General features: G+C 36.0%; 1 pseudogene; it reads left to right on the top strand.

Moving 5' to 3' along the window:
• Positions 1–35,846: 35,846 nt before the first annotated feature.
• Positions 35,847–52,907, top strand: LOC118921679 (short coiled-coil protein-like; annotated as a pseudogene).
• Positions 52,908–72,089: the final 19,182 nt, after the last annotated feature.

Raw genomic sequence — 72,089 nt, 5'->3', positions numbered from 1 at the left:
GAGTAAGAAATAAAAAGCATAAGTGGGAATTAATATATGAAAAGGTAGACACAAAATCCTGGTAGAAGCAATAAAGTGAAAAAGTAGATGATTAGTTCTAAATAAACACTTTCATCACTGCCCAAGTGACAAAATGAATTTTATTTGTTCAATTCCATTTATTATTTCACTTAGCATAATACCCTCTAGGTCCATTCATGTTATTGCAAATGTTAATCCATTATCAGATAAATAATTTATGAATATATTATTTTATACCACATTATATTGTAAATAATGTGGCAGCAATAAACACAGGGAGGCCTATATCTTTTCAAATCAGAAATTTGAAATTCTTTGGGTAAATCCAATATTGGAGTTACTAGGTCAGATGATATTTCTATTTTTAGTTTTTTGAGGCATCTCCATACTGCTTTCCATACTGGTTGCACCAAATTACATCCCACCAACAGTCTAGAAGGCTTCCCTTTTCTTCACATCCTCACCAACACTTGTTATTTCTTTTTTTTTGGAGAGTGTCATTCCGACTGGTATGAGGTGGTATCTCATTGTGGTTTTAATTTGCATTTCCCTGATGATTAGCGATGTGAAGCATCTTTTCATGTGCCTGCTGGCCATTTGTATTTCTTTGGAAAAAATATCTGTTCAGGTCCTCTGCCCATTTTATAACTGGGTTATTTGGTTTTTTGGTGTTGAGTCATATGAGTTCTTTACATATTTTGTATGTTAATCCATTATCAGATAAATAATTTATGAATATATTCTTTTATACTGTTGGTTGCCTTTTTGTTCTGCTGATGGTGTCCTTCACTATAGAGAAGTTTTAAGTTTGATGTAGTCCCACTTGTTCAGTTTTGCTTTTGTTACCCTTGCTCAGGGAGATATGTCCAGAAAAAATTTCTTATGCTTATATTCAAGAGATTTTTGCCTGCTTTCCTCTAAGAGTTTTATGGTTTCATGTCTTATATTTAGGTCTTTATTTCATTTCCTGTTTACTTTTGTATATAGAGTTAGAGAGTAATACAGGTTCAGTCTCTTTCATGTAGCTGTCTTCAGTTTTCCCAACACCAGGTATTGAAGAGACTGTCTTTGCCCTATTGTATATTTACAGCTCCTTTCTCATATATTAATTGACCATGTATGTATGTGTTTATTTCTGGGGTCTCTATTCTACTCCATTGGTCTATGGATCTGTTCTTATACCAGTACCATATTGTTTTGAGTATGGTAGCTTTGTAGGATAGCCTGAAGTCAGGAAATGTAATACCCCAGCTTTGCTGTTCTTTCTCAAGATTATAATGGCTATTTGGGGTCTTCTGTGGTTCCATATGAATTGTAGGATTATTTTCTCTAGTTCATTGAAAAATTCCATTGGTATTTTGATAGCAATTGCATTGAATCTGTGAATTGCTCTGGGCAGGATGGACATTTTGACAATATTAATTCTTCCCATCCATGAGCATGGGATAGATTTCCATTTATTTGTGTTTTCTTTAATTTCTCACATGAGTGTCTTACAGTTTTCAGAGTATGGGTTTTTCATTAAAAACATGCTCTTCTTGGTTAAGTTTATTGTTAGGCATTTTATTTTTTTTGATGCATTTGTAAATGGAGCTGTTTTCCTGATTTCTCTTTCTGTTAGTTTGTTAGCAGATAGGAATGCAACAGATTTCTGTGTATTAATCTTGTATCCTGCAAACTTTGTTGAACCCAGTTATTAGTTCTAATAGTTTTTTGGTAGAGTCCTTAGGGTTTTCTATATATAGTATCATATCATCTGCCAATGTAGTCTGATTTTTAAATTTTTTTGTTTATTTGTTTAAAAAATATCCCTTAGATTTATTTTCATTATTTTAGAAATAGTATCAAGGGCTGTGATAGAATTACAGCTTGTTACAAATAATTGCTGAAGCTTTATTCTTTATTACATGAGGTTAATTTTTTTTGTAATTCAATTTTCAAATAACATACACTTACAATAGCTATTTTTTTCTGATTACTTTAGTAACATGGGAACATGTGCTTTGTTAAACATGATCTAAATATATAAAATTAAGTACAGAAATAATTTAAAAATAAGACAAACTGTCTTAAAATATTTTAAGAGAAAATTTTGTAGAACTACCTTTGGTTGTTGATAACTACACAGAATGCTCATCACCTACTGTGAGCTTTTGCTTAAATATTTCTAAATATGAATCTGCATTTTGCTTGGTTGTGACAGTCTACTATATCTCAAACAAGGAGAGAGTGAAACAAAGGGAGTATAACTGTAGGTAAGGAAAATGCCAATTGAACTAAAATTTACTGGATTAATTATCAAAGGAATCAATTATTAGTCATCTTAGCAAAGTATTAATATTTATAGCTTAAAACAAGTGTGCTGAAATGTATAAATCAGATAGTAATAAAGTAATATTATACTTAAGATATTTAAAAAGATTTGAGTTAATATGTTATTGCAGAGAATTGGAAAACTATGGGCTAATAGTGAAAAACAGTGAAAAAAATTATATGTTTTTAAAATATACTCATATTTCCTAATCATTATTAAATAGTTCTGCTTTTATCATTCTGTTTGTACTCCATCACTTAAAACTAACATAAATCTCCAAACCTGCTGAGAAAGATTGGTTCAGCACTCTACTTAAACAAGAAAGAAACTTTTGAATTGGTCCAATTAAACAGGATTTTTTTTTTTTGATGAAAGAAAGTTCCATTTTATCATTTTATTTTCTGTCTCACGGGGTATAATGAAACATACTATAAACGTTGACAGCTATACCTGTAGTTTTTAGTTGTTAACACATATACACTAACTTTTTTCTTAAGTTGGTCCCTCCATAGTTCATTTTTATAGCCATAATTACTATGCTTGCAAAAGTAAGTTCACACTTACACCAAATTTGGTTGGTTTCTGCCTTAAGTTAAAATCTCTCTTTACTTAACTTTGATCAAGTCCATGTATATGTTACGAATGTCTTTGAAATTACTGTCTACATGGGGTTTACAAATGATTTAGTCTTTGAGGATCTGTTAGTTTTTTTATATTTCCTAGAAAAATACAGGAGAGAAGGGTAGGCTCATTTATTCAATTAACTTACAATTTTAATAAGAAAGCTATAAGGAAAACCTTCTACAAAATAATTTATCATTTCAAAAATGTTTCCCCAGGATATTCCTAGACTAATGTTTCCATAGTTGGCATATCAATAAATAAGTAAACTGCTTTTTTTAGTCTTATATTTCCATTTAAACATTGTTCTAGTTGCCTAAGGTAGAATATTTAAGATTTAGCTAACACCCTAAATTTGACAGAATGCTGATTCTTTGGAAGATTTGTTTTAGGTTTATATTTTTATGTTAGTGTTATTTACATAGGTACTCAGACTTTGTTACTCTTCAAAATCATTGCTCAATGAGAAAAGCATTTGCAAAGTCTACTGTACTATTTCATTCTAAGCAGGCCTCCTCTTCCTCTGTTTACACTAAAAGATCAAGATAAGTTGGGAAGTGATTACAGGAGGCATGATTCATCAGCTGTCAATCAGAAGGCTCAGAATGAAGTCACTGGCAGAAAGGCAGAAATATATGGAAAACAATGTGAATTTAAAAAAGTGTTCTGAAAGTGGCAACATCATTTATCTGTAAATTCTGATGAAGTCCTTTCCCAAATATCTATCTCTCTTGTTTAGATACATTCACCTTATTTTACTTATCCACTGGATTAACGAATTCTATTACTTAAGTGTGGCAATTTATCTTCTCTGTAAGCCTGTGGACTGGACAAACTTGCACAGGCATCTCTACACTTTCAGTGTTTCAATTCTGAAGTCAGTCTTCATTCACTTCATAAACACTTTCCAGGTGTCTACTATGACTTAGTACACCGATAGGAATGACCATTCCTATTAATACCCAAAATTTTGATACGTTCTTTAATATACCTCATTGTCTCAAAACTCCACACTCACTATGGCAGTTTTCTAATCACTGAATTGAATAAAATCAGAATTGAAAAAATACTTTTCCTGTAGATTAACAATATACAGTCTATGGAAAAAATGTTAAATATCAGAATAACAGAAATGTTGTTATTTACCAAAATGGAATTTTTTTACTAATACTTAATTTTGAAAAGCTTTCTCCTTAATAGGTAAAAAACCCAAAATTTTGATTAATAACTTGATTAGTATAATCATCTATGACTTCCCTATGCGTTACTGCTCACCGTTCATCTGTTAGGTTGAATTCTGGCACTTTCCCCCTGATGCTCATTCTTCTGCCAGGATCCAGTTTGTTCTGAGGTTTGGACTATAGCAAAGTCCACAGATTTGAGCACAACTCTAAAAAGAGAACAAACAGATAACAGTGACAACAACAAAAAAAGTACAAGCGTTAGTAACCTTTGAAAATGCAGCAGAATTGAGCATCTATTTTCCTGAACAGAAAATATTTGTCACCTGAAACAGGGTCCCCCTACCTTACTTGTCTGGAAATGACATTCACTGGCTAAGAGTAGACATTCATTGTTCCTTGATGGTTTAGGTCAGTGAATTTCTTATCTTTGTTTTTTCTTTTTCTTTTTAAACCTTTTTTAATTTTTTCAGTGAAGGCTGAAATGCATATGATAATTAAGGTAGATAAAAGTAGAGATAAAATGGTTGAAAAGAGTTCTGTCTAATGAACTTGACTCTTTCTTTTGAGCACTTGCATCAACAAGCAGAGTTTTCTCTCTGTTACTCCCCCTGGGAACCTGATGACTCCTGGGAACAATCATTTGACCTGTTAGAAGATCAAGTATGGAAAAACAACTGATGCATTTCTACACAAGATTCTAGGTGCTTTTAAACCTCATAATTCAATTAAACACTCATAAAAGGCAACATTACACATTTATTTCATAGTCTTCCAGTGCCTGTCGATTATATTTACTTAAAGACATATTAACCCAAATTATATAGAAAAAAAGTGTCTTTACCTTGAAAGGAAACACTTGTAATTTTTCTTTGCTTAAACTCTAGAGAGATGGTTAACTGTTTCCCTCCTGAACGTAAGTTTTTTAATGTAAAGAAAGAGAGAATCATTTCCACTTAGCAGTTTCATTGCATGAAAAGAGCTGACTACTCATGAAGTTATAATGGTAAAGGGTATATGGAGATATTGTGAAGCAGTAAATGAAACAAGGAAAAAAAGTACTCCATAATAGTTACTAATTTATTTTAAACCAGTGCAGTAACATATTTCCTGAGTTTCAATCTGCATCAAAATATCTTTGTTTTAGACTTTCTGCACATATTAAATTCCCATGAATAATATAACCTTTTTACAACATTTGAACATTTTCTGGGCATAAGTTAAACTTTCAACTCTGGACAGAGTTAAAGGAGCCAAAGAGACTGTTGGAAGACTCTCCCATGTCAGATTTTATATTAATAGAGGAAGTGTTCACTTTGTGCTATGAAAGCAGGGTCCCAAGGACTTTGAAGGCTTGGTGATCGGAATGGTCTAGAGCAGGGGTCAGCAAGCTGTGGACTGTAGGCCAGCTGCTTGTTCTGGTAAATTAAGTGTCATCAGAACACAGACCTGCCTATTTGTTTTCTTGTTGTCTGTGGCTGCTTTCCAGCTACAAAGGCAGAGTTAAGCAGTTGTGACAGAGACGATAGGGTCTGGAAGCCTCAATTATTTACTGTCTGCTATGCTGGGAATTTTAAGAAAAGTTTTCCTGACCCATGATCTGGAGAAGTACTTCCCAATAAATAGAACTCTTTATGGTGATGGAAATATTCTGTATCTATGCTAAAATGAGAGCCACTAGCACATGTAGATAATAGGTACTGGAAAAGTGAATAATATGAATGAAGAATTACATTTTTAATTTTATCTCATGGTAATTAATTTAAATTTAAGTTAAATAGCCACATATAGCTAGTAGCTATGGTATTAGCACAGATACAGAACATTTCCATCATCACTCGGTTATATTGGGCAGTGCTTCTGTAGACCAGGCAGGTAACTGTTTTTTAAGGGCTATGTGGTAAATTATGTAACTATGGAGCAATTGAAATGTAGCTAGTGAAAATGAGAAAGTGAAATTTTAATTTTTACTTCATTTTAAGTAATTAAAATTTAAATAGCCTCTTGTGCATCCTGGCTGGTGCAATGGATAAAGTGAGTTCCCAAACTGTGCTACTCAGACCAGTGGCATCAATATCATCAGGGAACTTGTTAGAAATGAAAACTCTTTTATACTGAATTAGAAACTCTGGGGATGGGGTCCAGGAAGCTGTGTTTTAACAAACACTCCAGCACAGTGTTTCTCAAAATTTAGCACGCATCAGAATCATTTGGCAGGCCTGTGAAAGCCCAGATTACTGGACTTCACACCCAGAGGTCTGACAGATTCCCGGGGGATGCAAAATGCTTCTGATCCAAAGGCCCTGCTTTGAGTAGCAAGGGTCTAGGGCAGCAATATGCAGTCAGGTATATGCTTGGACATGTATTGAGTTCAGGAACATATTAAAGTTTTTATTTCTGTTTATTTATTTATACCTAAAAGAAATAAATTAAGCTTTATTAACACATCCTATGGCCCCGGTCCTTATGTCAAATGGTCACAATGCTGATGTGTTAACTGTGGCCTCATTTGCTTTTTATATTTAATTTGATTTTTAAAAATTATCATACAGTAAATTTAGACTTTTCTTTTGATTTGCAATTCTATACATTATGACATGTATAGGTTCATATGACTACTGCCATAATTAGGATACAAAACAGTTCCATCACCAGAAAGTTTCCCTTGGGATATCTCTAAGGTCATCCTTTCCTCTACCCATAATGTCTGTCAACCACCAATCCATTCTCCAGCTCTAGAGATTTGTCATTTTGAGAATATCATTAAAACAGTATCATACAATATGTGAACTTTGGAGACTAGCTTCTTTCCCTCAACACAATACTTTTGAAGTTAATTCATGCTCTTGTGTGTATCAATAGGTTGCTCTTATTTATTGCTTAATAGTATTCCATTGTGTGACCATACTATTGTTTATCCATTTATCTATTGAAGTCCATTTGAGTTGTTTCCAGTTTTGGCAATTATGAAAGATCTGTTTAAACATTTGTGTACAGGCTTTTAAGTGAATACTTTTCATCATCTAGGGTATGCTGATCATATGATAATGTTTAATTTTATGAGACTATCACAATGTTTTCTAGAATGACTGTACCATTTTGCTTTCCCACCAGAAATACATGAGAGTTCTAGTTGCTCCACATTCTTGTCAGCATTTGGTTTTGTCAGAATTTTTTATATTTTGGTCATTCTAATAAGTGAGTAGTGGTATCTCATTTTTGCTTTTAATTTGCATTTTCTCAATGGCTAATGATGTTAAAAATCTTTTCAGGTCTGTTTTTGCCTTTCTTATGTCTTTTTGTGTGTATCTGTCTTCTTTTTTGCCCTTTTGCTAATTGAGTCATTTATTTTCTTATTATTTGATTTTGAAAATCTTTATATATTCTAGATACAAGCCCTTTGTAAGGTATAAGATTTGGAAATATTCTATTTGTTAACCTAATTTGCTTTTAACAATATGGTATGCTGAATTTCATTAATTTGCAAAAAATTAATTTTATTAATATGAAGCCATATTAATTTGATAACATTATGTTTTAAAGTTTAGGTAATGAACAAATAGATAAGTGTCTTAATAAGAGTTCTGTAAACAAAACTATGGTTGAGAAACTACTAATAAGGTATACAGAAGGAAACAAGAAAATTATAGAATTGACATGTGTCCCCTAATAGAAGCTCTTTATCATCCAAAATATGAGAAAACTGCTGTCAGTGGTAAATGATCTGGCATATATATTTGTTAAATATACCTTTTTTTTTCACAAGGAATGGGAAGATACTTATGCTTTGGAGAAAGCATTTTAAAAAGTGCATGGTAGGAAAGTTGGAAGTGCTTATGTTGCTAAAAACAATGCAAATATGTCATCTATGAAAAGTCTCATATCTGAATGAACACTTAAAATCTTTGGAAAAAGGATTCCCAAACCTGTTGAGATATATTGCAACCAAGGAACTTCAATTGTGCCTATTTGTTACAAGTATAAAATTATAACATTTTTAACTTATTTCCTAGGACAGCTGAATGATATTAGGAAAAATATGAATTTGCTAGCCACATTTCAACAAAATTCTTTTCAAAATTATTGGGTGGAGTTGAAACATTGTTATAATTTTAGAAGTGCAGACGATTGACTTCTTTTATATGGATGTCTTTATCTTTTAGAGGTATCTTTTCAACAATGACAACTAAGAAAAAAAACAAAAAATAAATTGAAGTTATTAACATACTTTTGAATTAACATATCAGTGAGCATTAAACCAAGGTTTTTATCAAGAAAGCATTTTTAACACTGCTGTCCCTACAAAAAAGTATTATCACTGAGAACATATTTTCTGAAAGCAAAACCTTTTGTACCATTAATAAGGAAAATGAAAATTATTTCAAGAATGTTTTTTTCCTTATTTCATTTTGTATTTATATTGTATGTCATTGTATATTTACAAATACATACATACATGCATATATAATGTGATATTGTGATTTATAATAAATATATATTTGATCTAGGTCCCTGTTGCCCACACGGAGCTCCTAAAAGCCCTGGATTTCCTAGTTGAGGAGAGCCGTAGTGGAGTCATTGTTGTGTTAATGAGGTGACTTTTGGAATGCAAGATGGGGGACTGCTCACCAGAGGAGCCAGTCATGTGATTAGAGGGTTGTAACTTTCAGTCTGACCCACCCTAACTAATCTCTGCTCACAAAGGGGAAGGGAAAAGAGCTAGAGACTGAATTCAATCTCCAAGACTAATGACTGTATCAACCTTGCATATTTGTATGAAGCCCTTATCAAAACCTAAGATTGGTGAATAGGCAGATGTTTTGAGAGAGTAGGGTCCTGTGACTGAATGGACATTCCTCACCTCTTCCCATATACCTTTCCTGGTATATCTGGCTGTTCCTGAGTTACACTCTTGTATAGTAAACTGATTATGTAGTGAGTGAAATGTTTCTTTGAGACCTGTGAGTCTCTAGCAAATTAATGGAAACTGAGGAGGAGGTGTGGTAATCTCTTGGGGAACCCATGTACTGCCAGTTGGTCAGAAGACAACATGGACTTATGATTGGCATCTGAGTTGGGGGTGGTGTTATGGGACTGAGCCCTTAACCTGTGGAATCTGACACTATCTCCAGGTACACAGTGTCAGAATTAAGTTAATTGCTTGGTGGTTCGGGGAAATATCTTACATATCCAGAATCAGAATTGAATGTAGAATTTTAGGTGTATAGAATATACCAGTTTAGAAGACTTCATTGGTTATTGATAGGGCTAAGTGATTCCCCTGTCCACAAGTTTTGAGATCTCTAGGTAAGAACATGCCAATATTCTTGGGGAGAGCAGGTTTTCATGGGGATTCTGTTTGAATGTCTTAGAAAGACAGGACAAAAGAGAGAGAAGGCAAACATTGTGAAGCAGAGACATTTCCTGGCATCCACTGTGAGACTGTCTATTAGAAAGAAGGAGTGAGGCTGAGGGTTGGTGGGGAAAGGCAAGAATTCAAACTTGAACATAACACTGAGCCTGACTTCACAGATAATGAATTCTAATAATATAGTCAGCAATACACAACTGAAAACATCACTTACTCTGTAATTTTGTCAAAAGTGTACTCTTTGGCTGGGCTTTCATTGTTCTCCAGAAGACTGTACTCTGATAAGAGTGATCTGTATCATTTTGGATGCAGACAGCAGGATAAAGAAACCTGTTGAGTCAGTATATCCATAAATGCTGTGGCCACCAGATGGGCCCCAAGGTCAGAGCCAGGACAGTCTCTCTTTCTGTAAGGAGCAGCAGGCTGCTTAAAACTGAATTTAATAAAGGCAATGGAAAATTTGTATGGTCCTAATTATAATTAAATATACATATACTTCAGGAGTTTTGAAGTCGTATAGAGTGAAATATTTGAATTAAAAAAATGATATCCTTCAACTTGAAGAACAATAGTTTTCCTAACTTAAAGAATTTTATTTCTAAAAGATAGGAAGTAAATATACCTTGTCTCACATGGTTTTGATTAGGCCTCAACATTAATGTATACAGTTAAGAAAAAACTCCAGATAGCAGACTAAAAATGGATAACTAAATCTCTACAGGAAAAAGTAAAATTGATAAATATTCAGTATTGAGAAAAGTAAGGAAGATTTGAGATCTGCCTGAGAATATCAAAGGAGCATTGACAACTAGACATGAATAAATAACTCTGATTAATTAAGGAGTAGTTTTAATTGCAAAATAAAATATATATATAAATTATTACTTAAAACAAACTAAATGTTAATCAGAAAAAGTCAAGAAATCTCATAAACTGTCAGGTAAAGGGGTGAATTACTGTGAGGATAAATTCAGAAGATAAGAACCTAATTTCTCAAACCCTACTATTGTGTATGTGGCTAAAATAGCTATGAATGTGGGGTATTTGAACATACCACTGGAAATATTTTCTTATCTTATATGATAGTCAACCTGTTTCATCAAACTTTTTAATTTGCTGGAAAAGATAAGGAGTCCATTGGAAAGACAGATAACATTTATGCTTAATTAGAGAGTGTTGAGAGATCTTGATGTTAGAAGCAAAATAGTAAATTATCCATTTGCATTACTTTTTTCTTATAGAGTCACAATTTCCAAAAGTTCTTGAAATCTATTTTATATATTCATTTGAGAGGTGTTTTGCAATAGCTGTTAGTTCAAAATTTAATTGTTAATCCCGTTTTATGGGTGGGAAAGCATCTTGGTCAAGATTGAAGGAGATGGAAAGAAAAATGGAAAGGAGGCATGAGAAAAATAGAATGAAATATAAAACCTGTTGTTCTTTATTTCTTTCCCACAGGTCTGTGAGTTATTAGGACTGTGCCCTATAAAGTTATGCTCATTTGGGAAAGCATTCTATCCTCAAACATACTAAAAATGAAACCTCTGTCCCCACCTTCTATTTCCTTCCCAGCCCAGCTCACACCTCCCATCATCTGTGAACAACATTGCACTGTTCACATGTTGGCGGCTGAGGTCTCTCAGGGTGTTTGTCACTGTCATGTTTTGATTGTGTGTATACAGCACCCAGACTTTGTTCCATCTTTGGCACACAGACGTTGAAATGAAATGATATGTTGGAAAATCCAGGTTGCTTTTATAACAAAGAGCATGTTGCCTCTTTAGGGAACAATGAAACTCAATGAATAGCTATTCAGTTTTTTTGTAGTACTTCCAGCACTAGATAAAGCAAAAATCTGGCCCAACGTTGAGAGTGGCCATCCCTTTTGTAGCCAGTACTGGAATAGTTAATTACTTGGCGGTTCTCGGTTTTCCAAGAAGCAACAATGAGCAGGCTCCTGCTCCTGCACCCCTCCAAAAGCAGAACTGACAGATCCCACTGTGCAACTGAAACAGATGGCTGCTTACGGGGCTGACAAAGCGAATGTAAACTGTGGAGGTTTTCTTCTCTGCCACAGCCCCAGGGAGGTGAAAAGAACACCTTCCTTTTGGAAGGACACACACACACAAACACACACACACCACCACCACCACCACCACCACCACCACCATCACCACCACCACCACCATCACCACACAAAAACTAAACTCTAGCATGCTGTCACCTCATAAAGTATTGCAAAATCTTAAGCCATGCGAGATGCATTCAGGGAAAATTGAAATGTGGCTCTGTGCTTTTCCACAAATGTGAGGAATAATGGACTTTTAAAATATTGGCAAGGACAAGGAAGAGGGAAAAGCACTTCCACTCTGGCCCTGCTTCTGACTTATGGATGACAGCTTTTCAGACCATTCATTTTGTAGAACCAGAAAGGCAGAGAAATTATTAGTATGTTGAAAAAGTCACAAAAACCAGAGGAAAGGCATTTTAAAATTCCAAAAAGCAGTTCTCTTAATGATGATTAAAACTCCAGATAGGTGTCTTTGGCTCAGCAGTGGTTAAACACACACTGTGGTAACTGTCAATGCGTCTTTTCAAGATGCTAATAAAGTGGAAAGCAGAGACAAGTTCAAAGATGAGAGCTGGAATGTAATGAAGAGCAGGGGAGTTTGAACTGAACGTCGGGGAAACCAACTTGGCATTAGTTGCTCTTCTACTTTGGAACATTCTTTCAAAATAGCTCTAGCATCCCTACAGCTTCAGATATTTAAACACTCAATCACATCAAACTGTAGGTAGACATTGCTAATGACCAGAGATGTGCAGTCCCTTGTGAAGTAGAAAGATGTCTGACTGGCTTTCAGTACCATGCACATCTTCAACCGTGTCCTCGTTCCTCTGTGACTCTCAGGAGCATGCACTACCAGCTTAGGAGGATAAACAACACTGCGGAGAGGAATTGTTTGCTTTGCAAAAATGCTGGGGGCCTGGGTAAGAAGACCACCTTCAAACTTGGTCTCTTGAACATTTGTGCTGCTCCACTGACCAGGATAAATTGCATGAATTTCATTAATGAATTGTCTCCAGTTTGTGTGATTTTCGTGAAATCAGCTAAGTGTTCTATTTTGTGTTGGGGTCTCTTTTCCTCATCATTTTGCTGTTTCATTTTACAAGCTTTCTCTTCCCCTTTCTACTAAATGTAATACTTCCTCTTTCTAATCCACCGTATGATCCGACACTTCTTTTTATTACTTTGCCATTTCTGTCAGTCCTGGCCCCACCTTTATGCTTCCCATTTGGTCTTCTTCATCTGCTATTTTACCTGGGGGATCCTATGAACTCAGCGGGGCTCAGCGGCCACTTGCTACGCATGTTAATGATTCTTCCAGCCAGCGTGCCTGCCTTCTCGACGCTGCTCTGTTGCATCTTTCTAACGTCTTAACTCTCAGAGGCGGTCATCCGCACACCAAAAGAGGTCAATATGCCAGACACATGGGGGTGCTTCATAGGACAGTTTATTGTTGATATTTCTTCCCTACGTATCTCTTTCTTAGGTTTTGATTGATGGCCAGTGACTCTTTATTCCAACATCTCCCTCAGAAGTTGGGAGAGCATTTCACTACTGCTTCTCTTTGTTTACACAGCCCCTTGATACACAGTCTCTGCTTTTTATTTTTTTAAACTTGGCACCAAACAGCTCCAAAATTCACCTCTTCCTGTCTAATGTTTGCTCATGAGCCGATATATTCATCACATCCTTTTCGTAGTATCATCTCTGACCCACCTGTACTGCTTCTATCAGAATTGCCTTACTGCAGCATTGCTTCCGGGGACCAAGCAGAAGAGTCCTCAGACTTTCCCCTCCTTTCCTTTAGGAACGGAAAGAACCAGGCCCAAGGGAAATTCTGAAATGTGACTGGTTTTCTTCTTTTCTTCAAGGCCTGGCTCTACTTCCTTTAACATCCTCTCTGTGTCCAAGTCTCTATCATGTTCACTCAATTCTCCTGTCCTCTGGGTTTTCCCATAGGTGCTTTTTGTCATTTCCAGTGAAATGTTCATAGCTGAAACATGTGTCCTCCTGTGTAACTGTGTGTATCCCTTTTATCTTTTTCATGCTCATGCCAGGAAAATCAAGCTCTTTGTGTTTGAAATGTAAACATTGCTTCTTGTGTCCCAAATCATCAATTATCATGCCTCTAGTTATACATAAAATTTTGATTCCTCAATCTGGATGCCTTTGAATGTTTTTGATGAACTGGTATCTATTTCTAGTAAATGATATAGCTATCATTCCATTTGGGTGATCTGTTCTAAAAGAACTGACCCTCAGTCTTATTTTTTCTGGGATCTGCTGATTCATCACCTCTACCACAGTTTATATCAAAATGTGGGTATGTCAGGGGCAGAGTAGAACTACACTTATTACCAGGCTTCAGGGTATCTGTTTTAATGATAGATAAAAGTTTTTAGCAAATAGCTTCTTTTATTCACTCTTAAAAAAAGAAATCCTTGCAAATATTTATTCTGATTCTCTAGTGGGCATCTCCTGTGAAGCCAGGCTCCCTACCTTTAAGAAAAAGCGGTTTTCCATGCCACTGAAATTACTTCTCCCAATATTCTGTAATGTGTCAACCTCCGTAATTGGGAACTTTATCCCTACTTTATGGATGTGAAAAGTGAAGCAGAATGGATCTATGATCCAGTACAACAGAGCTTGGCTCTCTACTAAGGTGGCTTATAAATAATAAACTACATTTAGCTTGTGTGAGTGTGTGTCTATGACCCAATATATTACCTCAGGGCAATTCGTGTGTTATTTAATCCAGATATCTTAAGGCAGTATCTTGAGCCAAGGAACGAACATGAAATGTGGACCACTGGATTTGCAGGGAAGTTGGTAGAGATGCTGCCATGGAGAACTCATGGACATCCTGAGTGGTCACCGTTGGCTCCACTGAGGACCATTTGTCCAGAATCCCAATTGGACTTCTGGGGTTGTCACTTTTGTTCACTATTCTGCCTTGAAAACATAATTGTTGCTTTAGTTATTCTGTTGTTTTGGGAAACTGGTTCAAGAATTGCTCTAAAGTGCTGAGTTCTTTTCCTGCCATTTAGAGCTGATTTGAAAATTGAAATTATTGAGGCAAAACGGTCCTGTATTTTATACTTTATTCTCTCAGTCACACACTCACACCCCACCCATCACTCATACACAAATGCCTATATAGTTTTCCCACTGTCATAAATGTAGAAAATGAACTTTAAGAGAATCCTTATAGTCTAAATGTCTGAGTAATGTATTCCGTTAAGTATTTGAACACTGTGGGTGGACCAAATTTGTATTCTGGCTCTATGATGGCTAGTTTGTGATAGCTGGGCTGCAGTAACCAGTCTAGTTATTGATGTGAAGTGTTTTTTTTAGATGTGATTAATATTTAAATCAGTAGACTTCAAGTGAAGCTGATTTCCTTCCATAAGGTGAGTAGGCCTTATCCAATCACTTAAAGGCCTTAAGCAAAAAGACTGGCATACCCTAAGGAAGAAGGAAATCTGCCAGTAGACTGCACTCAGATGTAAATGACATTATCTCTTCCTTGGGTCTCAGCATGTCCTTCAGATTTCAGACTTGCCTCACCTCACAGACACATAGACAATTCCTTAAAATAAACCTCTCATTATATACAGATACACACAGGCACACACACACGTTTACTGATTCTATTGTTTCCAGAACACTTTCTAGTACAGATTCCATCATTTCATGGCTTTGGTCTTTGGGCAAGTTATTTCACTTTCTGTGCCTCAATGGCCTCATTTCTAAAATGGTTATCACAATACTCTTTACATCACTGGGGTATCATGAGGCTAAAGTGAAATAATGTAAATAAGATTCTCAGAACAGTGTCTGACACATGGTTAATCACTTTCTAAATCTTAGATATAATTGAGGTTTTTGTTATCATAAATAATATATATAATATGACTTAAAAATTATTATTAGCACTTTAAGCCAGAGATAGCAAAACACTGTTTTAATTGTTTTTTCAGATTTGACTATGTTGTATGGAAGTATCAGATCTTTGGCCTAATTATTCATTTTCCAACTTACCAAGGCCTATAAGGGGCTTAGAGATAATGTCTATCATTCAGTAACAAGTTTTATTGAGCACTTACTCTGTGCCAGGTTCTCTGTTGGAGATCAGCTATCACAGTGATGAACCAAACAGACAAGTCCCTGCCCAAGGGCTGGGTGGGAGGTGGGGGGCATGTATAGTTTGGTGGGGAAGGTAAACCTACACAGAAATAAATCCATAATTGTAAATTGCATTATGTAATGTAAAAGAAAACCCTAGAGTTTTACAGGAGAATGATTTAGAGGTTCCACATTAAAAGTGGGGAGGCTAGTCAAGTCAGTCATCTCTGAGACTTTGAGGCCAGAAAGTTGAGTGTGATTTAGCTAGAAGGGTCAAGGAGAACTGGGCCAGCAGGACTATGTGTGACTGGGTTAAAGTAGGGGGGAGTTTAGACATTTGAGGGGAAAAGAAAAGGGGAGTTGAAGCAGAGAAGTGGTTGCAGTTGTACATCCTTCAACTTCAATTTGTAAAAATCCCAAGCTGCTCAAGCACTGTGAAAGTTCATATGTTATACCATCCTAAAATATGGTATTCTGAACTCGATTATTGCTTTCCTGAAATCTATTATTGCCCTTTCTTGCTTTCTTCAGTAACTATACCTGTGTTTTTTCTTAGCCCTTATTACTAAATTATGGCTTTTACTTTGTATGAGATCTCATCCCTCCTTCTTTCATTTCTTTGTAATTTTCTACATATTAAACCTCCTTTCATCACTATGAAATCTGGGATCTGGTTTCAGGTTCCCAACTCACTGGGAACCTGGCTTCCCTTTAACTCTAACATTCTTTAGGGGCAGATGTCCTTGAAGAATGTTCTCTCAGTGCATTTGTCTGTAAGTCGTCCTTGTGTGTGTGTGTGTGTGTGTGTGTGTGTGTGTGTGTATTAGATAGCTAGGTAAGGAGATACCTACATACATACATAGTACATACATATATAGATTTTGAGCCTGAGACAAAAACTAAGGAAGATTTTTTGGGGTCTTTACTTTTTCTTTTCTTTTTAATAAGCAGTACAGTGTTCAACAGCTTTTAAATTAGTCCTGCTGAGTAAGATTGTTGCTAATGGATTTTGCTTTGGGGGGAAGTTGTGAGGCTCTGTTTCCCAATCTGATTACTAATTTTTATTGTCTTTGTTTTTTAAAATTCAGTTTTGAGATCACAGAGCTTTATTTAGCCACAACCCTATAACTCTATGATAATTTTGAGGACTACTTTGCAAGATTCCACTTTCTCGTGATTTCTATTTGTAGTGAGTTCTTATTTATGCATGGTAATGTTCAGTTCAGTCTGATCCATGACTGTTACAAATATGGAATGTGGATGCGTTGATCTTCCTGCCTTCTTCACAGGACACCTCCACTGTGGTTCTTGTGTGAATAGGAGGCTGTTCGTCCTCAGTCTTTCTCTCAAATCTCCTCACAATGAGAATCAGTTGAGGAGGTGAACTAGATTGAGACCACTGAGTGATTTTACATGCTGTGGTCTGCCAGCACATTGTGAATCCCTAGGGATCCCTGGAGCCCATTACAAGCCCAGTGAATCACTCACTCTGTTTGCTTTTCCACAAAAAAGAAATGTGCAGCTGCTTACTTCTGCCATGGACTTTGGAATTTTGTTCCCTTTTCCATCTGCCTTTTGTGTAAAGAAATTCTGCCTGAATAATTACTTGTCTGTCCCCTTTGCTCATTCCCAACATCATCATTCTTCAACCTTCTGTTTGCAATTAGTTCTTATCTCAAATGGCTTATTGGCATCAATCTGTTCTCAGCATCACCGAAGTGCAGAGTACTATCCTGAAACATGGGGGAATCGAGATAAGGCTGGGGCTTACCAATCAGGCCAGGAGTCTCTTCATTTCACCCCTGTGCCTTCCTTTTCTCACGAAACCTGAGATAGGAGATGGTGTCAAGACATGTCATTGATACAGCACGTTTTGGAGCAAAATGACATGCATGAGCATTGCAGGGACTATGTAAGGCCTGTGAAAAAAGCCATTGTTGGACATCTGGTGTCAAAAAGAGCTGTTTCAAAACAAGCTCACAGTGTTAAATCATGGGGTAGACAGCTTCTGAGCAGCTGTCCACTGCTGGAGAGGGTGCCTTGAGACCTGTTTGTCAATGGCTACACTTTAAACCTTGCTAGTCACTTTGATTTGCAAACTTTTATGCCACAGGAACGTGGCTGAAAATTGGGCCAAGAGAACCCTGTTGTTCTTATTAGCCAGCTAGTCATAAAGAAAAAGTGATAATAAGATCAGGCAAGAAAAATAGCACTTTTGGGAAGGATAGTGAGCTAAGTTGGTTGATGTATGGCATAAATAAGTCAAAGGACACATGTTTGATATCCATATAGTTACCCATGTTCAGAAAAAAGAGGCTTTAGAGCTTATCTGTCCAAAGTTCCTTTTCCTATAGAAAATGAGATTCAGGAGTATTACATGGTTTTTCCTACATCAAAGCTAATGAGTGATAGAACTAGAATCCTAAGGAGTTTTCTTTTTTTTTTTTTTTAACTCCTAGCAAAGTGCTCCATCTAACAAATCACACTGCCAAGACCAGGTCTGGGAGAAATAGTTTAAAGCAAAGGTTAAAGCCAAGCTTTACATCCTATGAGTATCTGGATTTGCTTCTCTGTCACTGCTTAGCCCTAGGATCAAGTCCAATGCTTAGGACATAGGAAATACTCAAGTGTGTATGCACATACACAATACATATATATATTTGTACAAATGGAGACATGAATCTAATTGCAGTAAGGAACTAGCATGTATTTAGTGCCTCCTATGGTCCAGACACTTCCTGTGGTGTTTCCTTTGGCCCTTCACCTAGGCAAGGGGTCCCTGGGACAATTCCATCTTTGTGATGTCTAGACTCTTCCAAGGAGAAGCCGCCTTTTAATGAGATTTTACCTGGCCACAAAACCAGCCCTTAAGGAATTAAAAACTTATTATAGGCTTTACATATAAAACTGTGTGAGATATTTGATTGACACCACAGTTTGATTTGGGAATCACAGAAAATTTGAGGTTGGATTTTAGCTATCCATTTAAAAGATGTGTTTGGCTGGGTTGCCTGGAAAATCATGGGCCTGTCTTCCTGGCCACAGTTGACAAACTCTACCCTTAAACACTTCTTCAGTCTAGATGTGATTAGGCTGCCTCCCACCCTGCCCCCTCCAATCTCTCCTGGCCTCAAGAGAGCCAGACTCTACCCAGTCCTATTGGACCTGTAAGACTGGAGGTTGGTTACAGACTATTTTTGAAACAGTCTGAAGCCACAGACATGAATTTGGCCTGATATTCTCTCATCTCTTTCCCAGGACATTCTGATAGAAGTTCTATTATTCTTCCGACTTGTGAGAAAAGAACAGGGTCTCTAACGGTAAGTGGCTGTCAAGATAACACCCCAGTCCTTCTTTGTTGTCAGTGTGTCCCATCCCTGCCTGGAGTGGTAAAGATGTGTAACCTTTAACATCTGTAGCTGACTGAAATTCCTTCTCTTCCCTTATCTTCTCAATGTTGGAAGAAAAAGATGACATTAAAGCTTGCTTAAACTTTCGTTTTTACTCTTTGAGTGTCCACCTGTGAGCAGGGGTACATTCGCATAGAGGGGAATAAAAAGATAATTTACTTCTCCTAGAATAGGAAAGTTGACATTAAACAATGAGATAGTTGTTATCAACCCTATTTATACATGAAGAAACCAAGGTTTAAAGAGGTTTGTTTGTATGTGTTTGTGTGGGTGAATGTATGTGCACATGTGTGTGCTTTCAAGTTTCTTCAACTAATAAATAAGAGAAACCAGAATTAAATACAGATTGGTCTAATTCAGAAGCCTAGATTCTTTCTGCTATACTGCACTGTCCTCATGTGAGAGAGATAAACAGAGATGAGAGTCAATACCATTCCCTTCCTGTAGATAGTAAACAAGATAAAAGGAAAATAATAGTTGATTTGCAGAATTGTAGTCCTCATTTATACAACTGCCTGAGAGAGAGAGATAGAGAGACATTGCTCATTCATATTTATGTGGAGGTACATATATAGACACTCAAATTCAGCAAAACTTAATACTAAACTCAGGCAAAGCGCTGTGCTCTTTGGATAGCCTTAGCTTTTTGAGATGCTTCTTTACATTTCAATCTCTGCCTATCAGTGGTACAGACTGAGCTTGTCAAATGGTTGTCTGCTAAGAAGTCATTGTTAGCTTGGTGTCATGGAGAAATCAATGGGTTTTACCTATCATAGCAGCTGGTTCACTGGTTCACCAGATTTTGGTTGAAATAAAAATAAAAATTTGTCAAATTATCATGAAAATATTAGTGAAATTTTCTTCAGAAAATTGCTTTAGGTAGTCTTTGTGAAATCCCTTTATCCAAATCCATCTGAATTTGTTTTTAAGTTATAGGTCCCATAAGGTTGTAGACACAAGAAACCCATGACTTTAATGGTTCACATATTTAGCCAAAGTGAGGAGCATGTTTGCAACCTAAGCTACTTACTTCCCTCTTTTATTTATGCATGTATTTATTTTTATGTAGTTTTTGGCATTTAGAGATGACAAGTCCTTTAGCAAACATATGCAAAATGAGAAAGTGAACTGGAGTCTTTACTTCTCTGAAAAGAAAGGAAAACTCAATTCTGAAGCTGTGATTATAATACTCAAATGCTTCCTAGTTATGGTTGCTCGATTGATTGACTGATTGATTTAATACTATACATGGTGTTTCAGGCATGGTACATTCACTGTATGACTTGTCATCCTCCAGACAGCCTCCAAGAGGGGTATTACCACCATTTTTACAGATGAATAAATGGAGAATAACGAAGGTTAGGCTGCTTGCTCAAACTCACTAACCTAATATTTTTCAGAGCTGAGATGGAAACCCAGGTCTAACTACAAAGCTTTCGCAATGTCCAGTTACGTTTATTATTACAAAGGATGATTTCACATCTTAAGCTAAAAGCTTTAATAAGTTATAGGCAACAAAACACCTTCATAAGCTGCATATCTAGTACTTGTCCTTCTTCTAGGCAAAGTATAGAGCTTTGAAATAAATTTTGATGTTCCAAAATATCCATAAAGCCAGTTAAAACCTCAGCAAAGCAGGAATTTAAGTGTGCCCATAATCTACATGTATTTCAGTGGTCACTGCTTATGAGGCAGAACTTTGATGCCTCAGTTGAGCATTTATTCAAAATACAGAGCTGTTTTCTTGATAAATACAAGACAAAGCAAAACAAACAAACAAAAAATAGATACTGTCTACAGACCACTCCATGTGTATGTGGTTTGGCAAACACATAATAATTTACTCAATTGTCATAATAATACATCATCGTTGTTATGTTTGTGTCTGATAGCACGTCTGACAACTTAGTACACATAAATGATTTGCCATATAACTTCCCCTGGACAGGGAGACGCTGATATTCCAGCAGCATATTCTAAGAAAGTATTTACTATCAAGTTTTAAATATTGTTTAAGCATAAATTTGTATTAAGCCATGTTGCAGAAACATGCATATCTGTGCCTTTTCTTTCTCTCAAGCTCTTTTTTCCTCCATTCTCCAACTTTACCTCCCACAGTACCTTTATAGAACTGCAACTTTTAACATGCAGTTGGCTTCAGTGTCAGAGCAATATAAGGAATAGCCATGTGGAACGTCTTTATATTGCTTGTAAAATTGCTATGGGGGACATTATGGAGCTCAGTGCCCTTATATAAAGAGCATTTTGACAAATTCATCTTCGAACTCAGGGATAGGAATGTTTGCCTCTGTTGATGAACTGGTGTGCTTCCTTTTCATAGAAAATGATAGCCCTGTAATCCATCATGTTGTCTCTTTGCTTAGGCTGTTAGGAAATGAAGCTCAAAGCCTTGGTCCAATTACAGCAGGGTATATCAGGTAGGATTTCCTGCCTACACTCTTCCTCTGGGTTTCCCTTTTAGCATTTATTTTTGATCATTGTTTTGTTATAACAGCTTTTGATCGTGCCATGTCTATTCATTTAAAAAATAACTCTTCATTTCTTCTTTTTGGAATTAGGTTAGGGTGTAAATGAGTGAACAGAATTGTATGTGTTTGCAGGTATTCGTGTGTGTTAATTCATGTATGTATGTGTATCAGAGAGAGAGAAACAGATACATTTCTCAAGATTCACAAACTGTATTTTACTGGTTATCCCCATGCAATCATCAAAAAATTATTCAGACTCCATGGTGAGCATGACATTGTGCTAGATATATACAGAAGAAAATATAATGAAAATCTGAATTTGTGAGATGAAGCACAATGAGAATGCATTTACACTTAATATTCTACAAATTTTGCTTTAAAAATTTCAAGGCCTTTTATAGGTTATGTAAGAAAGTGATTGGAGAGGTCAACCAGTCCTTTATTACACAGATCACACTTTTTTAGTGTAAGTTTAATTAAATTTAGTAAAACAAGCTTTATTTGTTGTTATTCTTCTTAGTTTCAAAAAGGATTTGTGCAGTTACATGAATATAAACTGAATATCTGACATGTAATTAGAGTATAAAAAAGTCTGGGTTAACATGGTAGGGCTAAGAGTTAATGCATCCTTAACCTATTGGTGTTACTGCTTCTCAGAAGTTTAGCACTGTGGCTTTTCTTTAAGAAGGGAAATCACCTGCACTAAGGTAATGTAAATAATTCAATTATAAATGTTTTATTACTGAAAGTTTGTACCATTTGACCACCTTCATCCAGGTGTAAAATAAATAAGTCATGGGATTGTAGCATACAGCATGGCGACTGTAGTCAATAATACTGTATTGTTTATTTGAAAGTTGCTACAAAAATAGATCTTAGACATTCTCATCACAAGAAAAAAAATGTAACTGTGGTGAATGCTAACAAGACCTGTTGTGGGGACCATTTTGCAATAGACACCACAAATATTGGATCATTATGTTGTACAACTAATATAGTGTTACATGTCAATTATATCTCATTTTTTAGAGGTATTTATTAGCATTTTAGTACAAATAATAATAATTATTTTTTGTAAATATGGTATATGGATTTTGGTAAGGGGCTCCACAATACAATCTCTTGAAGAGTTGCCGAGGAATCTAAAATGGTTTCTAGAAGACAGCAATTCAAAAGAATTAGTAGGGCCAGGCAGCATAATACTGGAATTAACAGGCATGGCTGAGGACTCCAAGCTCCTAGTTTATGCCATTTTATGATTAACTGAGGGTCAATTCTGTGCAGCCAGGGAATGCAAGGGAAGAGGAGCTGGTATTTCAGGAATGTACTTTGCCTGTGTGTGATTTTATTAAACACGTGAAGTTGGTCTATCTCTCTCCCACCCCTCTTTACAGCTCCCCACCTCTTACCTTTTGTTTGATTTCAGATGAGGTGACTACATCTTCTTTCAGTACCTTAAACTTTGCAACTGGCTGGGAATGAAGTGACCAAACCCCAGCTGATATGTTTAAAGGATCACCTTTTGGAGAATATTTGCATTTGAATTGGAAAACCCAACACACATAGGTGGACAAGACTCAATGTAATGATTACTTGTTGTTGATATTTAGCCCCTATGATAGGTCAGAGGCTGGTATTAGAGAACAATTTCTATAAGGCACTCATCAAAACCACATCACACACATACCCTTAGGTCTGTCATTCTGGAAGAATTTTTACTAATCTTTAATTTAGTGAAGGAGAACCATTAATATTAGAGGCAACATATTTTGGGAAAAAAGTCATAAAATATATAACATCAGTTTTAATAAATAGTATGCTCCTATAAAAAATTGTATACTTCCTTTGTTAACAGAAAAATTATGTAACTAATGTCACTAATGAATATTTTGCAAAATTTCAAATTCTCCTGTTAGGTTTGGAGATTCTATATCATCTTCATTTTCACCAAATTGGCAAGTATATATTTTTTTCCTAGTGTTGGAATAAAATACTAAAACATTAAAAAAATTCATCCATCAATTATTCCCTTTTTTCTTTAGAAAACTATTAACCTCTTTTTCATTGATTTTACTGCCTCACAGTCAAATCAACTTACCTGTATTTGTTTTCCATGGTTCAGTGTGCAGGAATGAGCAATGATTTCCTTCATCAACCATCCGCCTAAAAATTGTTTTGCTTATTAGTCAGTATAAATTGTTTTCCTGCCAAAACATAGCATATCAGAGTGGAAGGATTTATTGCCTAATTTCATTCTACTGGGTTTTCACTTGTCCAATACAGAGGCATGAAAATACTGGTGTCTGATGTACTGTAGAATGAGAAAAAGACTGTGTTCTTACAGAGTTCCAAGTTTTCTTCATTTTAGCAACATCCGTCTTTGTAGCCTTTTCTCCTATTTGTCCCAAGATGAATAATTCCCTCTAGCTCATCTGGATGGCTCCCTTAATATGCTTTTTAAGCCTGGATTCCCCTTCATAAACATATTTCTTCAGTTACCGTCTCCCAGATACTCTCCTCAATTTGCACATGTGAAAGTACGCCTTTTTCCAATTGTTCTCCTTTGACCTTTAGGCTGAGTTACTGATCTGACTTCTGTCACTTGAAGCTTGATGATAGGTTTCCGTTCGTTTGTCTACTACTAGTCTTGTACTACTAAATGATTATAAATACTCTTATTCCACCACGAATATTGAGCATCTACCATATGCCAGATGCTGTATTATAAACAGAGGGTACTAAGAAGAGAAAGACACAATCCCTGCCCTTGAAAGCTCACAGTTGAGAGATAGCAGCAAACATTTAAACAAATAATTAGTGTATAATGTCATCAAACAATGAGAGGGACTCACAAAGTACTAATGAGACCCAGAGATCTATATAGATATCATAGGTTATCTTCATCAAGATGGTGATATCTGAATTGGGCTCTGAAGGATAAATTGGAAAAGAGAAGGGGCATTTTAAAGAGGAAGAAAAGAGCATAGCCTATTTAGGTGACAGACATAAATAATCCCTTACTCACAATTCCAAAGTCCAAGAAAATCCATTATCTAAAGGTTTTCCTTTTGGTGCTGATCCTGAGCTGATCTGATTTCAGTTGTCAGTAGACCTCTCCTGAACTGCCATGAGATGAATACCTTTGTTTATTTTGCAGATGTATTGGTATGTCTGATGATATGGTGCTACCCCAGGCCTCTGACAGTCTAAATTTAGGTACTGAATTACCTTTTCAAAATCTGAAAAACTCTGAATCCTAAGATCCATCTGTCCCTACCACTGTTGGATAAGAAATTAAGGGGCTATAGGAGGAAATTTTAATGGAAGTTAAAGTGGACTGTAAAAAATGAAACTGAAAGATAATTTGGAGCTGGACTGTGTAGGGTATTTTATTCCAAGACTAGTCAGTTAGGCTTGAACCTATAAAACATGAGAAAAAGTATGCATGAAAGGCCTGGCTTAATATGACCCCCATTGCCTGTGTCTTATATTTTTATTTTAAACTTTAGCAAGAATGTCATATCCTTTTGATACATTCCCTGCCTTCACAGGTAGAACAGATCCCTTGACTCTATTTCCACATGACTTTGTTCAGAAGATCGTTGTAATGCAGTATATCATATCACACAACTTACTTGATTTCTGTCTCCATTTAATTAGAACATAAGCTACATCGAGAGACCATTTATTATAACTCATTCGGTTACTCTTGTTTATTTGCTTATTTATAATATTTTATAATTAATATTGTTTATTGGCTTGCTGTCTTTGTCTGTTTGGGCGGCTATAACAGAATGGCTTATAAACAACAGAAATTTCTTCCTCACAGTTCTGGAGGCTGGGAAATTCAAGATAATGCTGCCAGAAGATCTGATGTCTGGTTAGGAACTGCTTCCTCTTTTATAGAAGGCTATCTTCTCTCTGTGTCCTCAGATAGGGGAAAGTTGCCAGAGAGCTCTCTGTAGTTTCTTTTACAAGGTCACTAATCCCATTCATGAGGGGTTCCCCCCTCATGACCTAAGCACCTCCCATAGGCCCCATCTCTAAATACTGTCATGCTGGGACTAGGTTTTAGCAGATGAATTTTGGGAGGACACAAATAGTCAGTATATAGCATTTGCTTACAACTCTACTTGTTCCAAAAGGATTTATGACAGCTGGGACCATCTCTAAATAGTTTTGTTATTGGATTCATTAATTAAAATAAATACTACATTTATAGTGCTCTTACTTGGTGTCATGTACTATTCCAAAGGTTTTGCAAAAATTACTGCATTCAATCCTCACAACAATCCTATGAGATAGGTACTATTATCATTCTCATTTGTAAGTTGAGGAAACTGATGCTCAGAGAGGTCAATTCATTTGCTTAAGGCCACATAGCTAGCTGCTAAAGCTATATCCTTTCATCTTAACTGCAAAGTTGCAGTTTCCTGATGAATGAACTCTACATTTCATGTATCACCTAGTAAAATGTCTCACGTGTAATATGTTCTCAAGATAGATGTGTTGATAGACTGTATGAACAAAACTTGAATTTTTAAAATGATAATTTGCCTGAACTTGCAAAGGTGACCTCCTTCTATCAATAACTTCATGTTACTTGATTGTAAGTGCCATATTTGGGATGGTGAGGGCAGATCATGCAGGTATATTTTATATATATATATATATGTATATATATATATATTCACATACGTATTTAATTTTTAAATACACAAGCAAATCATCTCACTGTAAAAAATTTGTAAATATTATACTTAGAAAAGTGAAAGTACCCCTTAATATTTCTTTCCTAGATTCCATTCTTCAGCATGTATTCCTCTGAGCAGTTGATCATCTGCATTGACATATGGTATCGACATGTACCTTTATTCATGTATATATATACAAAATAGTTTTACACATATATATATAAAACTGTGATTTAAATATGTTTAGTAATTTTAGTCCAGTAGATTTAATATAACTTATTCATATATTGAATTATGGCTACCATAAATGTTATAAATTTTAATAGTTTCCTAGCAAGAAATGCTAAGGTTTCTTTCCATTGGCAGGTATGGAATACCCTCGTAACTCCTGCATTTTTAAACATATTATTAGTAATTTTAGGGCCTTTTGAGGTAAAATATTTTGCATGATATGATAATGTGGGGTCTAATAGGAATTTATCGTGGTTTAATTTAGTGCACTTTTAATGATTCACAAGAAGGGATGAATAAAGCACTTAATTAAATGTACAGATGATGCTAAGTTGGGAGATGTTAAGAGCATCCATGAGGACAGATTTTCAAAGAAGTTAGAAATATGTGAAAGAAACAGCAAAATGGTATTTAGATTGAATAAAATTTAATTGAATGTGTTAAAAGCTTATTAATCAGCCCACCAATTACTCATAGGAAGTGGAAGAAAGCTTAATGACTTCTGCTTTTATAATGTTGCATGACTGCAAAACTAAGATCATACCACAACTAAGCAACCTTTGTTCATACCATGACAAAGAACCTTGTGAGTCTCTTTGAAAATTAATTTCATGAGTACCTACTGTTCATTCCAGAGAAAAAACTAGATGGAAATTAATGTTTCCTGTAAACCTATGGTTAGTGGTCATTTTATTTACATGGCTTATCTTAGATAATTCATTATAACCATGTGAGAAAGATACAGTCTTAATCATTTTTGTTGGCTCATTTTTATTTCAGCTTGTATTTGAATTTGTCTATTTTCCGATGTGATATTTTCTCCTAAAATCAGACTTGTGTGTATAAACGCACATGAAAATACCTATACATATTCGAACAGGTAAAAAACTGAACAAATTTTTATTTTAATTGAACTTTAAAGATTAAAATACAATGCTACACTATTTACCAATCCTAAGCAACCGAGTGATTCCTAAATGAGTCCAATTATGCAGAGAGAACCATGGAGAGTTGTGCTGCTGAACTGCAGTAATAATGACATGTGTCCATAGTTTGTTGTGTTTATGCCGGGCATTTGTGAAATATCTATTCATCAGGCAATACTTAGTGAGAATGTGTTCAGCCATTATAACAAGGTATATGCAAATGAGCTTCCCATGAGACTTTGCAACAAACATTTAATTAGCTGTACAAAGAAACAGTTAAATACACAAACATACGTTATAGCAAATTGGCGAGTCTGCATTGTTAATTTTGTTCACATAATTCCTAAACAGCGCCACTTAATAATGTATGTCTTAATCCTCTGTTTATTATTGGAAATTGTAATTTTATTTAAAAATTAATTTTGTTGAACTTATTTGCTTTTTCTTATTATAAAAAATCAGAAATATACTGAGTAACATAATTTGGATAGTAATAGTATTTCATTTGTAAAATAGGATAGTAAAATGTCAAAATTCAAATATGTGTTCATCAAGTTGATACAGAAAGGAGAAATTCATTGAATAGTACATATTAGGGAGGTAAATGCTAAAACATTAGTTATTATTTACTATTTTACACAAAGAACAATACTGATCTTAATTTTTTAAATTACTATATTGTTTAAAAATACTTCCATTAAACTTTTTAGTTTCTTCATTTACCCATTAAAATAAACACATTTATTTTTCTTAAAATCAACTCATTAATGACATTTGTAGCTTGAGTATTAAATGTGAAGAAAATTCCCTTTTATGAATCTGAGTCTAAAGGTTATCTTCTTGCTTTAAATTATGAAAGCATTCTTTAGGAATATATTCAGAATAAAATTTAAATATTTCTGTAATCATCACATTTTTTTCATATCTTTTGACAAATCTATACTAATTTTCATTATTACAGTCTATGTTATAAACACAATGGTTGACAAAGAGTTAATATATAACATTATTGTGAATCTCAGAATATCAAAATAAGATACTTAAAAACATTCAGACAAGTCTTATTTTAAGGATCTAGAGAGTAATAACAAATTATTACAAGGATGGTAGTTTGCAATTTCAAGGAAGTCTTTTGATTTTGAATATTAACTCCTATGCAGTGTGATTCAGAAGTACTTTTTTCTTTAAACAAGTGTCATTTTATTTTTAGATAATCAGGAGGAGTTATTAGGTGTAGCAGCTGACCAGCCAGCCTCCCCAACACCATTTACATCTCTGAAGCCCCCAAGGACAGAAAGGAGTCTTTTAATTGGTGATTCCACTTTACTGGAGACATGAATTTAGGAAATGAGGCCTGTACTGTTGTCTTCACACCAGGCAAACCAGCTTTTGCCGTCATGGTGATCTTCTACAGCTTGCTAGAGCAAGTGATGTGGAAAACAAGATGGCTTCCTCGTTGATTTAGCCTTCAAGAAAGTTGAAGATATTAACAAATGATTATTACATTAAAAACATATATTGTTTAAGATATGTAAAAATTAAGAAGTGGAATTTTTGGTTTGGATAGAATTTGACTCCAAAACTTCTAAAATTATCTATGTTTTTAAAGGTAAAGACATTATTTCCTTTCTTTTAAATGTAAATATCTTAAAATGGAGCTTTCCCATGGAGCTATGCTTCCAGAGACGGGTCAGCTTTTAGTTCAGGTTATGAGTTTTATTTATTTTGGGTTAACATGAGAGTTATAGAATGATACATATTATATGTAGGCTTTACTATGTAAGAAGAAGCTGCTTCAGGAATTTCAATGCTTGTAAAGGAGTTCTACATCTACATCTGAAAGAGACCTGGAGTATTTAAACTGGACAACAATAAAATAGGGAAAATGCAGAAAGGAGTCATCCTAGCCATCAAAAATGAGAAAGTAGCTCCTTGTTACTCACAGGTACTTTCCAATCAACAATCTGAAAATGGTACAGGCAATAATCTGAGTGGCTTCTGAATAAATATTTGGACACAAAACAATCTTTTCATTTTGAACCACTCTTCCTATTCACTGAACTGAGAAAAATCTCAAAAATATTTTGTAAGCATTAGGAGAGAAGGAAGGATTAAGATACTAATGCTTTATGTTTAATGAATTAATTGGTCACACTACATTTTGTTACAAAAACAAACACATGGAAATAAATAAAGGCAATATTTCTCCCTAAAGTACATTACATATTTCTAAAATTAGTATGAACTTTAAGCAATGATCATATTATATTGCAGAGCACGTGATATTAAATATATTATATTGCATGTGCTCTATAATTAATTTGTTGTTTGCTTATTTGATTTTGCTTTTAGGAAAGTGACGTTTAAATTAGGTTTTATATATGTAGGTACTCCTTATATTAATTTATCATTTTGATTAAAAGCCAGAGCATAAAATAAAAACCTTGATATCAAGGACTGTAAAACTTTAAATACAGAAGGTTCCAAACTGTTCTTTGGGATGCTAGTGTTTTAAGGAATGTTAATGTATTCTCTGTGACCAAAGAGTTTTACAGTCCAATTAGTTTGGAAAAAGTTGCATTTTTACCACACTTTTGTTGATTCAAAATGGACTTATATGAAGGGTACAAAGAAGTTCTACAGTTAAGAGGTATGTTTAATCCTGTGCTTCTAAAACCTTTTTTGACCATGGAATGCTTACTACTTACCCCAGAATATTTAATGACATCTGCGGCACACTATTGGTTTTGGAAACACAGTTGGGAAACATGGTTTTAATAGGAGGAATTCTGACACTGTCAAGGTTCTGATTTTGTTTTCCAGCTAACTCTGGTTATCTTCATCTGTTTGCATTTATTACCTACATTTAACATGCATAAACCTGACCATCGAGATTCCTAGAGAATGTATAGCCTACTCATGTGAATACAAGTTTTCTACATTGAAGCTGGCCCTGGTCTGAAGTCCCACATGTTTATTTCCTATCTCCTTTCACCATATTTCCTTCACAAACTGCTTGGCAGAAATAGTGGCAATGTTTTGTTAAAAAAAAAATTAAAAGTGACTTGAAGATATTTTGGCCCAACATAACTTTTATTTTAGCATCTCCAGCTGTAATTACCATGTGGCTGCTTGGCAACATAAATTATACAGAGGTAGAAGGTATACTACAGAGACAAAGCCATAGAAAATCCTTTTACACAGGAGTTGAGCAATAATTAGCAATAAATGTATGTGTATCATGACAATGCTACAGCAAGCTAATGTAAAGACCTTCAGTATTGAATTTGTAAACATTTTGCATGAAGTTGATTAGCATGTAATCTCCTAAACCAAAATTTGTTACGTTTGAAATTGCAAAGTAAATTTAAAATGTATTGAGAACAGGAATAGCTATTTTTCCATAAGATTACACCAGCCTCTAAAGGTTTTGCTAGTATTTTTGTGTTGTTGATTACTGAGTTTAGATAAGGAGCAGTTGTTACATTAGACTAAATGACTCCAATGGATATATATCTTCTTGCCTTCTTACTTTTTATTTTTTAAAGAGGGAAGACAAGCCAATGGTTAACTTTCTTTTGTTCCTTTCTGATATATACATTAAAAAAAATCTTTTGACTTTTATTCTTCAGAATTTATGAAAAAACGGAGTCCTTAGATGCATCTGCGGGGGTCTGCCTCCCTGATGTGGGAGGCATGGAACTCCATCAGCATCGTGGGGCATTGCCTGTGTCATTTGGTCAGGGGAGAATTAGATTACTTGGTAGGTCTCAGAACTCTCCTTCTCATATTACTTATAAACATTGAAACATTTATGGAGCACGAAGTACACAAGCAAGATGGAAAACCGAAGATGATGAGATACACAAGAGGAATGGGAGAATAGTTAGTGAAGCACAGAAATGGCCAAAGTAAAATAAGCAAGCATCTGGGTGATGGGCAAAGTGGGAGGTAAGAAGGATGGGGAGGATAATGGTTCACAGACAGAAAGATAAGTGTTCACAGAAACAAACATGAGCTTTCATGTGTAAAGCACTTTCCTGGGTTCTCAGTGATTTTTCTCTCAATGAGATCAGCAGAGGCCGGGCACAGTGGTGTCGATTTACTGTGCATAGGCCCATGTACCTTTTTGGCTTTTGCCCTGGCATTTGCCACCTTCCCTGTGAGAGTTGTCAACTCAGGTAATTCCTCTTGAATATCCTAATTACTGTCATGATTTTTTTCAAGAGCTGTGGCTCATTTTAGGGTGCAAGAAAAGGAACAATATGGAAACCAGGGAAGATTATTTTCAACATATAGCAGTAACTGCCTACCTATATGGCCAAGTCACACAAGCAATATTTTATTCTCTGTTAGATGTTTTCATAAGAGCTGCTGTTTCTCTAACTTCAGTTTCAAATCCTCTACCTCCTATAGCCTTACTGCCTTTGTAATTTTCTTAATATTTATAGTCTTCCCAGTATTTTTTCTCCCAAATTCCTGTATGAATATAGCAGTCTTCTAAAGTGATGTTTACTATAGCAGTTAACCCCTTTGTCTGTGAAATGAAGTGAACAAAGAGAGAAAGAAAATTTAAATTTTGTTTCACTTTCCTTTAATATATGAAGTTGCAGCAGGCCGAGAGTTGAGTTTTTTAAAAAGCATTTCCCCCCTCTCCCCAAGCAACTCATATTTTCCCAGCAGTGAAGAAAATGAGTTATACACACACAACTGTTTAAAGTTACCTCATCACATCAGAATCAGAAGGGGGTGGGGAAAGGAATCATTTTGCTATGAATAACCAGGAAGTGAGTTTTTGCAGTTCAGAACGAAAACTGTAATTGCAAATTAGTTTGTATTTTAAAAAAATGGAAAAAGAAAATATTGGATTACCTGTTGAGATAAGATTGAAACTATGCCAGGTCTATTTACAACATGTTAAATATATTACTTCTTAAATTTGGTTTCTCCCAGGTGATAGCCACACAATATTTTTGAATCAAGTATAAAAAAACGACAGACCAATGATTTTTGTGAGGCCTACCAATTAAAATATTTAATTACTTTGTCTTTGTCCTCTTGATTACTGAACAAAAGAACATTTATTTTGCCTTCTAAATTTCATACTAGTTTAACTGCTTGCTTCCTATGCCCTAACAGACTTACAGGGTGCCTGTCGACTCAGCTTCAGGTGAACTGAACATCTAACTATAGGTCTAATTACAAAGGTTGAATGGCATTAAGTCAAATTGGGAAAAATTACTCAGTTTATGGAAGAGGGAAGTAAAAGTCCCTTAGGAAAATAGGTAAACTTCAAAGCCTGTCCCTGAGACTTCAATTCAGAGAAGGGTATTTTTCAAACCTTTTAATTTAACTCAAATGCCTTGTATGTCTACGAAATGTGATATTCTCTTTAAGAGCATTAGGTTGAATATAAAGAAACTTTAAAAATCTCCAGGGAGACCATTCATTAGTGGTTCATTTTACAGCATCTGGCTAGTGACTTTTAACAGGCTAAAATTAGTGTCTTTTTCTTTTCAATTTTCTATGCTAAAACTATTATGAAGATTACCTGTGGTATAGAAAACTAAATAAAACCAATACTATACATCCTTCTTAATATGTCCTTTGTAGTACATATGGAAACTAAGAGCACATTTTATGATCTGGGGAAATTTGAATTTGAATTCAAACTAAGTAGCCTTCTTGGCCAGGATCCTGGGGTATGAACTCGCCTGACAGTTAGTTGTACCCAGTTGGGACACTCTACACTGTGTGGTAATTAGATAAATCAATCAAAATCTATTTTCTTAGTAAGTTTTAATCTAAGGCATATAAGGAGAATTATTGCAGTAAGACTGACAGAGAGCTACAGATAGATAAGGCAGCAAAGAGAAATCATGGGGCAATAAACACCAGGGGGATTTAGCAGCCATTACAGACAGAGGGGTTAGTCAGCATTGGCAGAATGGTGGAAACAGCAGTAGGAAGGAAAAAGAATGGATGTGCTGTCCTAATAGTGAATCACTGTGGTCAAGAGCAATGATTGCCAGCTGGGAAGTAGTAGAAAATTAATGCTATTACATCTCCAACCTCCTTTGCAGTTAGGTATGGCCAGATGAGTAAGTTTTGGCCAGTGGAATCTAAGCAGAAATGTCATGTGGCAGCCTCTGGGAAGCTTCCTTATGAGACAGCATATGTGTGAAGTGTTACTTTTCTTTAACCTAATTAACTACCTTGGTGGTAGACACTATCATTTGGACCATTGAGGTCATGCCTGATAGAACCAGGAGAAATAAAAAGAAATAAGCTTGAGTTCCTGATGTTGTGGAATACCATCCCAACTTTAGACCACCTACCCAGATATTTATTTATCTCCTTCAAATAATTTCATTTGTGCCAAAATTCTATTTTGTTTATGCCAAAGCCTCCTCCCAAATCCCCCACTCTTAATTCTTTCACTCAGTCAAGCCTAATTGTAAATAATACATGTGGTTGAAGTAGATTCAAGGAAAACTGTGTGTTTGAATAAAAGAGGACACATGTAGAATTTGGAATTATTTAGTGAGTGTTTTTCTAACAGAAATGTTCAAAATTAAAGTGCAGCTTCTTAGCCCTGGAAATGCTCAAGTAGAGCTTTCATGTCAATTTATGAGACATGTTGGAGAGGTAATGTTAGCATTTTATTAGGATGTTGGACTAGATGATGACTGTGTATTTTCTATTATAATACAGGTAATTGTGAGAGATGGATAAATTGAGGTATTCTGCATTTCCCACAGTCTATTATAAGAATATTTTTCCTAGTTTTGTTTTGTTTTGTTTCAATGAAGAAAAATATCCTTGGTTTTTCCTTATAAATTGTTGGCTATGTATTTATCATGTGACTCTGTGTCTCTAGTCATGTAGTTTAGACTGGATTGGGCTCCTGATCCAAATATTTCCTCCAAGAAATTAGAAATGAGGAAATTAAGCTATTGCCATTCTAATCAACATCTTAATGAGGTCCTATCCAGTGTAATAAGGTGAGAAAAAATATATATATAAGGACTATAAAGTAAGAAGCAAACCTGTCAATTTTTCAAATGACCATGTTGCATAGAAAGTCCAGAAGAATCCACAGATAAGAATAAACTGGTGAAAAAAAATGATGAGAAAAACTTGAAATAGGTAAGAGAAAGGAATATATATTACATATAGGGGAATAAAGAGAGAATGCCCATCAATATTTCTCATCAGAAACAGTGCATATCAAAAAACGGTAAAAGGGCATTTGTAAAAACTGCCCCCCACCAAAAAGAAAATCAAAACTCTCAACCTACAAGTCTATATCCAGAATTTTAGATTATTTTTCAAAGTAAAGTAATATTAAAGATTGTTACAGAAAAAACAAAAACCAAGAGGACTTACTGCAGTAACTCTACACTATAATAATTATTAGTTAAATCTTCAGGAAGAATGAAAATACCAGGTAGAAATTTTAATCCAGAAAATATAATTTGAAACAGCTTTAAAAGGAAAACATTAAAGGCTTTTTAACACTTTAAAAAATTTAAGAAGATGATGTATTATTTGAAGCAAAAGTAAAAGCAAAGGTGAAGTGACTATTAATATCAGAAAATATGGGCTATAGCCAAGAATATTAACAGAGATAAAGAGTGCTATTTCATAGTTCATCAAAAAGACACATCAATACACACACACACACACACACACACACACACAAACACACACACCTCATAACAGAGCTTCAAAATATATCTCACGAAACATTTGTATACAGAACTGTAGGGAAAATGGAAGTTACCATGGCCAGGATTCTCACCTGACCCTATTCTACTTGCTCATTGTGCACATGCAATGCTTGTTTGCAGGCACATGCTTGCACACCTTTTGTAATGAGCCACCAGTTGTTTGTGTTGCTCTATAAAGAGTTCTACCCAGTGTTCTCCCCGGCTGGAGGAGATGGAGGCTGAGGGGAATTTTAGACTTGCTGGAGGCAGACGTAATTCTAGAGTGTGACTTGCCATGGTGAGAATAAAACTTGATATAAACCCTTTCCCACCCTTTGAAATGTTCTGTTGTCATGATTCAGTCTCACTGAATCCAGAGTAAACTTGCCTGGAGGTGGGAACCCCCTCCAGCCAGAGCTACATTTTGGCGTAGTCAGTAGGACTCATTGAAGACTGAAAAATGGAACAAGTTACCCTCATGTGAGGTGTACATCAGCAGGCTCCCCCTATGGATGAGGATACACTTGAGTGTACCCAAATGGGCATATGGTCTGAGGTGGTGATCCTCTTAGAGGAGTGGGTGCCTCCTCAAGACTGGGGGGGAGGTGTAGATGACACATGGGGCACTAGAGGAGGCTCTTTGCACAGCAGGTAATTCCCTGGAGAAATAGATTGCCCACACGATGGCAGGAACCATGGATTGGTTTCTCACAGTGTTAAAAAAGGCTATAGATGAGAAGAACATACTCCTGCAAGAAACAAGAAAAGAGGCAGCACATGAATGCAAGCTGCAAGGTACTGTGGAAGAGGTAAAGCTTTTTGGTCACTGAGATGGCATCACTGTGAGTTGCTGTGTAGAAGGTAAAGTATGTAATGGTAGTAAGAGAATGCAGGCTGTGAGGTTCTATGTGGAAGGTAAAAGATGTAGTGGTGTCGTCAGCTCCAGAAATAGTGAAAGGTACATCAGATGAAAACAAGGTGGTGGGAGTGATGTTGGAGGTACCAACCCATCCTCTATTGAAATCCTGTCCAGCAGTAGTTAAGAAAATAAAGACACAGCAACCATGGGTTTCTCCAGGAGAGGTGCAGCCTGTTCCCCAGGTTGTGGAGCACTCCATGTTCCATCCCGATACACAGGCAGAGCTGATGGATTTGTTCAGCCTAGCTATTGTGCCTTTGGGATGGAGAAGTGGATAGTATAATTGTCTCTGAATCAGAGATGGGAAAGCTGGCTTCCCTGACAACTCACACTGCCTTGCAGCAGCAATTACAAAATGCATACCAGACCCCAGGCAACCACTTCCTTCTTGAGTGTCTTATGGCTGCACTTTGCACTATATGGCCCAATCAGGGTGATTTACCATCTTCCCCCGCCAGATGGTAGATGGAGGCTGTTATGGGGTTGGGCATGAAAAATGCTATTTATAATCTAGTAAATTATGACCTGGATGAGGAGCAGTTTATGGCAAGGATAAGAGACACAGTGCTGCAAATGACTGCCCCATCCCTCTTTGGGTCCCTAGTGGCCATTCTTTCCCCTTATATATAGAAACCCATAAATAAGATTACCTGTACTGTGGCAGAATTTGGGGAGGTGGAGGTCATGCAGGTATGGAAGAGAGTATGGTCTTATATTGAGAGGAAGGGTCTAAAGGGCCCCATGAAGTCAGGAGGACCCAGATGTGGGTTGATTTGACAAAGGCAGGAGCAGACAAAGATAAATTGGATGGGAAGTCAAATAAAATCTTACTGGAGCTGTGGTAACAACTGAGGGTAAAGTAGTGGTTTCAGCCATTGTCTAAGGCATTGTTTAAGGCAATTGAATGTGGAGACAAAGTCACACGTTTGGCTCTTTTGCCTGCAGGACTTTCTGCTGGAGAGTGAGCCAGCTCCACCTGGACCCGCACAGGAAGATGATCGGGCAATACTGTTCGACTGAGGGGAACCTCAAGGCACCTGCCTTGGGGGACTGTGTGGGGACTGGAGACCACACGTTGAAATGTCAATTCGTTGGTCCCCAGTGAATGCACAATGTGTCGTGGCTTTTGTAGACACAGGAACTGAATGCTCACTGATTTCTGGCAACCGTGAGTGGTTTCCCGGGAACTCAACTGTTAGAGATGGATATGGAGGAAAAGCAGTCAGAATGAAACAAGCCCATATCCTGTAAATCTACTCCCAGAGGAGTATGCTGTATATATCTCTGTGATCCCTAAATATATTTGGGGGACAGATATCCTGCAGGGCCTGTGGTTGAAGACCATTGAAGGTGAGTTCAAACTGAGGATATGTGTGGTGAAGGCAGTTCTGAGGGGACATGTTAAGCATATGCCTGCAGCTTTGCCTGTGCCTCAGTGGGTGACAAATACCAAGCAATACAAATTGCCTGGAGACCATAAAGAAATTGGAGAAACCCTCTAGGAACTGGAGAAGGTGGGTATTTTAAAGCCTATGTATAGTGCTGCTAGAGGTGCATGCCCTGGCTACTATAGGTGTATTTTACTGATGTGGCAGTAAAAAAGAAAGATAGTTCCTGGCATACGACTGGTTCACAGAGAATGGAATAAAGTCATACCCCCTTTGCATGCTGCCGTCTCTTTTATCAATGCACTTATAGACACCCTCAGACATGAACTAGAGACATATCCTTATGTTGTGGACCTTTCTAATGCCTTTTTTTCCATTAACATAGCACAGGGAAGTCAGAAATAATTTGCCTTCATGTGGAAAGGCGGCAATAGACTTTCACTATCCTTCCACGGGGGTACCGCCACAGTCCCACCATCTGTCCCACAGACTTGTAGCCCAGGATGTGGCAGCCTGGGAGAAACTGCCAGTGGGGCAGCTGTACCATTATATTGATGATATCATGCTCACATCGGATGATCTAGAAGGTGCAGCACCTAGACTGCTACAACATCTACAGGAGAAAAGGATGGGCTGTGAACAGCACCAAGGTTCAGGGACCTGGTTTGTTGGCCAAATTCTTGGGGTTGTCTGTTCAGGTAAGACCAAAGTTATCCCAGAAGCAGTCATAGATGAAGTCCAGGTCTTTCCTACCCCTACAACTGTGGCACTATTGCAAGAGTTTTTGGGTCTTTCAGGCTGCTAGAGAGTGTTTATCATATACTTGGCACAACTCTGAAGCCCTTACACCATTTGGTTCAAAAGGGTGTCAGGTGGGACTGGGATGAGACTTGAGCATCTGCTTTTACCACTGCAAAATGGGCAATTAAGGCTGTGCAGGCCTTGAGTGCAATAGACCCATCAAGACCCTGTAAGCTGAATGTCCATGTGACCAAAGACGGTTATGGCTGGGGTCTCTGCCAGCAGCTTGAATGAATTCACCAACCTATTGGATTCTGCTCACAACTCTGGAAAGGAACAGAGGTATGGTACACCTTAATAGAGAAATAATTGGCTGCCATGTATCATGCCTTGCTGGCTACAGAGCCCATCACCAGAATGGCCCCGATAAAGGTAATAACCATCTATTCCATTACAGAATGGGTATGAGACTGGACCCAAAAGCTGCAGTAGTATAGACAGAGATGCCTACTATAGCCAAGTGAGGTGCATACCTACAGCAATATAGCACCCTCTCTACTAGTCCCTAGAGTGGAGAACTTCAGTACTTACTGGGGCCAGTGACGTATCAGTGAAAGGCAGGAAGAACCTGCTTTAGAGCCACTAGTAGCAGAGAGCCCTTATCAGGAAGGAAGATCCCCTATATCTGAAGATGCATGGTATACAGATGGCTCCCACCATGGACAGCCCCCAAAATTGAGGGCTGTAGCTTTCCATCCTAAGACTGAGACAATGCGGATGGAAGATGGTGAGGGGAAAGCAGCAAATGGGCAGAGTTGTGGGCAGTGTGGCTTGTGGTCACCCAGGAGCCCTCCCATTTAGTTGTCTGCACTGACAGCTGGACTGTCTATTAAGACTCGACTCTGTGGTTATTGACATGGTACCATGCCAAGTGGATGATTAGTCACTGATTCCTTTAGGGGCAAGAGTTGTGGCAAGACTTATGGGCCTCTGGTCAGACTAAAACATTTACAGTATATCATGTGACAGGCCATTTGCTGCTGGCATCCATAGGAAATAATGAAGCAGATGAACTGGCCCAAGTACACTGGCTAGAAGGAAAGCCTGCCTCTGATATGGCCCAGTGGTTATGTCAATGTTTGTTGCATATGGGGCAGAAGACAATGTGGGCTGTAGTCCATAGGTGGGGCCTGCCTTTAACCTTTGAGGAAGTCAGCAGAGCCCAGCAGGAGTGCCTTGTGTTCTCTAAAAGGGACTTACACTGTGTCCCACAGCAACATGGGATGATAGGCAAGGGGCTGATACACCTCATTAGGTGGCAGATAGACTATATTGGCCTCTGCCCATCTCAGAAGGGTACCAGTATGTCATGGCTAGTGTGGACACAGCTACTGAACTTCTGGTTGCTTTTTTCTGCATGTTGCAAAGACCAGCAAATGACCAAAAGAGGCCTAGAGGGTCTCTTTGCAGCCTATGGCTTACCACAGGTAATTAAGAGTGATCAAGATAGCCACTTTATTGGACCCTCACTACAAGAATGGATACAACAATAAAGTGGAAGTTTCATGTACCATAAACCCTACCAAGGCAGGAATGATAGAGAAGTACAATGGTTTGTCAAAATCTGGAGTGAAATCAGACACCAATAGTCTATGGGGATGGTCAGTCTGCTTATGGACAGTGCCTTGGCGTTTGAATGAGAAGCCCTGGAAGAGGGCATTGAACCCCATAGACATGCCAGCACACATTGTTACCTCCCCTATATAACTGCAAGTACAAAGCAAGGAGGAATTGTTGAAGCCAGGGTTTGGCCACCAGTATAATATATTGCTTTCAGCATTGATTACAATAATCAATAATTAATAATTGGAGACTCCATTCAGTGGACATGGCCTTGGATATTTTGACATATGGACCAGTGATGGCTGACCCTCCCACACCTTGGGGACAGAGCCTGGAGGCTGGCCTCCTGCATATCCTGGAGTAATGGCAGAGTGGCCCCCAAAGATCACAGTAGTGTATCCTAAATAGCCAGAAAGTCAGAGCATCTTACCAGAGAGTTTTGTTTTATCATTATGGCCTGTGCATGCATCTCTAGTGGCATTATACATAGACCTTGGTAATCCCCACAGGGAGAAGGGTATAGGTATGGTATACTAGACCTGGACAGGACCCCCTTCTTGACACGGTCCTATCACAGGACCATTCTCTTGACTATACCTGATGGACAAGATTTTCCTATGTTGGTGTCATTAAAACTGTGTCTTACCATCCTTAAGGTTAGTCTCAAACGTCTTTGTGGATTGGGCACACTCCCTAGAAAACTGTTGCTTTCTGGGTGTGCACAGAGTTCTCTACCAGTTCCTCTACTGGCCTCCTGTGGAAAGTTAGAGTCATGAACTCATCTGAGTAGGACTTGTTTGAATACAGCTGGAATAAGATCAATTGGAGGCAATTGATCTCCTCAGGCTTGAAGATAACTATTATTATCATAATTTTGTTGTTGTCAGTCCTCAGGCTTGATGACAACTATTATTACCATAATTTCATTGCTATCTATATGTTGTTATAGCCTCTATTACTGTTATGTAATATGGTCACAATGTTCCAGCTTTCTTGCACAGGGACCATCATGGAAGACTGAGGGCATGTAGACTGTGAGGTGAGAATCCTGGAGGGGTGGAGTGTAGGGGAAACAGAATTTACCATGGCCAGGATTCTCATCTGACCCTAATCTACTTGTCCATTGCCCACGTGCAATGCTCACAGGTGTGTGCTTGCACTCTGTTGGCAATGAGCCATAATTGTCTGTGTTTCTATAGAGCACCCTGCACAGTGCTCCCTCTAGCTGGTGGAGACATAGACTGAGGGAAATTACAGGCTTGCCAGAGGCAGATGTGATTCTAGTGCCTGACTTACCATTGTGAGAATAAAGTTTGGTATAAGCCCTTTCCCCCAGCCCTGAAATGTCTGTTGTCATGATTTGGTCTCACCAAATCCAGACTGAACTTGCATGGCACTGGGAACCCCCTTCAGCCCAGAGCTACAAGAACATACTAAGAAATCCGAAAACTTAAAAAGAAGAAGCCAGATAATCCAATTAAAAATCAGTAAAGAATTTAGGAAGTACTTTACATAAGACACATAACTGACTAACAAGCACATCAGAAGCACTTCAACATCATTAGTCATCAGAAAAATGCAACTAATAACCATTTTGACAATCCACTACCTATCCACTGGAATGGCCAGATTGAAATAAGCAAATATAGCCCTGAAAATACTAAATATAAGCAAAGATAGAGCAAAGTTGGGACTCTAATAGGTAATGGTAGTTTAAATTGACATTTTATATGATACTTTGGAAAACTCCTTGACATTACTCACTAAAGCTGACTCTCCTCAGATCCCCTGACCTCATATTTTCACTTCTCACTATATTTCTAACAGAAATCTGTTTATGGCTATATTATTGTTAATAGCAGAAAACTGGGTTCAGACCAGTGTACACTTAACAGTTGAATGGGTGGAATTTTTTGTTGTATCCTTATAATGGGAAATGCTATATGGATTTATCTCACATGCATAGTACTGTACAAAAGTCAAATACACAGGAATGCACACTGTATGATTCCATTCATAGAAAGATCAAAAGCAGACTAAAATCTTGTGGTAGAAGTCAGAATAGTGATTACTTCTTAGGTAGAGGACAGGGGAAGGCTTCTTTGCATCTGGTAATATTATATTTCTTGATCTGAGTGGTAGGTATAGAGGTATGCTCACTTAATAAAAATTTCTCAAGCTGTATTTTCAAGATTTATATACTTTCACTTCTGTAAAAGTGATTGTAAAAAATACAGTTCACAAGATAGGCATATATACAAAATGTTAAGGGGAGTTAAGAATCTGGGGAAAGGGTTGGGAAAAGAGATAGTGGCCTGAAGATGGGATTAAATGTGGGCTGAAATCTGAGTGAATCATCCTAAAGATTTCAGTTAATGTTGGTTTTTGGTGTGGAGGAGTTGTTTAAAAATCCTAACACCCACCAAATGGTTAGTTTTGGAAATGAGAGATTTGATATTTTCAGAGCTCTTCCTGTGATTTTTTTTTTCTTTATGATATTGGTCATTCAAGATCATTGTGTTCCTACAACTGTGATTTGGAATAGTTCTTTCGAAAAATGCCTGGTATGCGTCCACCAAAATCCATAGGTCAAGTTACTATCCATTAACATAACCAAACTTCTTTTTCATTCCTACATTCTTACCTTTTCTCTACCACAAAAGAATTAGTATTGTTCCCAGGTTTTAAACTCAAGTATGTGCTACCTTTTAAATTAATGAGATAATATTAGTCAAAGTTTCCTTTTTTAAAAACTAAACAATACATTAGCAAAAAATGTGTTTGATCAATATCCATCTTACTATTTACTTACAACATGCTCACCTCCAAAGTCCAGCTGTATTCCCTTATCTTTCGTGTGTTTTTCATCTTGACTGCCTCAACCCATTTAAAAACAAATGTGAAGGAATAGGTCTTAGTGGAGTATTAAAGCTGAAGTTTAAATGTTAACAAATCTCCGTTTTAAAAAAATTTTTTTATAGAACTTATGATTTTCACCTTATGAATTAACATTTAATTATCATATTTGTCAGGGTACTTAATTTTGGCTGTGTTAAAAAAAACAACACTAAAATACCTCAGTGCCTTCACACAATGAAATTATTTTCTTTCTCACTCATATCACTGTGAAATGCAGATTCAGGACTTTATTTCAAAATGATGTGTATATCACGTATTCTTCTCCTCATAGAACTAACCTGTCATAACCTGGTCAAAGAAAAGTCTTATTTTTTCCATGTGAGTCTGTTTCCACCTTTTTAAAGTGGCTGAGTATATTGATTGAATAACATGTGGATGCATTTTCCCTCCTTGTCCTTTCTTTCTTTCCCATGTCTTCCCCCCCCCCCCCCAGTTCATTAAGCTATCATCCTTCTTGTAAATTATATTTACTTTCCACAAGTTTTTATTAATATTATTTTTTTATTCAGGTTTCCCATGATCAATTATTTTTAAAAGACCTCTTATTTAGTGGTACAGACAGTTGTAAACAAAATACATTTATTTAAACAACAGACAGGAGATAATTAGCTAATGTGTACAGGTGGGAATGACAGACTTTTGGAAGAATATAGCAAATAACAGTTTGTGGAAATTAGTTTTCTTTCAGCTAGGATGATTTGACAATCTTTGCCAGAACATGCAAAAATTCTATGATTAAGAGCTAAGCAAAATACTAGCCAATTCTTAAGTATTTGCATATTTGACAGCTCCAATTTTCAGATTTTATTGATGAGATTAAACATACTAAGCTTTCAAGTACTTTGGGAGCTCTTTTCTAATTTTTATTTGATTTTATTTTCCTCCCATTACACTAACAATGAGCAGGAAAGCATTTGTAATAATTCTGAGACAGTAGGAAAGTAGGGCTCAATCAGAGGGGTGCTTTATTACCATATGCCAGGTAGGCACACCTGTCTCTAGAATACATGCAGAGAAGGGAAGATTTTGAGCCCTGGAGCAAAATGGGTAATGCGGAAAATTTCCTTTTTCCTTAGACTGGCTCAGGGTACATTCATTATTCAGGCTCTGAATTTCTATTACTCCCTAAAAAATATATGTATCAGTGTTCAGGTATAGTTACCCAAAACGTTAAAAAAGCAAATGAGAATGACTTTAAAGCTGATTTACCTTTGTTTTAGCAATCTATGCTTCATTAATTGAATTACTTCATATGCATATCTAAAACTAAACTCCAATCTCAGATTTTGCTGAAGGAATAACATCTGCCCTTCTTAAAAATCCAGTTTGTTTTATATTCAAGGTCAAGAGCATGAGAGAAAGGGACGATATTTGGAATAACTAGAGAGGTCATAATAACTTCATGTTATTTTTCTTAAATCTAATAACACCCTTATAGATTAATAAAGATTTATAGCTTTCATGGCATTTTTCACATCCATTTTTTTCTCACTATATAAAAAAGGAAACTGAGATTTGTAAACGCTAAGTACGTTGCCCAAGGTCACTCAACTATTAAGCTCTGTAGTGCAAGTTGGCTCCTAGTCCAGTATTGGTTGCAGTAAGTGAAACAGTAGTTTGAAGGAATGCAGAGACAGAGTGAGAAAGAAAGAAAGGAATAAAAGTAAGCGATGAAAAGAAAAGGGAAAATATGCAGTCAATTTCTGCTGTGAGGACATTTACTGCTTAAGACCTATAAATTACTGAGATCTATTTGAACTATGTTTATATCACTTGACAGATCACCTTAGCCTTAGAACAAATCTAGAAATTAAATCACTTTTATATAAGAAAAATCGGAGTCTTAGAGAGGTAAAGTTAGCTAGGTTATTTAGCTAGTAATTGGCAGAGCTGAAATGAAACAGGTCTTTCAGTTAAGTCTACACTACTAAATGTTGCCTCCTTAAAATAGCATAGCAAGATATGTATGTGTGGATATATGTATATACATACTCCTAAACAGGTATAGGAGGGAGAATTTTAAAATAATGAGTGTTTGTTAAAACATATGAGGAGCTTATAATTAATGTCAATATAAATATTAGAAATACTCTACTAAAAGTGGGCACTTATTATTTTTAACACATTACCCAATATTTAGTCTTGCATATCATTAGAATGCCATTCATTAATTTTTCCACCCATAACTATTCACCCATAATTCAAACAAATGTTTATTCTGTACCTACCATGTTCAAGTTCATTGAAAATGAATCACTACAGATTCTTCCCATGAGCCTACAGTCTAATCAGGGAGATAAAATGTCCATAGAAATTAATATAGATAGAAACAATGGACATAAAAGAAATATAAGTTTCTATGCTTTACAAGATCAGAGGAGAGAGTGATTGCTACTTGAGGGTTCAGGGAAGTTTCTGGGTGTTTAGTAAAGCATTTGTTACTTGAAAGCTACTCAAAAAGTGCTAATGATAAAAACTGAACAAGAGAAGGGGACAAGTATAAGACATTGTTAAGATAGAATCCAGAAGATTATATCCAATATCTTTAATGGATATGATACAAGGAAGGGGAACCAGTCAAAGATGATAGTAATGTTCTGAATCTCAGTGCCCAGGAGAATGCAGTAAAGAAAAAAGGAAACAGATCTTAGAAAGATGGGATTAGGATATCAATTTTGAGACAGACTGTGGTTTAAGTACTAATCAGAAAACCAGATGACATTGAAATCAACAAGCACTTATATTTATTTTTAATATTCTTTGTTATAAAATAATTTTCCTAATCATCCATCAGAGACTCAGATTCAGACATCACCGTTCTCCTTGACCATTCCTTCTACATTCTCTTACTCCTCCCTCCCGAGTCCTTCCAATTGCAGAGCTGCAATGTTCTCTTCTCGCCTTTCTGAATACTCCCACACTTCCCTGGACTGTGGGTACCTCAATGCATAATGTGCATTCCCAGCTTTTCCTATCTGGCTATTTCTTACCCATAAAATTACAAGGACTCAGGCTCCGCCAACCTATCACATTTCCTCCATTCTCTGACATCTTGTAGCCTGGTCTGCTCAGTAAGCAGCTCCCAGTTGTGTTGCCATCACTTTGTAACCACGTTAGGCTGATGCTGTATTATTATTCCCCAGGGCTGCTGTGACCACTTGGTATGGCACTCAAGGCTGCATTATAGGTGCTTGACTTGGGCCACTACTCAAGCAGTCCTGTGGTCTGCTTAGAGCTGCTTGGTATCCCTGGGAAAAGGAGTAGGGAAATAGCCCTGTGTCTACAGTGTGAGGATCCTTCAGAAGGTCTCAGTTGCAGTATAGCTTAGGCCTCAAGGTGTTACCCTTTGGTTAAGATTTACCCATACCCAGTCTACTTCCCATAGAGCATTACATGACGTAGAGTGGTGGGGTTCTTGAAACAGCTATTCGTACTCTATGCCTCTGCCATCCTCAGTCCCCATTCCAGAATCTAATGCAATGTGCTAAACTTTCCTTACTTATGATGAATTTTCTCCTGGGAGCCTCACAGAAACTCCTTGTTTGCTCTCCTTCTAATCAAATAAACATGCCTGATCCTCAATCATTGGTACAACTAGAATTCTTTTCTAAGGATGGTGCTTAGTCTTCACAAAAAAGTCAGTAGTAGTGGTTAAGATTGGGTTGCAATTAGATCACATCTGAAATCAACATCCCATATTCAATCTTAGGTTCAATAGGGATAAATTGCTGATCTTAACTAAATCTGAAAGAAAAATATCCCTTAAAGTACTGACACCTGAATTGATTTTTAGCACTTTCTCTGTTACATGTCAACTTCTTTATTTAGAAAAATGGAATTGATTTGCTTTCTAAATATATTTCTCGATGTGTGCGTCTGTATACATACATCAAATAAATTGAGACATGCCTTTTTTAGTTATCTTTGCTAAAAGTCAAAAGGTCATGCCCGCTCTTCCCTAATGAGATCACATTAAAAAGCTGGTAGTGCTACCAGAAGGAAGTCAAAGTGCCTGGGAAGATTTTGGGAACCCTTCTTGAACTTACTCTAAAACCTCATTTTCTTTTCAGGGGCTAGAATTAATTACCTTTCTGTGTTCTTCAAGGTGCCCCTCACTGGACATGAAGACAGGAGACTTCAAAGCATAAAGTGAAACTACATAAATTTATGTTAGTCTAAAACAAAGCCATGTAAATTTTCTAAGACATTAGTCTACATATATTTTTTAAAAATTAATAGGATTAAACCCTTCCAACCAATCCCTAAACAAAATTTGTGATCCTGATAGGTTGGCCTACATTAGTACTGAGACCTCAGATACCCTTTGGGTTCCAGAAACTCTAGTTTGAAAGTGATTTTAGATAATCCAGAGGAAGAGGTTCAGAGATGGAGTAACCAGGGAGGAATTACAAATATTTCCACATTTACCTATTTTGATAATCTTCCTCCGGATTTTTCTTTTTTGCTACTTGTATTTGACCTCCTTACTTGATTTTGTATTGCCTTTGACCTTATAGAAATGTATTTCTGTTTTTGAGCATTCTCTATTGTTATTTTCAACTTGTGTGATCCTTGGTCAAAGCTTTTCTTCTCTAATGATTTGACTTCCCCTTTGCTCTCATGATTAGCTTTTGCTGACTCCCGAGTTTTCAGGGTACACTCCTTTCTGCCACTCATGAAGCCTATTGTGAGCCAAGTGTATTTTAATAAAACTCCTGTGGTTTTTGTATCCCAGGATAAATAGAAGGGGATAATGGAAAGCCTAAGAATTCCTTAACTTCAACTACTTTAATAATAGTGAAAGCAACTGCTTTAGGATTGAGGAAAACAATACGTAATCTGAGAACTTTCTCTCCAAATCACATTTGACATCATGTCATCTGTTACCTTTTGAGGAGTTGGAAATCTTTGCTTCATGGACACCTATCTGACAAATATTTAGACATTCTAGTATTCACATTGATGAAGAGCCCTTGGCTTTTCCAGTTAATGAGAGACGTCTAATTTAGCACTTAACCCAGAAGGGGACTTTGATGTACGTTTTCTAGTACATTTCATTAGAAATAAGCAGGTCGAACAGATTCTGCTGAGTGAGAAGACCAAGGAGATAGATTGGCTGGAGAGGAGCAGCAAATTAATATCTAAAGAACATTGCTCTTGTTCTGTGTGCAGTGTTTATAAAAATATTATCAGCCGTGCACATTTTTAATCTAGTGAAAATTTGGCAGCACCACGGAAATCCTTTCTAGCAGAGCATTCAGAATGACTTTAAATAAACAGAGCCAGCAGCCAGGAAATGCAAACTTCAGCAGATTTACTGCAGTAAGTGATAGCTACCAAAAGGCTCTTATCCCTGGTTAGAGTGAAATAATTTACTCTACACTACCATTAAATGTTTTAAAATGATCTCTGTGCGTTTAGGTGTGTGTGTTTATTTCAGTGTAATTATTCCTTCTTGCCACTTCTGATGTTAAATCCTGAAAACGGATCATGGTTCTCCCTAGGTTATTAGTATATAATTTGCCCTCCAGTTAACTGCCCTCTTCTGAAGGTACAGAGCCACAGCTGTGAATGACTCCCAGAGTGTCTTTAACTAATTAGCAACCAGACAGCTTTAAATAGAAAAGTTAGAATGGCGCCTTTAACTGGAAGGCTCCTAAAGGCATATATAAAGCTTTGTTTGATTTTTCAGGTTAAGGTTTATTACAAATTCTAACAGCATGGACTGTTCCACATATTTATCAGTAAACTTTTCTTTTTTTCTAACTTTTTTCACATACTTGTGTTCTTAATTCATTTTTTAAAGAAAAGTAGAAACATCCTTTCACATTTGTCTTACCTATACAGAGATTTTATTCATTTTCTTCCTTTTTCCCTTTTCTAGAAATTAAGAAAATTTACATATTCTCTATCACCCAGAAATAATGCCCAAAATATTACATTTCAAATCATTTTTTTCCATTTTATTTATCCAGCTTGCATTCAGCAGATGACTTGATATATATCTGGAAATCTAGGCAATGGAGATGTAGCTTTTATGTGCATTTTGGGGATTTAATGAATTAGTTTATTTGATATACACACAGCACTGCCTGGTTGTAGTTAGCACCATTCACCTTTTTGGTACAATTATTATCATTCTTGTCATTTGACAGAGACCCAAAGAGATGAAATGATTTGTTCAAAGTGATAATTCATTAGGAGCATCTGGTTAGTATTTGGCTCAGAGTTTTTACTTATAACACTTAATGCTTTCATTATGCTTCTACTTGCAAGATGAGCAGGATTGGTACAATTGTACCCATTTCACAGATTAAAGAAACTTTGGCTCTGCAGAGTTAAGGACTAGCCAAAGCTCTAGTGTTAATACATGTGGAGCTTGTACTACACTTTGCATTTGAATGTTTAACCCAGTATGTTTACTATAACACGAAGAATAGATATATAAAAAGATGAATCTCAGTATACATACTTGCTGAAATAGAAGGCCTGACATGTTTATACTGATCACCTTTATTCTTTTAAAAATCCACTGCTTGAAAATCCAAAGTTCAAAACTGTAATTAAGCATGATGGGCCATTGTTAATTTCTTGGCATCACTGTCCACATTAGCAGTGAAAATCCATTTCTCATATTCTCTTGTTCCAGAAATACTTATCTCTGAGTCAGAGCATCCTGGTTAATCTCTTTTATGTTGACAGAATGCAATGATACTTGCATTTAAAGTATATCAACTCAATGTGTAGTAATAGATTTATACGAAATGATAATAGTTTCACTTTCAAGAAAAGAGAAAAGTTATTTATGTCTTAATTAAACTCTATAACAAAACTCATAATCTGTGACTATCGTATAAAGTACTTTGGATGACAGATTTGCTTAGTCCTGCATAAGAAATACACCTAAATACATATTAGAACATATGTACTTACAGACATTGGGATATTTTTAATAATGAAAAATTTTAAATATGGTTTTAGTTCTCATAGTTTTAATAATCTTTTTCCCTTTCCTGAGAACTGAAACTTAGGCTTTATTATATTCTAGTCAAATTTATTTTCAGGGTTCATATGCTGGCACTATCTTGCAAAAATTTATTATGACCTTTCAATTTGATAAACACCCTGATTTTTATTATTTGTTTTGTACACCATAAATTCCCATACTTTCCTATTAAAAATAAAGTTCTATATTTTGGCATTATATTAAGTTGTCATAATTCTTCTTTCAAGTGTGAAATCATACTGGATTGCTTTATCTTTTTAATTAAGTGTTAATCAATGGGCTTTTATTGTATTTGAGGTGGTATACAAGTTTCTCTGAGGATACTAACACAACTGCTTATCTTCGTTCTTTGGAAACACTATTTTTTAATGGTCAAATCTGACCATGTTTTATTGAACAATGGATTCATGTTGATATGAGCAACCCAATATGTTTTTTTGGGTCACTTCTACAGGAAGTGATAATTAGATCTCTTGAAAAAGTAAAATAATTCTCTCTTTATAATAATGTCAAGCAACTGGTGAATGTTTTTTCCTCTGTTCTTTCACTGAGTTTGTTAAATTAGTGTTTACCTGTCATAATTTAGACATAACCCTATGCTTTTAGAAAACAGATTGTTGATGCAAGAATATTTGGGGTTATATTTCAGCAACCATAATATTAAAACATAAGATGCATGATATCTCAGTTTCCAGACTGACTGCATCTTCTTCTAGGAACAACTGTCTAGTGGTACCAGAAGAATTTGCTAGAGAACTCCTGATACTATAACTCACATAAAGTTATTTTGTCTCTACTATATCCTCTTTCTTTTCTTATATTCCCTTGTCACCTTTCCCTGGAGCAATTTTAAGACTTTCAAAGGTCTTTGGCACTCTTATTCTAAATATACCAGATATATCATATCAAGCCTATTAATATAATCCCCTTTCCCAAATATTATAAAAATTAATATATACTGTTATATATGTATAGGATTCAGGGAATTAGAGAATATTACAATTTGTAAATATTTATATACTTTAAAATTTTATTTTCCAGTTTTCATTTTTAGAGCCAATGCATTTTATGTTAAACTTCAGATAGTTCTGTGGGCCCTTGAAAAATCATAGTGCTCTTGCTTTGGGTCTATAGTGGTAATGAACTCTCTTTTTCTTTGCTTTTTGGCCTCCACTACACAGTTTAGACTTGTTTTTCTTCTTTCACTGTTCTCTGCATATGTTCCCCCAAGCAATTTTATTGACACCTTTTTCTACCTTCCCAAATCTTTACTACTTGTCACTTCTTTTTAAATATACTTTTTTCTCCCTATTGGTGCAGTTGTATCTTCTCTTCTTTCATCAAATGTAAAACTGGTGTACAAACTGGAGAATGTTGTAAAAATTCATTGTGACCTTTCAATATTATAAATACCCTGATTTTTATTTGTTATATACTCCCTAAAATCCCCATGCTATGCTATTAAAAATAAACTTCTATATTTTGGAATTATATTAAGTTGTCATAATTAAGTTAAGTTGCATCAGTTTATGTGAAGTGAAGTATACATGGTGTTTCCATGGAGAACCAATGTTTTAATCATCAGGTTTTCCTCTCAGGCAAGTGTATCACTGGTGCATTCCCTTTAGACCTCCATTTACTTTTTGTTAAAATATGCTGATATCTATTCTAACTTTGATTATTTCTTCCTTTCTTATTCTGTAAGTCAATAAATAAGACTTTTTGGATATTACTTCACTAAACTCATAAATTTAAATTAATGCATTTTAAAAAATAGAGGGTATCTTAGTTTTCTAGAGCTTCTGTAGCAAAATACCACAAATCGGGTGGCTTAAACAACATACATTTATTTTCTCACACTTCTGGAGGTAGAAAGTCTGAGGTCACAGTGTCGCGAGGCAAGTTGAGCTCTGAGGTCTCTCTCCTTGCCTCGTAGCTGGCCATCTTCTCTCCATATGCATGGTATTTCTTCAGCATATGTCTATGTCCCAGTCTTCTCTTTTTCTAAGAAAAACCATCATATTGAATCAGGACCCACACCAGTGACCTTATTTTAACCTTAACGACCTCTTTAAAGACCCTACCTCTAAGTACAGTCACATGTGAGGTAGTGGGGGGCTAGAACTTCAACATATGACTTTTGGTGGGGTGACACAATTTAGCCCATAACAGAGGGCAATGACAAATAAAATGAATATCACGATGTACATAATATCCATAACATACTGGCATTTATTGTCATGTGATTCTAACTCTTTTGATGAACTCACTTTGGTGAGGGGAGCATCCTGGACTTAACCTGTTGTGTGGGACCAGGCCATGTTCTTTTTCTACCATAACTTGTATCTTGTAAAATTTCTTGGCTCAGAGTTATGTTTATATTTTAATTAAAAAGAAAAGATAATATATATTACAAGCAAATTATTAGTTCATGTTTGAAAAAGTCTCCCCTGCCCTACTCGCTATGCTGTACAGTCCCCCAAATCTTGGAATATCGTCTGCATTGCCTACAATGGCTAAAGATGTGAGACATCCTCATATTTTGCATATCATCACCTCCCTAGTCTACTTCCTGCTGCTCACATTCTCATTGCTCCAATTCTGAGGGACTAAAACAGAGAGTATACTTGTCTTCTGGCTACTGACAGTCAGTTTGATAGGGCCTAGTGTGCTTCAGTTCTGTGCTGTCTGCTTCAGTTATTCTAAAATAGGAAATATGGAAATGTATTTATTTTTACTAATTCAAACGCAGTTCCAGTCAAAGTTCTTGTTTCTAGTTGGTCCAAGTGTTAAGGCCTGAGTCGTCTCCCCAGACGCTCCCACTCCTGATTCCTCAAACAGCAGACCATTCATCAAGGATTTTGTGTCCAAGGTCCAAAAGTTTGTTAGTCAAGATGGTGAATGCTGCCCTGGATGCAGCTGATGCTGACCTTCAAGAGGAACTGGACCCGGACGAAAAACATGACTTACTAATCAGGCATTGCAATTCCAATACACAGTTGAAGCTCTCTCTGTAAGAGTAGATTTGGTTAAGGTAGAAAATCTGAAACTAAAATCAGAAAACCACGTTCTTGGGCAATACATAGAAAACTTCATGTCAGCTTTTTGTGTTTTTCAAACAACTGGCACAAAAAGCAAAAGAAAGTAAAGGACTGATATTCCTTCTGTTTTATGAACTTGCTGTGGATCTTTTTTTCTTAAAACTTGGCTAGATTCCAAAAAATGGTACTTTTCTTTGTGGGTTCATTGAATATTTATGAAGATAGTGTCAGATGTAGGCAAAATTAAGAGCACAATAGAAGACTTCCATGAATTTGTGTTCTTAGTGTTAGTGGCTGAAAATGAGCAAATACATTGTAGAGATTTTACAATTAGAAAAGCATATATTTAGGAAACTTGAAAATGAATATTTTACCAAATGTGCTTCAGCTTACAGATTTAGCACTGTCCTTTATATAGACATAGTACGAGATACAAGAAAATAATCCCCATGTTGTGAAAAAGTGACCAAAATCATGTACTGTATGTGCAGACTTATATACCCTGTTCCCCGTCTTGTGCCTCTTTTCCATTTGTTTCTTCCTCCTCATTTTCCTTCTCCTATGGAAAGAATTGGTTTCAGATTTGTAAAAGTAACCCAATAGTTAATCATCCATGAGTGTAACCTGAACTCTAATTGTTGAAACATAAGCAAAATAAGATATTTTCTCAGTTAGGGTTTATCTGTTTTACTTAGTAACAATATGAGATTTGTTGGTTTCTCTTGAATCAACAGGAAGCAGAGGCTATAAAAATGAAGATTTTTCTTTGAAACTGAATTGTCAGATTGGGAAGATTTGTTGTTGAAAACTTCCTTTTGCATGAAACAACCCACTTAGTATCTGAAAAGATGAGTTCTGGTTTTGTGTATGTTTGTGAAGTATACATTTTTGAGGAAAAATAGAAATAGGATTCTAAAAAGTACTTGGTAAATAGTAGTAACCGACTTCAAATGTTTTTACAACAGATTTGTGTTATCTCTGGCACAGAGTAGATCTTTTGGGAATATATATGTAAGTGGTTTAAGTTTGACTAACCTTATGTAGACCACACTGAGAAAAAAATAGTTACAAAGAATTTGGTCTCATGTTTTTTTTTGTAGTACTTAGCAGATCAACTTTTGCAAAATCTCTTAAGAGTATTTAAGTATCAGAATCGCAGATAAAATGGAAGAATTTTACTTACATAATTGATGTTTCCTTAATATTTTATCTTACTTCTTCCAGAATTTTCTGTAAAACCAACTACTCTGCAGAGTTTCAGTCGTTAAACAATATTTAAAAATTTTGTTGGTAGATTTCACTTGGTAAGGAAATTAGTATCAGAAGTAATGTTGAAATATTAAATAGGAAAAGAGATAACACTAATACAGTTTATGACTATTATATTTGGACTACTTTTAATCATGAAGTAATCTTGTTTGTATTGGTATAAGATTCATTGTATGACTTTAGCTGTATGAATATGTAATAGTCACACTGCAAACATTCTGCATCCTTTTTGTAACCCCATCTACAAACATTTAGAATTGTGTTGAAATTTTGCTTTGCTGTTTCATAGAAAGCTATTTCAGAGATTTTTTAAAAGTTTTTGTTTTCATGGAATTTTATGCTATGGCAGGGAAACAACCAGTAAATGAGTACATATAAGAGCTTTGGTGAGGGGGAAGAAGTGGCTTATTGTATTAAAATAACAGAGTGAAAGACCCCTATTGATAATTTGACAAATGCTGGTAGTGGAATTGCAAGACCAAGACATGGATTTCAAGAGAAGAATATTCTCAACAGAGGGAATAAGTAAGATCTAAGAGAAAGTGAGTTCAAGGAAGTGAACATTTGTTCATTAAAGTAATATGCAAATATTTTGTTAGAACCTACCATGTGCTGGACAGTGACCTAGATTCTGATGGTTCAACAGTGAGCAGAAATAGACGTGGAGAGAGGAGTCAGTGGAGTCAATGGACTTTAAGCACATAAATATATATCAAGTTATAATTGTAATATATGCCATGAAGGGTGTGTGGGAGCAATGACAAACTCTAATAGAATTTGAACCATCTAAGCAAATTAGAAATGACTTCGTGGCAGAACTAACACTTCAGTTTCTAACCGAAGAATAAGTAGGAGTTGTCTAGGGAAAGAGGGAAAGAATATTGACTGACAAGGAAGTGTGATTAGACTTGAGTTGTGAAGAGCTTTTTTTTTCCCAAAGAGTGGAAAATACCCCGTTGGAAGTCTTTCCCTGAACATTCTGGGAAACATCCATTTTTATATAATGATGCCCTTCAGGGCAGCTGAGTTGAGGTCCTTCACTATGTTGCTCATAAACCTGTGCTGGGATATTAAAATAACACTGGTCTCCTGTAATTATTGAAAGAGTTGTTTGAATAAGAGGCCAGGTGCAGCACTGTGTAGTCAGGTGAGGAAGAAGCTTGTCAGGGAACGTGTGTCCTGGAGAAGATGTGTTTCCTGAGCTGAGCCTGAAGGGAAGGTGGAGATCTGGTGTCAGGGAAAGGTGATTGCTTCACTCACTGTGGAAAGAGCCACAGATTTAGAGGAAAGTGGCTAACAGTTTAACATAATTAGTACAAATCAACCCATCAGTTAGTTAGTCTTTTTTTTAAAAAAAATAATTTGTGGTAATTACAATAGCTCCCCCTTATCCAAGGTTTCACTTTCCATGGTTTCAGTAACTTGTGGTCAGCTGTGATCCAGAGCAGATAATCCTTCTGAAGAATCATCAGAAGGTCAGTAGCAGCCTAACTCTAAAGTCACAATGTCTACATCATCACTTCACCTCACTTACCTCATCACAGAAGCATTTTACCATCTCACATCATCACAAGAAGTAAGGTGAATGTAGTTCAATAAGAGATCACATGCACATAACTTTTATTACAGTCCATTGTTATAATCATTCAAATTAATTGTTAGTTATCATTGTTAATGTCTTATTGTGCCTCATTTATAAATTAAACTTCTTCTTGAATAGGCACGTATGGAAAAAAACATAGTATATATAGAGTTTGGTACCACCTTCCATTTCAGGAATCCACTGGGGGTTGTGGAAATCCCCCACTGATGAAGGGGGACTACTGTACTATTTCTTCAGACTAACTTGTTAGCCTTTGCTTTTTCAGTTTTCTACTCTTTCAAACAGCTACTGCTTACTTGGACTTCTTACTGATTGCTTTAGTGTGAGTCTATGTCTGACTCCTTCTAATTTCTATTTAATTGTAAAATACTTTTGGTGTTATTTTTTAGGATATCATGTTGCAAGTCATCACAAAATTGTACTTTCAACAAAAAACCTTATACTTGAAGAAGCAGATGCTTGAGTTTATTTTATGTAGTCATATAGATTAAAAAACAACAGAGAAAACTAATAGATGAGTTTTATTTCCTCTTACACATTTTTTTAGGTATATATATATATATATATATATATAAATTAGGTAAACAAATGACTTAAATAAATAGGGAAAGTGCGGATTGTGAAAGGTCGTATTGCAGATCCCAGGAAAGGCTGAGGTCCCATAAGATATCATAATATTGTATTGTATATGGATTCTATTGAAATGCCTTCTTGAAGATCTTTTAAATCGTTGGTTCTCAAACTTACTGGTGCCTTAGTACACCTGTAGGGCTAATAAAGCATATGTTTCTGGGCCTCACTACCAGAATTTCTGATTCAGTAGGTCTGAGGTGGTTAATTTCTAACAAATTTCCAGGTGATTCTGTTGCTCTGGGGAACCTCAGTCTGAAAACCGCTGCTTTAAATGCAATGTCACAAAAGGACAAGGAGAAAGGAAGAAAAATGGAAATTTTATTGGCCCTTTCGGTAAGGGTATATTTTCTTTTGCAATTTGGCTTTCCGCTCTAGTCGGGCTGCTGCATAATCTCTTCATGTTTGATGTACTGATTTCTACATTCATCTCATTCGTAGATGGGATTAAGGCTTTGAAGGGAGATTAACATTTGAATTTTTTTTTAAACCGAGAATACATAAACATAGAAGATGAGAATTTGCTCAGTGTCAACTACTTCCTACCAGATGAAATAATCACTACTTCTGAGTTTTCTAGAGAAGTGAGAAAGAAGTGATCATAATTTTACAGTTTGAATTAAATAAAAAATGGTGTGTGTATAACAGTTTATAAAGTAGCACATGAAATCAGTGTGGGCAAGTTGGCTTTTAATAAATGTGTTAAGAAAATCGGGTAACTATTTTATCTCCTACAATATATCAACCTAAATTCTATGTGCAATATCAACACAGATGTATAAAAAAATATAAGGTGACTTGAAGAGAATAACAGCTCACCTTAAATTCCTATTTATTTAATAATTTATTTATTTATGTAGTGTTTAAATAACCTTGGATGGGAAAAGCGTTTCTAAACATGAACCTATGAAAGCAGCCATAAAAGAAGATTGACAAGTTTGAGTAAGAAAAAAAAACCACACGACGAATATACAAAGAGGTGCTCTGTCAAAAAACACAATAAACAAACTTGCTGGTAGAAAGGAAAATTATTACAAACTTCTGAAGGATATTTTAAGTGTTTCTATCACAAAGTCCTAGGGATTTTGTCTCTTCACAAATTTCAAGTAAATTATTCTAGTGAAATATTTATGGATGTACATAAACAGACAATGGGAGGGCACACATCACAGACTGTTAATAACAGCAAACCTTTGGCAACAATAACAGAGGTTTGGATAAATGGATGAGGGGCAATTCTGTAAGAGAGTATCAAATAGCAATTGAAAGAGTGTTACAGAAAAATACTTACTGCCATGAAAAACATGAGTACAATATAGTGTAATGTAAAAAAAGGTCAAAACTGTATGTACAAAGTGATTTAATTTTTGTTTTTGAAATTTTCAGGACATATCCATTTTTAGGACAGAAATTGGAAAATATGAGTCAAATTTTAATAGGGTTTTTTTACCTTTGTATTGTAGGCTTGTTTATGAATCTGTTTTGACTTACCTGTGTTTTCTGAGTATTTTACAACAAATTCGCTTTATTTTTGACAATTAGCAATGTGAGTAATTTGTATGATTGTGTGATTTTTCTCACAGATGGTTATACAAAATTCCTCTCGGTCCCATCCTGATCTTCACGTTTCATTATGTAGAGGGAAAGGTTGAGAATTTATCTCTGGAATTCTTGGAATTTTCTCTATGCAATTTATAATGGATTTGGTTGGCTGTCCAATATAAACTCCACTCCTTGGCCCTCCTTCCTCCCTGTCCTAGTTCTTATGTGAAGACATAAAAATGTGACTCTCCAAAATTATTTTACATTTTGGCTGAAAGAAATGGTTTCAGTGGAGATACTTAAATAGTGTTTTTGTGTCTGTCTTGCTTAATAGTCCTCTTTCCTTTAATTGAAAAAGGAAAATATAAAAAAAGAATTGTACTATTCGGAAAATACTTTTAGAGATCACTGTCTCCAACTGTGCTCGTTCTCGCTGTCTGTTATGGTCCATTAGATAAACATGGGGTTCAACAGCCAGGCAGTTGTTGATATATTTGGCAACACTGATAATGGGATCTATGTTTAGGAGGAAGTGGATGCGTCATTCTATGGGGGCATAGGTTTTCTGAAAGTGATTGTTCCTTTCTCAAAAAAAGGTTATTTAGGTCATTGAACTCTAGGTTCTCACTGAGAGTTTGAGCATTTTTATTTTGTCATTGGTACTTTTTCTGTTGCTTTTATTGGAATTTTGGATTAGTCTTTGGGTTTATTCTCAGAGGCAGCAAGAACTAACTGAAAAGAAATACAAACCTGGTTACTTCTGACTCTTGAGGGTATAATTAATATAGTAAGGAAAATGGAGGGGCTTGTTATCTTAGCATATTTCTTTAATATTCATCAATCACAGTTTTTAATCTTTTCATTTGTGACCTGCAAGTTTAAAAACATATATATATGAAAGAACCTCAAATCTGAAACTTCTCTCTCGATGTATGTTTTTTATATATAGTCCACATGTGTTTATATAGTACATACATATACATAGTCTTTCTATATATCATCCATGTGTGTGTTCATGTATGTGTTATGTATATGTCTTATATATAATATACATACACATCATCTCTCTATATAGGCAGTGTGTGTAATGTATGCAAACATACACATATGCATGTAGGTTGTATATATAACATGTGTGCACATGGACACTATATATAAAAAACATATATGTACACATAGATTATATAGAGACTATATATGCACATATGTATGTAAATACAGTTGATCCTTGAACAACATGGGTTTGAACTGCTCAGGTCCACTTATACATGATATTTTTTCAATAAATATATTGGAAAATTTTTGGAGATTTGTGAAAATATGGAAAAACAATTTTTATGTAACATTTTTTATTGTAAGAATAAGTATGCTATCATCAAGGCTTCTGGTCAATAGTAGGCTATTAGTAGGTAGGTTCTGAGGAGTCATAAGTGATACACAGATTTTTGATGGCATGAGAGTAAGCACCCATAAACCCCCATGCTGTTCAAGGATCAACATACATGTATATGTATGTATGTATGATCTGCATCTGTACACATGTAAACACACACACACATAGAGTTTATATCTGTATCCCCTGAAGATGAGATATTTCCTGAAATAAAACAGTTTGGACATAAAAGGGCATAAAGTCTGGGACAATGGAATGTCACATAGTGTCTAGCTGAGTTCTAAATGTCCTCAGTGATAGGATTTCTAGCAGTTCTCTTGGGAGGTAATTCCATTATCTAATAATTTTCATTGGGAGGAAGTTTTCAGAGATAGGCTTAACGTTCCTCTTCTCAACTAATTCCATTAAACTGAATTACCCCCTTCCAAAGCCAAGCAAGTCCCCTGCTCTTGGCATTTTCAGTTTCAGTAGTGGAAGGCAACAATCAGCACTTTAGCTGTCATCAGGGCAGAATATCTGTAGCTCTTTCGATATTTATTTTTAAGTGTAATATGCACATGTACACATACACACACATATATATATATTTATATGCATGTCACACATATACGTCATCATCACAGTTGCTTTATTTAGTGTTTATATGACATCTGAATCTTATCAATATTTCAGATATGTTATCAGCTAAATTATATAAGACTTTTTTTTGATTACCTTTTCTTTGATAAATTCTTTAACAATACACTAGCTTTCACTGAGATTTTGTAAAAGCTGGTTATAGGTGACAGGCCACAGTCTAACAATCCCTAGCCTCTGTTAAAGTTTGCTTATGTCTGTAGTTGGGGTGGTGGAGATTCAAAGAAGGTAGAATCCACAATAAATACTTTCAATCCCATGCAGTTCCATTAGGAATGGGAATTTTTTTTTCATGGGGAAGACACATATTTTGATTCACTCTCTGGAAAGGTACATTTGAAATCACTTAGGTTAGTTTGGACTCTTAGCCTTTACAATTATTGCAGGAAGCTGTTAATATTTTTAAATTATTTACACCTATTCCCGACCTCCTGCTGCTTTTATTTTTAAAGTGTCCAGTTCAGGGTTTTAAAGCTCATTGATGGGGAAAGAACATGGAACTCTGCTCTCCCCTCTTACTTGCTCCCCACCTCTTCTTTGGTCTCTCCATCTCCCATCCATCTCCCATAATGCCCACTTTTCCTTTACTACCTCAAACTCCTCTTCCCTTTTCTTCTCCCTTCCCTTAACCCTTCTGCTTCTCTCTGATTTTTTCCAGTTATTTCTTGAGATTTATTTGTGACCTTCAAGCACTATGTTGCTGCTCAGTCCTTCAGTCCCTTCCACCCTGGGGGTTCTTTCCTGGGCCCTTCCCTGGTGGACTCAATGTCTGGAAGAAGGATCTTTCCCTACCCTCAGGTCAGTTCTGTATCCTAGTGTGGTCTGACTACTGGATGATTTGGACTAGATGGAAATGATTTCCTAGAGGAGTTTTCTTTCTTTTCTTTTTTTATGAAAGTATATCAGCAAATGACATACTGTTAGTTTTAGGTGTACATTATGGTGGTTCAATATTTTTATACATTTTGAGATGATCCCCAAGATAAATCCAATTACCATCTATCACCATACAAAGCTATTGCAATATTATTGACTATATTCCCTATGCTATACATTACATCCCCATGACTTATTTTATTACCAGAAGTTTGAAGAAGTGTTTTCTTATGTATCAAAGATTAGGCTATATTTCTTTATTTATCTTGATACTTGTTAATCTCAATAAAGTTCTACTACATGCATATAAAAAAAATTAGAATCCAATACAATGAGCTTAGAGGTATTTTGTTGATGACAAACCTTTTAAAAATACATTCAGTAACATCTCTCTAACTAGAAAACATTTAAGATATACAGTGATATATTAAGAAAGCATATTTATTTTGAATGAGAATTGATTTGTTTTGTCTTGTCTTGTTTTAATCATGAAATAGTCAACCTTTGTCCAGCCACCCTGGGCTCCCCCAAAACTGTGAATATTGTACAACTATTATTAGTTATGGATTTCCAGAAGAGGAAATTGAGAAATGACTAAAGTATATAAATTAGTTTTCTCCTCTTTTCATTTTCTCATCCAGGTGTTAGTAATCTGTTGCTATATAGGGGGGAGGGGATCTATTTTTAAGAAACAGTTAAGTTATTTCAATCAAAACTGCTTAATAACCATTTTGGACATTAGTAATTACCAAAATCATCTAGAAAAATAGTTTTTTTTCTACTTTGTTGATTCAGAATCATTTCCATATTTGCAATTCATAGTGTAGGGCAGTATAGCAGGGCCTCTATTGTCATACAGCTTGTTTGTGTCCATGACTGTGTCTGCATCTGCAACTTGTCTATGCTCCTTCTCAGCTGAATGTTCTTGGGAAAGCCATTTAGTCTTTTTTGTGTCTGTTTCTTTTTCAGAAAATGAAAAAAAAAAAAGCAGCATAGTACCCAATTTCTAAGGGTTCTTGCATTATCAAATAAGGTAAGATATGAAAGGGCTTAAAATACTACCTGGCATGTAGTGTCAAGATGATGAAGATGATGGACCCAGTTGGGGTTCAGATACTGCCTACATCTCAAATAACTCTGTGCTGAAGAAGAAAGGTTCTGTATGTGCTGAAGATTAAAATTCTTAGTTTAAAAATTAAAGGAATCTGTTTACAAGGTAGGTTGGGAAAGGAAGAACAAAAACAAAACACAGTTCACACAAAGCCCCTTAAAAGAGACTCTTATCTTTTCAATTTCAAGGCCAAGCCCTTTAATCAGTTTCCATGACACAAATATCAGCTGACATACATGTAAGGTGAATCATCTTATTCCAATTAAATTGCATTAAAATTAAAAACAAACAGGCGAACAGCTGGAATGTGACACGTGGGTCAGACTCTTCTGAGTCTACTCAGTGGAATAACTTAGCAGAGATCAAAATGCTCTTCAAAAACCAACCACCAATTGGCACATGTCTCCAGGCATACTTGGAGTCTACGGGGCCAAATGGTGGAGCATACTGGCAGTTCCAAAAATTCTTCTTTGATGATACAGAAAAGAAAACTTCTTTCAAAGTAGTTATGCAACCCAAGAGAGCACAATGCATCCACTGTGTGCATCCTGGGGCTGTCTGTGGACACATTATTTTTATATTTTTCTCTTCTGTAAACTTCAACATTGAAGACCAACATTATTTCAAACTAAATAGTCTACTTTTTCTTTGTAAAGGCACACAGAGAACTCAAGTTATTATTTCCCTATTCATTTTTCTGGTTAGAGGAGGCATTTCTATTTTAATGGTCAATTATATCATTTTCTGAATTTTCCACAAGTCTTCTTTTTATATTTAAATACTCCTTGTACTGTTTTATTTTTTAATGCTTAAGATAAATATAAATGTAAAGATTAGAAAATGTATGAAATAATTGTTCATCTTAAGAAATCTCATTAGGAAGTAGTTTTTATTCATTCATTCCATACTGTTGACATTTCTCAATTGCAGTAATCATTAATATTTTTAAAAGCTGCCAGAAGATACTTACAATATGTCTTTTAGATACTGTTTCCATCAAAGACAGATTTCAATTACCTCTTAAACTCTTAGTGTCATTTCTCTATTGTTTTCAAAGTATTACTAATTCCTCTGAGTTCATTTGTATTCTGCAAGGTTCTTCTTGTATCCAAGCAACAACTTCTATAAAGTAACTTTTTTGTGTGTGGATGATATATTCACAGAACATAGGACATAACCTGTATGTGTGTACACACACACACACTCATTTTCATGAAACTAACTCCTCAAAAAGGAATCTGAACTTTGAGAACAAAGAACTATGTCCTTTGAAAATTCTTCTCTCATCTATGTCACCACAGTTATTTAAACAATTTAGATGTTCTTGACTAAACTTATAAAAAGTGTTGACCCTTTCTGTTTTCAGAAGTGAGGTATAGGTCATCAAGATGATTTGTAAAACAGAAAATCTAATAGAAGAAAATAGCAATCTTTCAGAATAACCATGACATAACCAAGGCAATAAACTGCCAAATCAGTAAGACAAACTTGCAGAATACTTCAGAACTGGTGGATAGCCAAACAATCTGAGTGAATTTGATGATACAGATGCAAATGAAAAACTGGAAGGACTCCCTATATTCATCCTTACTACGAAAGCCATTAGGGACTATGTCACTTATACTTTTCCTTATGAAGCATATCTTTAAGAGTGACACATGCAGTTATTTTTAAAAATACATTTATGTAAAGTATATTGCACTACTATGAAATCAACTGCAGCTAATAGTTTAAAGAGATGTGTGGGGTGGAAGGGAGGAATGTGTGAGCAGAGTCTTGATTTGGCATGACTGAGAAGTAACCCAACTGGGTGCAGAGGCTGTAGCCAGGCAGTAGCTCTGAGGCTTTTCATCTGTGACATTCAGGGTCAGGTGATTTTATTTTTTTCTGCTGCCATCTCATCACCAAAAAGGGGACAATAGTATTCATATCTTCCTCATAAAGTTGTTATAAGGATTATATAGATTAAACTTCATAAAATATATAAAGTGTTCTGAACACTGGTGTTTTTGGTCTCTACAAGTATTTTTTCTAATAGATTTTACTCTTCTAAAACAGTTTTTCAGAGGAAAATGGAATGGAAAGTACAGAGTTCTCATGCTCTCTATACCCACCCTCCCCACCGCCACACACACACAGCCTCCCCCACTATCCATGTCCTGCATCAGAGTGGTACATGGACTACAACTGATGAACCAACATCGATATGTCATTATCACCCAAAGTACATAGTTTACATTACGGTTCACTCTTGGTGTATATTCTGTAGCTTTGGACAAATGTAAAAGGGCATGTATTTTCATAATACAAAGTGGTTTGGATGTTGGGGACTAGATTGTGACACTTTGGTTATAAATAGAGGGAAATTTGGGGGATTGTTAATGAAATTCCTTTCTATAAAGAAACTGGTACTTCTCTCACCAGTCCCTTCCCCATCAGAGGTTATCATGAGGGAGTCACTTTGTGGTTAAGCATGTATGCCCTGATGGGGAAAGAAATGTGGCTTCTGTAAGAAAAATCATGATAACTGAACTATTATGGTTGTTTTTAAGGTCATGACGAAGGTGAAAGAAATAGAGAAAATTTAACTTAGTAAAACTTAAAGAATGCTTATGTTAGTGAAGGTACTATTTTGTTGTGATGGCATTTGTAGAAGGAGGTGAATTACATTTTGCTGAATTGCTTGTGGAGAATTCTAACAAAAATAAAATGTATTATTTTGGAGAAAGAGGAATGATGGCAAGAAACTCATTGCTTAGAAGGAGATTAAGTTGAACATACATTCGTATAAAATTAATTTAGGTAAAGTCATAAATTACTGATCTATATTAATATGTAGAGGATAAAGGTTTACTCACTTACACCCTAGTGTAGAAACCTATACAAATATAACCAATATCTAAACCTTTCATGTTGATGCCTTTCAACAGCCTATCACACTAACCTACAAAATGTGCCTCGCCTTAGCCAGATCAATGCTATATAGAAATAGGCTCGTTAAGGCAATGCTCTAAAAAGGAAACAACTAGCCAAAACGGTTTGGTTTCTCTGACTATCAAAACAAAAATGGGTAAGAGAAACTTCTTATATCATACAAATAAAAACTTAAGAGAAGTATTTAATTAATGACTTTAGAAAACCACAAGAGGATTAAGTAGAAATAACTGACCCCACAATATGGAACAACCTCATCTTCTGGGTGCGTCCACTTGGATGTCAATTAACACACTCTATTGTGACTTTCCTACCTCAAATGACAGTCTTCTTTAGACCTGGGAGAGTCCATTAATTCATTCAGCAAGTATTTACTGGGCATCTACTACATGCCAGGAAATCACAAGACTAAAAGTGAGCAGTAAAGACAAAACCCGTGGCCTCCTCTAGCTAAGAGAAAATAAATAATGGCTAACAGGATGTTACAAATCTGACAAGCATAAATATATTTAACAGATTTAGAATGTTCTACAATGATGTACTGATATACCTTATCTATTTATCTCTGCTAAGTTTATGGTGTGAAGACATTTACCCCGTCTGTATTCTGGTATTCAGTTGACTCTTGATCAATGTTGAGTTTGAATTGTTTGGATTGACTTACATGTGGATTTTCTTTTCAACAAAAACACTGCAGTAGTAAAAATGGATTTTATCTTTCTTATGAATTCCTTAGTAATGTTTTGTTTGGCTTATTTTATTGTAAGAATGTAGTACATAATACATGTGACATACAAAATCTGTATTAATCAATTATTTGTGCTATCAGTGAGGCTTCTGGTCAACAGTAGGCCACTAGCAGTTAAGCTTTAGGGAGTCAAAAGTTGTAAGTGGCACCCTGTAGCCACCAGGTTGTTCAAGGTCAAACTGTAATTGAAGTTTCTTTTCTTGTATTGGGGTGTGAAGGCAGGGGTAAGAGTGCATGCCCGCTTTTGTGTAATTCTCTAAATATTTCATAGTCTGTGAACTGCAAATGAACAGGTATGGAAGCTATTTGCTTCACTTTCTTGGTCTTCACATCTGCAAGTGCTCCAGGCTTAAAATAAATAGAGTCCTTTTAATGCACTTTTGCTGAGGAGGCTTTCCTTCCTTCCACATGCTGTGTGGCATGTGGCTCATTTGCTTTCCATACTATACCGGCAATAGTCTCTTCCCGTAAGACTGGCCTTTCTCGTGAATACTCTATGTCCTGGCTTTCCTACTATGCAGCAGTATAAGGAGAATAGGGCACTCTAAACTTCTCTGTATTGAGAGAATCACTTCCTGACTGACTGGAGTCTGAGAAGAAATGCTACCCGGCCTCACACAGCTCCAGGGCTCTGCCTGTGTGACACTGCTCAACCCACTATTCCTCCACCTCCCACCCTCCCCGGGGATTCAGCCACAGAAGTAGTGTTTCCACTTACTCTTTCATGCCCAGTGGTATGTAGAGTGAACTACCAATATCTGCAATGAAATATTATGTTTTCTGAATAATTTTTCTGATCATTTATGTCATTTCTTATTAAAAATGTATAGATAGCCCTTAAAGAGGAAAGAGAAGGGAAAGGAGGGAAGGAAATTACATTTTAGAGGTGTGCTGGTTGCTTTTTCTTCTATTTAATTATCACATTTAATACTTTCTTACACTCTACATTTTCAAGCAAACAAACCTGAGGCTCAGGTAAGCGACTAATTTGCATACATTGCCTGGCTATGGGGTAGAACCAGGGCATTTCTGATCCACAGCCAATGAATGATCTTTCTTTCACATAGAACTTTCCAGAAAGTGGAGAACTAGGACCTCAGAGTCAGCCAAGAAACACTGCATTAATTATATGGATGGTTCATGCCGGGTATTTTTAAATTCTGAATTACATTCATCATTGGCATATGTTTTCTTACTTTGTGTGGAGACATCAGGTTTTATTAACCACTTACCCAAGACTGAGGACAAAATATTTTTTAAAAAGATGATGCTTAAATTCATGAATGTGTAAATATTTGTTTTATAATAAAACATATTATTCAAAAATATGTTTTATATAATAACAGTGAGACAGTCTTTTTGCTCCTTCATCTAACCTGTCTTCCACATCTTAATTACACATTTTTTCTTTATTGAAGTAACAAATTCCTTCCTCCTTAGATCTGTGCCCCACAACAATCCAGAGCCCAGAACATAAACAAAGACACATTTGGAAGCTCCTGCAGAGACCTATAGCCAACATCAGCAGATTCCTTCGTTTGCTATTTCCATCTCACTTCCTCCCCAGATGGGGGCTTACATAGGTCTCCTCAAGGTAAGGCATGAATGTTTTTACGGGAAGGACTGAAAATTATAGTTGCTGCTGTTAGTATTAGACAAAGAAAGGATAACATTTAATGTTCAGTAACCTCATTAATTGGATTCCAAATATTAATAAATGAGTGCAATTGACACAGTATGACACCAACACTTTGGAATTTATGATGAGTAAAAGGAGAAAGAATGAATGTGCCAGAGCATCTTTTCAACTTTTTAATATAATTGGGAAGCCTGAAGCCATTGAACCATCTATGAATTCCCTGTATTTGCCCTGATTTGCTCTTGAATGTCCACAAAACCTGGGACCTCATATAAAATTTTAGAAAGGGATTCGGTAGTGTTGCTCTTCTTTCAGTTTTGAAACTTGCTGTATCGTGTACTGTGATTTCCAGGCAGTTTAGTATCATTAAAGCAAAAGCCATATAAATACAACTTCCTAGTTTCACACTGTAGAATTCTGTATTGAATGCCATGAACAAAGATATACACATCGGATGAGTAGTTTTTCTTTTAAAATGAGAAGCTCCTTTACCCAGAACATCCAGAACCTTCCCCAAATGGACTTGTTTTCAGCTTGTTCATCTTTTCCAGCTCCCGACTGTTTTGTTTTTTTAAGTTTCATGACCACTTTTAGTGACAATTTCTTACTTCAAGTCATCTCCCAAGAGCAGGACATTTCTTTGCAAAAATGACTGAAAGAAACTTCATGTGCAAAACAAACGTTTCACAGACCAGTAGAGACAGTTCCTAAGCAGACTGTGTTCTCAAAGTTTGCCTGAAAGAATGCTGTTTGGAGCCTGGAACATATTTTTTATAGAAGCATTATGAATGGTTGTCAAGTTCTAAGTCAGTGTTTTGAGGCCATGTGACCTGTGAAGCTGGACTGTAGAACTGTCCTATTCATACAATTTTGTGATGATACAGGATAGTATTGTGGCAACATCACCTCTTAGGACATTGGATGTAGAGTACTGGGTAGCACCACAAGCATGTAGTATATATAACCCAGCTCCAGCCACAGTGAACTTCTCATTATTCTTCATGGAAGGAGTAAGGACTGTGACCTGGGCATATAAATAAGGATAGCATATGATATGAATAATGACCATGGTCTACTCAAGCATCAGGTTCTGCATTTTGGAGTGATTTTCCCCATCTTTCCTATACATATGTACTTAAGTAGGCATCTTACAGTGTCAATATTTTTTGTTGGGCTTGTGTTGGGATTTGCCAGCCATGTGATCCTGGGAAAACAGCTGTCTTGATGGGAAACACTGCTAGTGCATGGCTCATACATTCCTTCTCTACCTTTACTTGCATCCTACTTCTCTGTGACTCTGTGTATCCACCTTTTCCCCATCTCTTCTCCTACTCAGTGCTAGGGTCTAGGATTGTACAGCACACTGGGCAACTAAACATGGTTTAAGCACACTAGTTATGTGGTTCTAATGCACACCAAAAGAGGGGAGTCACTGGCTAGGATTTGTGCACATAAAGGATATCCTGGCCCCTATGTCTTCACCAACAATCAGCTAATTTGCCATTGGCCTATCACTCCTTCTGCATTTCCCACTGTTTAAATCCTTCCTGTGCTGCTGAGAGTGAACATGCTGGGAGGCTGACCTGTCTTCTCTGAGGCATCCTTGTAGAGGTGTAGGTTAGGTTCAGAAACTGCTCTGGCTCCATTTTATTACATTGAAAGATCATTCTTTCCTTTCTTTGTGTCTTCACCATTTATTCTCAAGATGATAATGGGGATTAGAGGTGAAGCACAGTTAATGAAAAGAACAATAAATCCTTCTTTGAGTGGCTAAAAGCTATCACAATTTGATTAAAATATATAAATGTATTAAATCAGGAAATCTCAGTTTCTCATCAGGCTAAGGTTGAATTGCCCAGGTGAGAAAAAGCAGGATGCTATGACCTGCCCTGGGACACCAGGAACGGAGGCTGATGGTACTTCAGAGCTGAGCAGAATGAGCAACAGAATTTGCAGAAGAAAGGACAAGGGAAAAAGGCTTCTTACTAATTTTTCAGCTGCTTTTGACAAGTTTTCCAGAGATGTCTTTTGAAGATCCAAGGCTTCTCCTACCTTTGGTAATGCTTCAGTTAGTGTCGAAGCCCTCAGAATCCAGCATGTTGCCAAAAGAAATGTAGTGTCATCTTACTAATCATAAAGATAATTTAGGCAAAGAGGAGTAGATTAAGCATTTGCAATATGTGCTTCTTAAACTGATAGTGAAATCATTTCTGTGGCTGATAGTTAACATTAAAAAACGGAATAGAAAAAACAGAACAGAATAAAATACTGTCAACTTTTGTTTCAGTGATATACATGTGTCTATGGGGTCGTGATGGAAAGTGTATCTCTTACTGAGGGTCTTGGTCAAAAATGTAAAAGCTATACTAATAGTTTATGGAAGGTGTATGAAAATTGTTTTCATGGGCTTGGGTTAGAGGAATGGAATGTAGGGGTATACAAATTATTGTTTCTCAGGTTCTATGCCTGTAATAAAGGCTAGCTTCCTGAGAGGGACAGAGGCTGGTAGACTTAGGGAAAGTAATTAAATGTCTAAACTGCCTGTAGACATAGGTAGAACAGTTATCCTGTGAAGTCATGTTCTTTCTGTAAAAACCCAACTCTGTTAAACCAACAAGCAGCACTCTTAACTAATAAATCATTATACAAATAATATTTAACTAGAAAGCATTTAAAGAAATATTCCTGCATAATCAGATACCTTCTCATCAAGCTTCAACCATGCTTTAGTCTAATCATAAATTTTTTTTCACAAATCTCTGTTTTCTTCCTGGCTTTTTGCTCCAATCAGAAGTGAGAGAGAAAAGGGATGGTCTTTTCCCCTCATGATTGTCTTTTTCTAATCAAGAGTAAGTTTCTTCCATGTAACTATTTCTTTTCTCTCAGCCCCCTCTGAAGCCTGAAGCTAGTATAAAAGCTAATTTGAAATTAGCATACAATTGGATTCCTTATTAGTCTCTACAGGCCATTTTTTTTTGCAAATATATAGCTTGGCCTAGGTCACAGAACCCTGATAGAAAATTGTTTCTTTATTAAAAGGCCCAAGCGCATATTTCTTTAGAACATATAAAAATAAAAATATTGCTCAAAGCACAATATGGTATTTAAGCAGAGATATGAATTGATTTGCTCATAGTTAGTGACCTTAACAACCTTCCTTTTCACTTACGTGATTTTCAAAGGAAATAGTAAATGATTCCAAAACCCATGCATTGCAGAATGGTAAAATACTTCATGATAAATATGTCCCAATCAAACACAGACTTCTTTTTGACTGTCTCAGGGGAGGGCATATCAAGATAGAATTAGTATATGGGAAATGTCAGTGAATTAGACGGAGCCTTTTCTCTAGAAATTCTTCTTGAATTATCTATTTTTTTAACAGTGATATTTAAGTTTAACCAACTGTCACTAGTTCCTATATCAGAAAATTTTACCTGGGGTCCATTTACCATCTGAAATTTTATATAAAATGTATGGATATCTATAGGGGGAAAGTGTCTATAGTTTTTAATGAGTATAATATATAATTAAATGAACCATTCTTAAAACTTATTTTCTATGAATTGTGATAATTGTATACACTTGTGTAGCTAATATTTAAATCAGTACATCAAAGATTTCCATTACCCAGAGTTCCTTTGGTACCTTTTCTGATTAATTTCCCATCTACCACCTGATGCAACTCCTCACTGATTTTTATCATTATAAATGAGTTTTGCCTGTTTTTGAAAGTTGTCTTCCTGGAATCATACAGTATATACTCATTTGTTAATTAGTTTCTAATATTTTTGGAATTCATCATGTTATTCTACCTATCAACAGTTAATTCCTCTTCACTAATGAGCAGTACTCTCCTAAATGACTGTACCATAATTTAATAATCTTTTTTCTATTGATAGATCTTTGACTTATTTTTGGCTATTATGAATGAGTGTTATGAACATTTTTTTCAAATTTTTTATTCAGGTATTATTGATATACACTCTTATGAAGGTTTCACATGAAAAAACAATGTGGTTACTACATTTATCCATATTATCAACTCCCCACCCACACCCCAATGCAGTCACTGTCCATCAGTGTAGTAAGATGCCACAGATTCACTATTTGCCTTCTCTGTGCTACACTGTTTTCCTCATGATCCCCCACACCATATGTACTAAACATAATACTCCTCAGTCCCCTTCTCCCTCCCTCCCCACCCACCCTCCCACACCCTGCTTTTGGTAAACACTAGTCCCTTCCTGGAGTCTCTGAGTCTGCTACTATTTTGTTCCTTCATTTTTGCTTCGTTGTTATACTACACAAATGAGGGAAATCATTTGGCACTTGTCTTTCTCTGCCTGGCTTATATCACTGAGCATAATATCCTCCAGCTCCATCCATGTTGTTGCAAATGGTAGGATTTGTTCTTTCTTATGGGGGAATAGTATTCCATTGTGTATATATGTCACCTCTTCTTTATCCATTCATCTACTGATGGACACTTAGGTTGCTTCCATATCTTGGCTATTGTAAATAGTGCTATGATAAACATAGGGGTGCATATGTCTTTTTGAATCTAAGAAGTTGTATTCTTTGGGTAAATTCCAAGGAGTGGGATTCTGGGGTCAAATGGTACTTCTATTTTTAGTTTTTTTAGGAACCTCCATATTGCTTTCCACAATGGTTAAACTAGCTTACATTCCCACCAGCAGTGTAGGAGGGTTCCTCTTTCTCCACATTCTCGCCAGCATTTATTGTTCTTAGTATTTTCAATGCTGGCCAACCTTACTTGTGTGAGGTGATATCTTATTATGGTTTTAATTTGCATTTCCCTGATGATTAGTGATGTGGACCATCTTTTCATGTGTCTGTTGGCCATCTGAATTTCTTTTTTGGAGAACTGTCTCTTCATATTCTCTG

The sequence above is a fragment of the Manis pentadactyla genome, chromosome 12, assembly GCF_030020395.1.
Source record: "Manis pentadactyla isolate mManPen7 chromosome 12, mManPen7.hap1, whole genome shotgun sequence".
Taxonomy (NCBI): Eukaryota; Metazoa; Chordata; class Mammalia; order Pholidota; family Manidae; genus Manis; species Manis pentadactyla.
The sequence above is the reverse complement of the archived record's forward strand: the minus strand, read 5'-3'. Positions and strand labels throughout refer to the sequence as shown.